Source organism: Varanus komodoensis, unplaced genomic scaffold, assembly GCF_004798865.1.
Source record: "Varanus komodoensis strain SLA01 unplaced genomic scaffold, ASM479886v1 scaffold6_2, whole genome shotgun sequence".
NCBI classification, from domain to species: Eukaryota; Metazoa; Chordata; class Lepidosauria; order Squamata; family Varanidae; genus Varanus; species Varanus komodoensis.
In genome coordinates, this window is record NW_025336346.1 from 8,000,215 (window position 1) to 8,069,426 (window position 69,212).

The 69,212-nt window shown below is 41.9% G+C and overlaps 1 protein-coding gene across 3 annotated transcripts; it reads right to left on the reverse strand.

The window, feature by feature from the left end:
* Nucleotides 1–16,323: 16,323 nt before the first annotated feature.
* Nucleotides 16,324–45,431, reverse strand: RFT1 (RFT1 homolog). 3 transcript variants are annotated; one of them, XM_044451428.1, is made up of 14 exons: nt 45,227–45,431; nt 40,856–40,941; nt 39,398–39,514; nt 38,208–38,397; nt 36,623–36,724; nt 34,456–34,590; nt 34,089–34,167; nt 32,866–32,916; nt 31,251–31,381; nt 30,294–30,438; nt 26,496–26,601; nt 22,140–22,389; nt 20,491–20,680; nt 16,324–19,678 (listed from the first exon to the last, which is right to left on the reverse strand). In XM_044451428.1, exons 1-13 carry the CDS (start codon nt 45,287–45,289, stop codon nt 20,513–20,515), a joined length of 1,623 nt encoding a protein of 540 aa, XP_044307363.1. In that variant the 5' UTR covers nt 45,290–45,431; the 3' UTR covers nt 16,324–19,678; nt 20,491–20,512. The 3 variants fall into 3 exon arrangements, with proteins under 3 accessions (XP_044307363.1, XP_044307362.1, XP_044307364.1); XM_044451427.1 differs by having other exon boundaries at nt 16,325–20,680; XM_044451429.1 differs by having other exon boundaries at nt 16,326–20,680; nt 40,861–40,941; nt 45,227–45,263.
* Between the last annotated feature and the right edge of the window lie 23,781 nt (nt 45,432–69,212).

Genomic DNA, 69,212 nt, shown 5'->3' on the forward strand with positions numbered 1-69,212 from the left:
GGGATAGGATGACCTTTGAAACTAAAAATAGCAAAGCAAAAATGGGGCGGGGGAATCATCTTAAACATCAGGGGGAAAATTACCCTACGGTGGTTTGTCTCCCATGTTGCAGCGCTTCCCAAGCCTTGCATACTGCCACATGCCTGTTCCCAAATCCGGCGCCCACCCTGCCCACACACACACCCTTGCCAGCGGGAGCCACACCACTCTGGACCGGCACGGCAGAGGCCAGCGAAGGCGTGTCCCCCGCCCTGGGGTGCTCCTCCTGCATCACACTGCAACCCGAGCCTTCTGTTCAGCCGTACGCACGATTCCGAGTCTGATGCCTGCCTACCCTAGCTGCCACATACTGCATTTTTCAGACACACTTGCATTAAAAATAGTAACTTTTAAACATCTGCTGCACAATTAATTGGGAACACTGTTTTAGTTGAAAGCTTTTTCTGATGGCTTGCCATATATACTGTTATATAAGATGCCCTGTGAATGGGGGGCGGGCAGAGGAGCCATCTTATAAGCCCAACATATGATGAACACTAGAAAAGCAACCCAAAATATTGACCTTGTCTTATACTCAAGTTGCTTTATATGCCATAACATGCAGTAGTTACAAAAATAAAGTAATATCTCCATAAAAATCAATATGCATGTTAAAAGAAGATACATTATTCAGGCAGGAAGCCTCATGTCCTTCATTCTTTATCTTGCATCCCACTAGTTCAAAACTGAGAGACAAGCAGTCCATCCCAACAGAAGGTAGTTTAAAAAAAATAAAAAATGATTCCCTTTCTCCCAGTCTCCTTTTCGATTTTTTCTTGATCCCGACTCCCAGAAACCTTATTACTGCATTCTAGGTGAGCAAGTCCGTGCTGTATAATGACCTCACCTTCTGTCCTTGTATCCCAGTTGTCTCCATCTTTGCAAATACGTTTTGAGAACAGAGCTGGAGAAGGGGCAAATGCCTTGATTCATCATGACATATCTTTCACTTCCATGTAAGCCATTTCCATTGGTATGAACATAATTCCAACCATATTGAATGGAATCAGAGTGTGCCATGGCACCTCACTGTAAGAAAATTACTTCCATCACCACAGGAGGACTTTACTGTGTCAAAATAAAATGTGAGAAACTGTGCTTGGGGAGGTTTACAAGTCAGAGCTTACTGTAAGCAAAAGGTTTTTATTAACATGAAATAAGGATGTTGAAGGCAATGCTGGAATGAGTGTTGTGGTGGGTTTGGGAGCTATGAAGAGCATGCCAGTTCTTGTTTAAATGAAGGAGATGCTCTCATTTAAGCAAGGACTACCTGATGCGGTGAAGCACCTGGCCAGCTCTATGTGCATTCTGTGTTCTGCATCAGTCTCACCCTTCAAAGCGACATGTCGCTGTGTTTTCACTTGAAAGCAAATACCGAAGCAGAAGTACAGCAATATGTTTTGAATTAACTATGATATATGGTATGCATGGCTGCCTATGAATATGTTAGTCTGGGAGAACATGGCAAGATTCTTCGATGGGATGGAATGATTAGACCATAGAATGCCAGTGCTTCAGGGCTGCATTGACTTCCAGCCCTTTGCTGGCCCCAACACAAAGTTCTGGCTTTGTCCAAACTGGGACCAAAGTAGCTGAAGGAACATCTGTTTCCACATGTACTAACCAGAGTCCAAAACTAACTTCAGAGATCCTTCTCTGATTGGCCACACCACATCGGAACATGACCGATGTCTGCTGAGAAAGGACCTTGTTGGCCATGGGATATCGTCCCCACAGCAGTTTCCCTGAAGCTGTTGTACCCTTTTCTCTGACAGTTAAAACCCTTTCCATTTTCCCAGGCTTTGAAATTGTGAATGTTTGGATTAACTGGATTGTTAGATCTATTGGGCATTTGTAGTTACACTGTATATTTTTCTATGCAATTTTGCATTTTGCTTCTGAGTTTTTCAGTTGATCTTTCATGTTTATGTTTGTGAAGTGTTTTAATATTGTTAATCTGCTTAATCAGGCAGCATCCAATCAAATGCTTAAGGTACCCCAATTTCCTTCCACCAATTGCATCATGTAAGTGGGAACCACCACTTATGCAAAGGAAATTTGGTGCTTCCTAGGGGAAACCCAGAACGAGTAGAAACATTGGGTTCTGGAAGGAAGCAGGGTGGTGAAGCTCCTTTCTGTGAGTTCTGCTAATCTGCTTCCTTCAACAACCAGCATATATCCTCATTTTGGGTTCCCCAGAAGCACTATATCACACTGGGGCTGCTTGCGTCTGGTGAGGCAGAAAAGGACTGATGGGGCAATCTTGAATTCTATCCATCGTTTTCACTGTTGTAAGCCATTCAGGGAGCACTGATATTACACATCATATGAATGTTATAAATCATATAAAAGGTTTACATCATAATCATTGACATTTTACTTGAATACCCCAAAACAGCATATTTTTAAGGATGGATAAGTCTTTGAGGCTAAGTGTTGCAATTTAAATTTTGAAAGTGTCTGTACATCTTCATACTGCAACATAGGAGGCCTAGTGTAAGTTGTTCATAAGTAGACCTGCAATCGTGTTCTTCTAAAATATTGTCAAATTCAGACTGGATACCCAAAATATCCCAACATTTCAGCTTCTGGCATTTTACATTGTCTTTTTAGGAAACAAAATATGTCTGGGGTACAACATTTGCATACAAAAGGACCTCTGGGGTACTTCTGGAACCCCAAACAAAGGACATATTTTGAAGCACAAACAAAAGTTGATACTAGGTCATCTTAAGTTTCTCTGGAAAGCAAAAAGTTGCAGCTACAACCTCCAGCATACAAAATTAAAATTCATTGAGTGATTTGACATTTGCAGGTCAAATTTGTTATGCTGACTGGAGGTCAATAGGCCAAACATTGTTACACAGTTTATTGTTATGCATTGTTGCAGAGAAAGTTAAATCTTAAATTACTGGCACTAGCCTAAATCTGAAATTTATTCTCATGCTAATTCAAAACTCCTGGGGAAAACATTCACTCTGCCATTTATATGCCACATTTGCCTTGCATGGGACAGTTTTGCCTGGGGTCATAAACTGACCCTAATTGTGAGCACTGCTAGGTTTGAAATTGATCCTGGCTGGAAGCTAGTCCTGTATTAAGTGTTCATTGCTTCTGGGGTCATTTTTGTACCCCAGTCATGAAATTGGCAACCCAAAATGACCCTTAAGTAAGGCAATTGTTTGACTGAATGTTTTTCCCAACAGATTATTATTAGCATAGCAATGAATTTTAGCAAGTATAGGTAGCCTTCAGTCTGAATCTTTGTCATATCAGCTTGCAATCGGCATCACAAATGCCTTCCCTTGTCAGCTTACACATGGTATAACGATGTTTACCCACATTTCATTTTAGTGGGAGGTTTTTGGTTTTTTGCTTCTCTGGCTGGCATTCAAAACAGACTGAGATGACCTGTAGTTAATCTCATTTTGTACCCCCAGAGCTGACATTGTTTGGGGTCACAAAAGCACTGACATGGCTATCATTCTGCAGATTTAGGGGCATCTTTTGTTCTAGGAACATTTGGTTTCTAGAAAGAAATCCATAAAGGACAGGCAGCTGAAATGCAGGAACTTCCTTACAACCACACATTTGACAGGACACTACAGGTCTACTTCCGTATAAAAGGTGCAACAAAATGAGAGCCTGGCTCGTGAAAGTCATTTCAGGACACAGATGATGACCAAGAGGCTCATCTTCTTGTAAAGAACATGGCGTCTTGGCTCCTGGGAGAAGAATTGCAAGAAGACATGGGCTACACTTGCTGCTCTAGCTTCTTCCCACTCGGGGGTACAAAAAATGGAATGCTGCTAAGAAGACACACCTTAATGATGCACAGATCACACCACAAGAAACAAAAGGGCCCCATACTATAAACGATTTGCTATATTAGGCTTTCATGCGCTTTCATTTTGCACTTGCAATTAATTCATTAGCTGTAAAAGAACAGCAGCGCAACATGTTAAAGCCCATATTGTAAAAACCCACAGTTAAAGCAAAGATGCCAAACTATTTTTAGCATTTTAATGGCAGTTGATCAACGTTGCCCAAAGGTCTCGCATGCCCATTAGAAATGCATCTGCACTGACAGCTTGAATGGTAATTAAAAAGAGTTCATCAAGATTCAGAAATCTGATCTTTGATTAAACTGAATAAAAATTAAAAAGCAATAAGGCTAGAAAAATATTTTCACAAAGAGAATAGCATTAAACAGACTACTGAGAACTTATTTTCATAGCTCTTTATTTGATTTTTCTATAAGCCCCACATCTACAAATATATTGTAAATGAAACACCCGACTGAAATCAATGGAGTTATTCACAAAAATAAGTGCATTGTTTCTGTTATACTGGGAACATTGATTCATACATACCATGCTATCTTTAAATATCAACAGTCTCCTACAACATCCAGAATAGAGTTTGTTTTGGAACTAGAACTTTAGGTTCTAGTATATATACATATACTACCTATATATATTTCTTTAGGAACAAAAATGATCCCATTATATAAAATGTCACTATGGATATAATATATCCTATATAAATATTCCTATGGATATAACTGTTTACATGTGCTAGGCAAGGCAGGACTTTTTGGAGAGCAGTCATCTATAACTTACAGGGTTGCTATAAGTTAGAGACAATGGCATGTAACAGCAAACATGGATGCAACTATGAGCAAATTAATTTCAAAAAATGGAATGCGTACTTTAAACAAATATATAGAAATGCCCACAATCTGAAGCTCCATTATAAGAGAGGTTGGTCTCAAAGCTCTGGCTGGTTTCAGCAGGAGATAATGAGTAATGCTGTTTATGCTAGAAAGAGACAGATTGGCACAGTAATCCTAAACATCTGCATGAGAATTATTACCTGCAATGGCAGTGCAACATCTCTGCAAAATGATTGCAGGCATCACACTGTGGCTTATTGCAAAGGCAAAGCACATGCCTCCTCCAAGCCCCTACCTCCTAGCACAGCAAACCTACTAAAGTTCTGCAGGCAACTTGTACTCACCTGATCCTTATTAGGGGTAGAAGTGGAGTGTTGGACTGGGAACATAGGAAATCCAGGTGCTAGTCCCCACTCAGCCACGAAGTTCACCAGGTGTCTTTGGGTCAATCATTCTCACCAAGCCTAGTTCACAGGGTTGTTGTGAGGATAAAATGCAAGAAAGAACAACTGTGTAAGACATCTTGGGTTCCCTACAAGAGTTAAAAAGGCAGGATAAAAATGTAATAATAAAACAATTGTGGGCATGCAGATCACTTATACAAGTGCTTTTTTCTATCACCACTAAAGTGAATAACCTCCATTATAAGCTCATAGCAGTCAGTTATCTAATTGACTGGTTTCGGCAAGGGGTGGCATAGAAATGTTATAATAATAATAATAATTATTATTATTATTATTATTATTATTATTATTATTATTATTTTGTGTCCAGACATACTTCAGTAGTTGTGCATCATGTACTTCCAAGCAACCTAAGAACTTGCTTTCCCAGAAACAATGTCTATTCTGCAAGCATATTGTAGCAAATCTCCATCCAGAGTTTCTCCCATATCATTTCCGAAGAGCACATGCCCACCCCTTGTTGCATAATCTAGCCATCATTGGGATAAGCACCAGCCTTTTGCAGCTGTTGTGCCCAAAGCCCCATTTCGTACCCTCCAGAAACAGAATTGTTCCCCCAGCTGGAGCTGCCATTGCTGCTGCAGTTGCCATTTTGAATGCATCTCCGTTCTAAAAGCGCCCACTGCTGCATCAGAAATTGCACAAATGACGGACAGCTTAACACCACCTGCCTTCTGACACGTATTCTGAAAGATTTGAGCAGCAGCTGTCCAGTGCTGAACTCAGTGAGTGAGTAGGACTGGGAAGTGGTTGGGGAGCATTCCTGCCACTGCTAACTTCTGATTCCTAGGTACTGACCCACACATTTTCATGCACGGAAGTGGAAGCACTCGGCTGCCCTCAAAGGTCTCGCCATGTTCGCGAGTATGGCTGGTGCAAAAGGAAGGGGTTCAGATTACAGAAGGCAAAGTTGCCCAAGAAGAAGTACTGGAAAAAACTGAGAATTGGGGCAGAAATATTATTCAACTGCTGGACATGTTAAACAAGGAGGAAGGAAAATGTTGCATGGCCAAAACCCTTTGCTTGCACTGTTTGGGCATACGATTTAGCACAATAGAAAAAAGCAAAAGGCAATCCAAAACTGAATAATGACGGGGAGTTTCTAAGCTCAGAGATAATAACTCCCTAAAGAGCATATGATGTGTAACCCACAGTTGTGTTTGTAGGGGAAATTTGAAGAATGATGTAGGAGTGGGACTGCAGGAAGAAGGCAGAGACGGACCTTTCTATATATTGTTGGGTCATTAGAAAATGTCACTGGAGGGTCGGTCCTTCAGCCACCACTCCCTGTCAAACACCACAAAGTACTATCCTATATAGAGGGGGGGGGAGGGGGGATAGAAGAGCCTGGAGGAATGTTGTCCATGGGGTTGCGATGGGTTGGGCATGAGAGAGAGAGAATATCAGTGTGAATGTAGATAATTTAAAATAACAAATGCTTGATGCAATAGCAAGTAGAAAAAATCTGTATTACAAAACAAGGAAAACTACAATTAAATTGCCACTGATTTAGCTTAAGCATATAAAAATAACTAAGGCCTAGTATCCTGTTTATGTGATGTATTGATTAAAGTAAATTTAGACTGCAATCCTGCACATACTTACCTGAGATTAAGCTCCCTCAATTGCCACAGGAAAGAATGGGAGGCCAGGAACAGCACTTGATGGTTTGAAACCTCCTTCTGCATCAGAGGCATGAGGAATCCAAAATTTTCTGTCCCAGGACCATCTGGGGGTGGGAGAAGGGAGGGTCAGTTCTGCAGATGATGCAATTTATTTGCATGGCAATCCCTCCATCTCTCTCAGTTTTGGAATATAAACATACCAGCAGCCTGTAATCTGACAACACTTTCCTAGTCATTCAGAAATAGTGCCTACCACTCCCTTACTCCTCAGTAATGGAGAGGAAGAGATATTGGCCTTCCACGTCCTGCTGGATCACGTTTACACCCTGTCAGGACGCTGCATGCAGCTTCACAGAAACTCTGTGCGGTGAACTGAGCCAAGAGAGCTCATCCTGCCTCAGCCACCCCGGCCTGCTTCATATCTGAGAATGGACATGAACCCAAGCTTCAACTTGCATCCAGATTCAACATTTTAGCCCCCACACCACACTGGAAAGAATTGTGACTTGGTCATTTTATTTTGGTTTTATTCTGTGCTTTTGTATTGTGTGGTTTTAACTGTCACGAACAACCAAGAGAGCTTTGGCTGTGGGATATAGAAATGCCATCCATACATACATGCATACATGAAATCAAATCCATTGCTCACACATGTATCACTAAGACACACATGAATGAATGAAGGCCATATTAATGCTAATGGGAAGAGCATGTGGACAGTTTCGGGAGCGCCGCTGCTGCCCACTCAGTCCTCTTTCAGCGACAGGAAGCTGGAAGCAGAACAGAACAGGGGAGTTTCTGTGGAGGAGCTCGGGAAGCCCAGTGCTGGCCGAAGAGGAATGGGCACGCAGCCATGCTGCACGAAGTGTGAAGCCTGGAGAAAGCCTCCGGAGCAGCAGCAGCTCTCACGGCCAGCGGGGCTGCCATCACCCGGAGGCTTCTGGCCACACGGGGGTGCTCCCACCGGCACCTGGGCGAACCAGCCCGGGGACAGGCTGTCTGGGGCACAGGGGAGCTGTCAGATTGACACACTAGGTTACGATATAACCCAATTAATCGTAATGGCCATTACCTGGTATTTATTGTTTCCCTTGTTATTTCATTTTTCAACCCATTGTGCAGGGCTAATAAAACTTCTATTCTGAGCAAATGGCAATTGTAGCATTCCATGCTACATCAGTTATTATGACTTTATTGTGACTTATTGGAATTCAACAAATCCCAGAGGACAGCACTGATGCCTTGGAAGCAATTAATTTTTGATTGATCTAATTCACTCCAGTACTGCATGTAAAATGTTCCTAGGCATTTGAATAATTCTATTACATGTAGGAGAACACTGCAGGCAAATCATTTGAAAATTAATTGCATAGCTATTTTCAGTAAATATAATTTATTCCATTTCTATTGTGGTAACATATGTAGTTGCTTTCTGGAGTAAACTGATGAAATAAATGATCTTTTACTGACTAATAAAAGATGGGGAAAGAAAGGGAGGAACAAATGCAATGTTCCATTTCTTTTTCAGTTAACTTTTAGCTCTGCACGTATGATCCAACAGAACTTCTGAAAACAATAGAATGTAAAAGTATGACGTGATTGTTCAAACTGGCAGAGAAGACACAAACTGCATTCTTTGCCTAGGAGTTCATGGAAACATGAACATCCAATTACTTACAAATGGGGCAGCGTGAGAGCAGTTCTGACTAAATTAGATAAAGCAGTGGCTGCTGGGAAGCCAAAAAAAAAAAAATCCAGAATCATACAGATGTAAACCAAGGAGGTGGCATGTGCATTCACATGGAAGTGGGTGTGCATAGGTGTGTGCACATGTGTTGGCATGCATGCATGCTCGTTTGTGTGTGTGTGTACGTGAAAGCACGTACCCGCACACCACACACACTTTCTTCTTTAGCCTGTCTCCAAACAAGTTATGGCGGCCTGTCTCCACCTTTTATGGGCACGATTGTGCTGTGAGGTCTATAGCAGAGGTGACTGGCATGGTCTGAGCACATAAAATATGTGGCTCAGCAGGTATTTGAACCCAGGACACAAACCACACCAGATTTCTGGACATTGGAACATGTTTTGATTGTTCTGGAGTTTATGCTGAATTGTCACCTACAGCATTGCTCAGGATGGAGTTGCCCTTTCAGACAAAGCATCTGAAAAATCCAAGGGAAATTAAAGGGGTTTTGAATCAAGTTGTATCAATCATCTCTGGATGATTCAGAGATCCCTAATCTTTGTTTCACAACCATTAACTTTGAAGTGGGACATATATATATATATATATATATATATATATATATATATGGAGAAAGAAGGAGATTAAGAAAGAGAGTTTAGGAGTCCACATGAAGTGCTTGGAGCAGATTACATGCAGCCAATGTATCCCCTACCACTGCATTAGAATATCTTCTTCCAATGGGCACAACCTACTGGCAGCCAGAAGTTCTCCCATCGAAGGGCTATGGAAATTAACAGATGCTATCCAACATCACATGCAATTGGTAGTAGGAGACTTTACTTCTATTTTAAAGAATCAGATTCAATCTGTCCAGAGGTACCAGACAATGCTTTCACGCAAGCATCACCACATCTGGTATATCCAGGCAAATTCTGGGCCCTGAGAAAGCTGGCATCCTTTACCTATTGGCATGGTCTGAGCAGTTCATTTTGGTGGCATCACCAGCCTTTCCAAGTGTCCCCACTGCATATATCCACAATACATATGTTGCAAGCACTATATTGTGGGGAAATGTAAAGGGTGGCCAGTGTAGACAGAGGCGTCCAAAGTTTCCGTCAGCATCTGTGCTGGTCCACTGCTGTTGCCCACCCAGTAGCACCAGTGGAGAAGCACCAAGCCCATGCAGCTGGACTCACTGCACAGCACCCGCTCTAACTTCCTCTCTACCAGAGGACCCAATCACATGGCCCAGCGCTTACGGCTCGGCTGTCATTGGGTCAGCCCTACCAACCATTGTGCCATGCCCGGTGTAGGGCACTTGGTCCCACCAGCAATAAGGAGGCCCACTGCTCTGGTGGGGCAAGACATGGGTGGCAAGGATGCCCACCACCCCCTGAAATCTGGAGCTGACCCTGTATGTATGCTTGTGCAGACACTCCTGACGAAGGTTCTACAGAAGGTGCTTCTTCTAGCACCGAAGCACTTCACTTCAATATACAATCCATCATCATCAGACACATTTGTTACAGTTTCCAGCTAATGTTATTCAAAGGTTATTGACTTTAAAGAGAAAGCCATGACTTTAATCAATACATATTTACACTGCTGCCAAAAACAGAATTGGAAATAGAGAAAAGCTGTTTATCTTGCGGGGAGAACACACTTTTGAAGAACATGCTGAGCCACTGCGGATGACAGGTTAAATTAAAAGAGAATATGGGATATTCTGATGTCTTAAAGTCATATGTGCTTCTCTGCTACTGCGGTGCTACACCCAATTCTAATTGCCCAGAAAACACACAAACAGAGGGATAATCAACCAATACACATTTTTTCCTAAGAATGCTTTTCCTGTTTTCTTGCATAAATAGTTGGTGGTTATTCTCTAGATATATAAATAATGATTTCAGTATTTAACCCTTGCTAGTTGAAGGCACTTGATAGCAAGCTGGATCTGTGTGCCCAGGGCTGTCTCTGTGTGAAGCGGTGGTCCATTTTCCTGCACTTGCCAGCCCACTATCTGATAATTAGGCCTGAGCAAAAGTATGCAGGCATTACCTGCCAAGCCCTTTCTCTTTCTCCTTTTCCAAGCTGAATTCACTGGCAGCAGTGAGAGTTTCAGTGACAAAACGACGTTACACTCAGCTACTGCGTTTTTGCCACACTTAATTCACAGCTGCAGAGAAACCTAAACAAGCGCACTGAAGCCATTTATGAAAATGATGCCAATGATTAGGCAAACATTCTTCAGCAGCCCACTCCTGATCCTGGCAACTGAACCAGTCTGTAACTGGAGCGGCGTGTTTGCTTAGCATCCCGTGTCTTCACAATACATCATTTTCTGTGCCTTGTCTTCCAATCATGACACAAACTTTACCACATCAAGTAAAAATAACCGAAATTCACAATGGAGTCAGATAAACATTTGCAGAAAGCGGGCATGCCTCGTTTCATATTTTACTTCCATTTTCCCAAAAAGTGGGCTTTCTCTTGTCAAAATCTAGAGCTTAAACACAATGCCAGAATTAAAAAGTGATGAGCCAATCTGGTTAACTGCTGCGCAAGATCTAAATATGAAAATAAATAAAACATGGAGATGACCACTACGAGAAATTAAAAAGTGATGAGCCAGTCTGGTTAACTGACGTGCAAGATCTAAATATGAAAATAAATCACTTGCCCAAATGGCCACAAGTTGGATCTGTGTAGAGTTCAGTTCAAGCTTTTTCCAGGTGACTCTGTGCAAGGGGAGAACTGCAGGCCGAGGGTGAGCAACCTGCTCTCATGTGTGAACCAGTGATCAAGTGGTGACAACCATCAAACGTACCAGGTCACAAAATATTTAAAAACATTGCTGGTAATGTTGGGGTCCTCACCACCACTGAACCTATAGAAATTAAAAATTAAAAAACCACAAAAACCACATCCCACTGGAGATATCAGTACAACTGTAAGCTTCACACATGACCAGCAATTCAGAGCAGTAGCAAATGTATCAGGCAGAAAAGACTCCACACCTCTTCCCCATCTCTCTGTTACATGTTGTTGTTTTGAGTAATGTTGTAGTCTTTAGATTATTGGTAGGAAGGTTGGATTAGTAGGAAATGCAAGCCATATACTTCCAGGAAAGGGTTCGTGGGCATTTTTGTGGTGTTTTAAAAATTACTGCTTAGTGTCTGCTTATTTAAACACACACATATACACACAGACTGATGAAATGCTCAGTGCACAATGGAACCAAATACTGATGGCACTAAAACTCCTTTGCAGTGATGTCTCTCCTCTCATTGCCCTCTCAGAATGGAAAAATAAAATGCGTACTGCAACACTGAACAGCACACATTGACTGGCTTTGTACAACATGGCAACCCATCGTGGGCAACTGCCATGTCATCTGAACGCAAACCTCTTCCCATGGGGTCACTTGTTCAACCCATGACGGGGTGGTGTCATTCCAACCCAGGCCGACAGTCCTATTGAGGCTTGTGAGCAGCAGTGTGCAAGCCACTCTGCAGGGGTGGCCAAAAACTTGCTGTTCTTGTTGAGCTCACTAATGCCACTGCCAGTGAGGACCAGAGACAACCCCTCCACCAATGCCCAGTCACTCCAGGCAATGGTCACTGTGGAGCGACCATCGCAGGTTGATCACCTTCTTTTTCTGGGGATGGGGAGAACGTCACAACAGTTTGCAAATGTATTCATAATGTCCTTTTTTCAATTTGTCTGTTGTCTGTCAATTAAAACCCAACCACAAACAGGGTAGAATCTGTGAAGGTAAGTGCATCAAAATGGGATGAAGTATAGGTCTCCGCCTTGGAAAGGTAATCCTCTAGGTTTCAAAGGTTTCACGAACAGTTCTCAGTGCCATGCACCTTTGGGATACTTTTCAAGAGTCTGGCTAGTCCAAAAGGGGAAAATCTTAAAGCACTTTCAGGGGTTCCCTGACAGCTGTCAAAAAACCACGGTCACATGGCTGAGCAGTAAGTGAAGGGAAATACATGCAGATTTCATGGATGGGAAATAAGTGCTGCACCATGAGAAGTGCATATATTTCCCTAGCAAAAAAAAAGTACAAACCTCCCGAGAACTTAAAATTTAAATTTTTAATTTTAGAATTAAATTAATCTTAGAAGTAGGGTGCCTGTGTGCTTCCAGGCCCAGTTCACGAGGTTTGGGTTCAAGCTGTCATGAGCCGATTTTCCTCCTTTGAACACACACCAGCCACAGTCTGCTTTCCTTGCAAAATATTTATTTATCGATTTATATCCTGCCTTTTTCCTACAAGGGCTCAAGGCAGCTTACTTCACTCTCCTCCTCCATCTTATCCCCACAACATCAACCCTGTGAGGTAGGTTGGGCTGAGAGTCTGTGACTGGCCCAAAGTCACCCAGTTGGCTCCATGGCCGAGCGGGGACTAGAACCCAGATTGTCTGAGTCCCAGTCCCATGCTCTTAACTACTACGCCACACTGGCTCTTCAATATTCTTTATTGCTTCCAGTACAAATCACCCAGAACAAGTCTCTGAGCATGCACAGAGCATTTTGTTGAACCCAGCCCAGTGATTACCTCCAGGGACTGTCAAGAACATGTCTGTGCCCCACTCTTTCAGGCGGAGCTCTTTGAAGGTGAGCACACCTCCTGGTTGCCCTCTGCTCATCTTCTGAACCTGAATGAGTATGCACCTAGTGTCCAGCAGGAATGCTTGCCCAAATCCACCATTCCCTTTCCCAAAATCATCTTTGGAACAAACTCCCTTCAGCCTGCTGCCAGTTCTGGGTTCTTTTCTGCACCAGATCATTATGTGAAGGCCTATGCAGAGGCCTTTAAAGATCTCCTTGGTTATCCAGGGGCCTGAGGGAATTTTCTGAGTGCTTTGTCTTTGCTGGATCTTTTTTGCTGTATTTTACTCTATTTTACTGTATATTTAAGCTATTCTATTATTAATTTAAAATTCAATTTAACAGCATTGTTTTTATGCTATTCCTATTGTATTGTTTTACACACTGTTGTAAAACACCCAGAAAGCTATGGGGCGGCATAGGAGTGAAATAAAATTATAAATTATAGAATTGGGAGTGTCTGCCCAAAGGGGTCCCTTTCACTCCATCCTATCAGCTTCCTTACCGTGTTGTGTTGTGTGTTGTAGCTGCCGGGACACTGCAATAAGTACTCTAAGCTGAGCTGGGTAGTTTTCGCATGGTGGAACAACCCAAAGTTGTGACAAACAGCACAAGGCAGCAACAATATTCAGCCACTGCTTCGCTCTGACTAGGGCAGGAGAGTAAAGTTAATCAGCTCACAAAGGGTTGCTGTTGTGGAGTCAGACTCCTCCTGGAGCGTAGCAGCAGCTGGTGAAACCCAGGGATATTCGAGGATGGAAAGGAAGGCGAGCTGCATTGTGCCATGTCTCTGGAGGACTCGGGATGTGGGCAGAGAGATGCACAAGCTCTCCATCAATGTCTTACTCCATATGCCACTTTTCCCTACCGGACTGATGGACAGAGCTGTCAACCAGCATTTGATCAATGCACATTTTTAAGCACTTGGCCAGCTCCAATGCTCATTCTCCCTCCATGGTGAGCGCCCATGCCAGCTAGGAAAGATTGGCAGTGGAAGAGGCCCTTCTTTCCCACAATTTAAGCCAAATGCTCTCACCTTCTTCGTAATGATTTCATTGTTTTGCATGTTAACACCACCAGGCAGCACAGAGTTTGTTACGGTTTCTGCATAAATGCTTCTCATTCTCCTCATTAGTAGCCAGCTCTCAAGCACATGTTCCGTCTCTAGCTTTACTCAGCCTCACTCAGGTTGACAGTTCGACAGAACAAAGAGTTGCATTTGCAATGCACGTTCTGCTAGTGAACAGTTTCTGAACACAGAAGGATTAGTGAGTCTACCACATACAAGAAAATAATTAAACAGATTTTGAACACAGAAATGCTTCAAATTGGCATCAGCAATGAAGGCACATATGCGATCAGTGCAAAGTTGATTGAAATCCCAAGAAACATTCATTTTTATTTTTATTCTTTTCTGTCCACAGTCTGCCAGAATTTGCACAGAAAAATATTCAGGGAACATTTGTGAAGGGTGCTTACCATGGAATTTATGTCCTTTGTATCTATTTGCTAAATGTATTTTGCAGCCTCAACCAGAGATTCAGGTTGCTAAATGTAAGCCTAACAGAAGGATGAAAGGAAATCAGCACGGCTTCAACCTGGACTATTATTCATGGAAATCCAGTGCGTGATCTGAACTCCAAGAATTAAAGCTTGATTGCTTTCTTTCTAGGCCTCAGGGTTGCACAGGAAAAAAAGGAAAAACCCGTGAGAATTATTTCTCCTCCAGTCTATGCCTCTGATCATTAGTTGCCTACCTCAAGCCAAACCATCGGTGTCTCTTGGACCATGTTACCTGCCTTTGGTCCTTCACATTCTCAGAGCTGCTCTAAGCATTGTACTGGACCTAGCCTGGACCATTTGCTCCCAACCCTCGAATAATCTAGAGCTGTTCCCTGAACAGGTCTCTTCTCTTAGCGTTATGCTGGCTGCTGAGAATGACCGTCATCTTCGTTTCCTTTTTACTGCAAACACTGCTAGGTCTCAGTGCTGCTGTTTGGCTTTCCTTACTTTCTCCCTCATAAAGAGAAGGTGCTGGCTGTAATCAAGCTCGGGCAGCTAAGAGACAACTACTATGCAAGGAACAAGCCCAGTCTACCTCAGACATATGTCTTACATCGAATGCAATGGATGTTCCTTAGTTCTTTGAGTGTGCTGAAGCTGGAAGGTCAGGGGGAAACAGATCTCACCAGTCCTCACGGAAGGCACTTCTCAGCATCTACTAGGGCTCAAGCCAGAAAGGGCGGATGGGCATCGCCTAGCAATCCTTAGCTCTCTTCTCTGCACCATTGCTGCTTTTTTGAAAGGATGAGACAAGTGCAATTACAATTTGCCTGAAAACAACACCGGAGAATAAAGAACTTAAATATTATTTGTGCTACCCTTGAAATGATCCTGGCATACAAACACACATCCTCATGGAACTCTCTTTCTCACAGCTTGCTGTTGCTTCTTTTCCTGAGGAACACACAGAAGTATGTTGCCTCATGCACAATGGTACCATGCACCATTTTGTACCTGCTGGATTTAGTACAATCACAGTTGTTTTCAACCACTTGACAGGAAAGTTCAATTCCCAAGGCACAATGATCAGGAAATGAGGAAAGGCAGACCTGTTTGGGGCCTGTTTTGTATTGTATTGGTGAACTGCAACTTTCAGCTCTAATTTCAGCTGTTTGAGCAGGATTCCAGGGTGGGGGATATCAGGTGAATTGTAATTGCTACTTAAGAGAGAATTTAACAATACTTTAAAAAAATAGAAAAAATCCAAATTTGGATAAATAGAAGGGGTGGGTGACTGTTCTTTAACACTCATTCAGCCATGTAAGCAGAGCCAGATGGTTTCTATTTGCAGATCAGCTCTCTACTCCAACAGCTACATTTGCCAAGGGCAGAAGTCAGTAGAATGTAAACATCTTCATGAATTAACCATGTAAAAAGAACCATATAAGCAAGGGGCAGTATGTGAGCCTATTTCCTTCATTGTATGGATTATGGAGGACTTGAATGCAAGCTCCTTAATAAAACTATTAAGCGTTTCATTAATGAATCCATTTGGTCCATTACAGATGCATTCTCCTGATAGTCGGTGGCTTTTCAGTTGAAAACTGGAACAAATTAGTGGAACTGATTGCTGGAAAGTAACTGAACAATAACAAAGAATGCAAACTAATATTAAAAATATGCTCCCTTCAATTTTACAAAAACATTTCCTATTATTGAGATTTGATTAAGAACACCCCAAATTTAATGTTAGGCCCAAATGTAATTTTATGTACATGGCACAGAGAAAATACTCTGATGAATCTTCTCTTTTACAGATAGGTCTAGTTAAGTGAAAGTCAGGCCACTTCCTCCAGCCTCTCTCCACCTGCAGCTCTCCAACTTCCAAAGCTCCCGTACCGGATCGCTGCCATCCTCCCAATGGCACACATGCCTTTGTCGGTGCGCACATCCTGTCAAACTTCAGGCACACTCAGTGGAGGCTTCCGCTGCTGGTTGTGCTGATGATTCGGATTCCAATGTTGAGGATGAGACTGTTTTAGAAATGGCCCTGACGCCAGGTGTGGTTCAAGGTATGAGACCCAAAGGGAGGGGAGAGGGCAGGTGGGAAGATCAAGCAGCCCAGCCCTGGGGGGAACCATGCTGAGGAATCAGAGCCAGAGGGAGGCGACACTGAAATGGGAAGTCCCCCTAATGGAGAGCTCCCACCCCCTGGAGAGGCAGGCCCAATCGCTTGCTGTCATCATCAGAGGGACAACCAATAGGAGAAGCAGAGGTGGACCTGTTTCCACAGGGTATCCCCCGGGGTGGAGACACGGAATGGCTCATAAAGGAGTCAACAGACTGCTTTGTGCATGCTCAGGGACTAGACTAGATAAACAATAAAGAGTGTCATGAAAAGAAGCAGCCCGAGGCCTGTGTTGATCAGAGGGAGGCAATGCGGCTCACAACCGCCTTTCTATCTGCATCCTGAGCGACGTTGTCCTTCATCTTTGTTTCACCTACATCTGTCTCCCAACCAACCGCCTGTTCTGCCCTATTCCTTCAGCCTTGCTATAAACTTTTGTTGTTCCCCCATTTAGAACTTCAGCCCTCCCTGCTTATCCAGCATACCTGTCAAAACTGTCTGTCTACAACATAAAGGACTCCCTGTCGCCATGATCTTCCAGCCAAAAGCAAGCAAACAAGCCCTATCACGGTTTCTCAGCTCTCCACAGCTGACAGGTTCTCCCTGAGCAGTAACAATGTATATGAATATCCCATGGCATCATGGCAGATGGTAAAAGAAGTGTGAGAAACCTCAAACAATAAGTGACAATGATTAGATAGGTTTTTGCTCTAGTACATTTTTAAAATGCTCCACAGGTCACAATAATATTTCAATTGCATTGGACTAGTTCTGCAGCTTGAAATATTTACAGCACAGCCAAATCATATTCTTCACATAAGATACAAAAGCAGCAATCCTAAATGCAGTTAACAGAGATTGACTTCTGAATAAACATGCGCAGGATAGCACTGCCAATCACATAGGATTGCACTGCAATTAGCTATTCAAAGATGATCTTTTCTGTTGTAAACTTGCTGAAGCTAAGAAATTACTTCTCTGAGCAAATTAACATTCCAGGACAATGTGGAAAACAGAATGCAAGTTACATTTTGGTTTTACAGATTTTGTACAACTTTTCTTTTGCTGACGAGCTGAGCGCTTCTATTATGGCTGTCTCGTATACACATGTACATTCACTGAGTTATGGTAGAACATATTAAGAGATTCCTTACACGTCCTGTATTGAGATGGCTGCTTTGCAAATTCAAGTTCTACCTGATGATGGAACAAGCGATGAATTAGTGTGTGAAAATCTCATTTTAAGGAATTACATAATTACAACAGGACAGTACAACAGCAAATCAGTGTGAAAGAGCAATGGACAAAGCCAAGGCAGATTTCCTTATTTTGATTTTGATGATGATGCAATTTAGACAGTAACAGTAACAGTGTATTTCAAAATGTAAAATATCACTACACTTTTTAAAGTCTTGATTCAACATATTCTGATATATACATACATACATTCATTAATACATACATACATACATATATATGGGGGGAGGAATCGTTAAACTAATACTGAAAGTGCAGCTCATGTTGGACTCCTGTACACCAACTAAGGAGTCTGACATCATGGTTATGGTATAAAGTTTTGTAGGGAAGATGACATGTACGTTTGAGACTAAATGAGATTTAAACTTTGACTTGTAACTCATATAATACTTAAACTCCATATTAGATTCATCTGTTTGGGTATAAATGTTGAGGTGGGCCAAAGATAACATCTCTCCACACTAGGTATTTGTCTTGTGATTCATATTTGTTAAGGACTATGCTCTGCACTATTACTATCATCACACTGTATCTATATTCTATAAACACACTCTTAAAATATTCAAGTCTGATCTGTGCATGTTGATGAATTTGTCCCTTACACAGTTTTGTACATGCACAAGATTTGTACATTTTTAGCACTGAATAACTAATTAGTGCCATTAAGTTTTTGAATACCAAACCCATTATCTGGGTCCTAGCTAATGGTCCATCAATAGGAGAACTGCCTCCATGGTATCCTCTTAACAGGATGCTCCCCATCAGGAGGGGAGGGTGAATGGCAATTTCCATCTCCGCACTGCAGCCCCTTGAACACCCAAAGAATGGCTGCAACGAAAGCAGAGGCTCTCTGAAACAGTGTGGGGTGCCAGCAGAAACACTGGTGAAAATTTCCTCCCCACGGTCCCTTCCGCAGACCAAAGGAGCTCTTCCAGGAACAGGAGAAGGCTTAGGACACCACCATAATGGTTTGTACTCTTTAATTAAGGGGGCAGAGTGTTGTGCTTCATTCTTTTCCATCAATGCTTCTTTGACAAGTAGCCAGAAATAACGACTAAGAGCCCAAGCGGCGATTAGCTTAAAAGAAGGAGATTACATTAACTCATTGCATTAATTAATTTCTGACTTCTGGAAGGGACAATAGTATATTACGAGGGCAAAGGAATCAATGATTAAAATTGCTTTTGAAACTCCTGTCAGTTATTATTCAGCAAAAGACGTTTAAATCCCTGCTGGACTTCCATAACTCATTTCAAGTTATTAGGTTTCCTTGTCATTGGATACAATCAATACACAGACGTCACTGGATACAAAATAATGCACCGAAATCAATGACAAAACTACAATGGACTTTAACAAAGCCGGGCTTTAACCTAAGTTGGGCAATTCAAATATGATACCTCAAATTGGAAGAAACCATTTTTCTAGATATAGTTTCTAGAATCAGTTCTTTTTTTTTTTTTTTTTGCTTCAGCTAAAATAGGTATTTATGTTAAACAAAAGTTTGTAATACTTCTCATCTTTACTGCAAATAAATCAGTCTGTCTGGATATATTTTGGTAACACTGTGTTCAGAGCTTTGTTCATTCCAGTTCTCCAGATACTCCTGTTCATTTGTAAGGATTTTAAAGTCTTATGTTCCAAAATTCTTCCAATATAATTGTTTTTAAAATGAACCTGCCATAAACAGACAAATCTCCATTAAAATACTCATAATATTGTACACTATTAAAACTAAAACATTTTATAGCATCCATATATGAAGATGTTATTTTTAAATTATTACTTATTTAGCTAATGCTTACTTTCATTTTAGGCATGACTGCCAAATCAAGCTATCTGGGGGCAAATCAGCTGATGTTCTTCAAGGATGCTTCTAGGAATATGATTTGTAGTATGTGATGCAAAAAGTACTTTTTGGAGTGGGGGAAGAGAACCATGTCTAGAATGTACGAATTTTTGAGAGCAAATTTTGAATTTGCTTGAACAGTTCAGATGCAAGAGAGAAAAGCACAACAGTTCAAACATGAACTATCATTCAACACACAATTTTGCCTGCATATAAGAAATTCTGGAAGGCTACCTATCTAAATCTGTTTGGTTGGAGGTAAATTTGAGAGCAAAAATTTTAATGGCTGCCAGTTTTATGTCATGGACATCTTCCGTCTCGAAAATAATTTGCAATTCAATTTGAGACTGAATGCACAATACTCTCTAGCCACTAGCTTGTGCTGATGATTAGTAAAATATCAACATTCATGTACTAACTGCCAACGTATGCTATAATTACAATGCAACCTTCTATTTACCAAGTTGCTTGCCCTGATGTACATTTATAGTATGAATCAAGCCTGTTATTTTAAATTAACTTAATATCACTTTGTTGCCAACATATATGTTTCACTGACAGAATCAGATTTATATTAAAAGTCATCTTTATCCTATACATTAATATTCCACATAAAAATAAATGTAGTAAACATAAGCACCCAGAAGTGAACCTGCACATGATCATTTTAGTCCTTCTTTGGAATATCTTGACAAAATGTGTGTCTTTACAAAACCGATCAGCTTGGTCTCCGTAAAAAATATAGTTGCCAGAGTTACTAGAAAGCACAGCAATCCTACAGCAATATGAATTAACCGTGCCATCCATCCTTTATCACAACACAGGAACCCCTACAAAAAAGCAAACTTCAGTTATTATTACTTGCTTTAAGCTTAACGCAGCAGCTTAGAGGCCAGGGGGATTTAATGCTTTCCCCCACAGCAATACACAAAACTTTTGCACTTTACTTACTGCATTCTATTCTTGCAAAGCCCGCTACGTGCTGCTAGAAATAGCTGGGAGTATGATTGAGATACTGACTGGTACTCAAGACCTGAATGCAATTTCTAGACAGAATGTTGTTCAGTTCAATCCATTCGTGCATTTTTGCCCCATACATTCAGAAACCACCCCAAGATGCTTGTAGCGGATGGTATAGAAAAGCTTTAAATAAATAAAATAAAATAAAATAAAATAAAATAAAATACCAACAGTGGAACCTGGTGGCCAGCCAGGTTGTACACTCAGAAGCAGCTGCTTCACTGCTTGTCCATACCTTCCCGAGGTCTGCTGATTTGGATGTATTTTATATACTCTTTTTTCCCCGAGTCTTGGCAAGTCATGGAAAAAATGTCTTTTGACTATGTATCTTGGTAGAACATGAATTGGGTTCAGCATATCTCTTGGAAATTTCTCTTTTCAATGCTAAAGGATGTCACCTTTCCCCCAGAAGCCTTGCCCACCATTGGAAATCTGAATGATATGACCCTTGCCCTAGGTTTTGGCCTTGTTCTGGAAGTCTCCACCAAATGCTTTCCCTCAAGCTCAGCTAATAAAATGCATCTTATTGTTTACATTCCACAGTTAAGTGTTTTTTTTAACACCCTTGCCATTCTCAATTCTTCAGCCTCTTTCTTCTTATAAGTTCGCATGCTCCATTTGGATCCAATTCATCTTCTCTATTGAAGCCTCAGGAACCCTTTCACCCAAAAGTGACTGTTCCATGATTTTACTTGACAAAAGCCCAAGCCAAGCAATTGCCCTGGGGCACAGCATTATAAAAGCTACTGTCAGTTCCATAACCATCCTGTCAGTATCAGCTCCACAGAGAGGGGATATGTGGTCCTCCTGTCCTCCTATACATCTACAGCATCAAAAGAGCTGGAAATGACCTCTGGGCAAACCGGGGCATCTCACACGTATGGCAATGATCAGGGAAGTCCTTTGTTCAAGACCTTATAGGTTTTAAGAGTAAAGGATCTGTATATTGCTAGGCATGCTTTTGAATTACTTGTTGCTGCAGATTTCTGTAAAATATGCATTAGATAAAGGAATAATACGTAAAAGGTTACATTTAAATGTTATTTTTCTATACATATTTAAGTATAGTTCATAACTATATACATACACACCTATCTATTTGTGGATATAACCTGTATATCCCACAGAGTCACACTTTAAATCTCCGTGTTATAAAAACTTACTTGGCTTTCCTTCTTTGAAATTGGAATGTCTAACCAACCAAAACCTATTTTAGTCATCTGCTCCATCAATGTGGAGCAAAGCTGGAAGAGAAAAAGCATTACTCACCTCTGAAACGCCGGTGATCACTCCACTAACGACATAAACAACAAGCAGCAATGGTGAAATAAGTAGGCCCTTTAACGGTCTGTAAGGGCTTTCTCCAAAATATCTATAGATGTAATGGAGGCTGTGTGCTATTCGGATGCCCATGTTGAAGCAGTTTGCAAGGATAAATCCAATGCTGCCTTGCCAATAGGTCAAGAAATATGACATGCACAAAAATACAAAGGACAAAGCAAGCATGACAAAGTTGTACCTAGAAAGAAAGGGAAAGGGAAAGGAAACCGTTTGTACATCTTCAGTAAATTCACCATTTAGGGTATGACATGCACCCTCAAGTATGCACCCCCAAGTGACTGGAATCCCCAAAGTCAGAGGCTTCTGATCCTCCAATTCAGGGTGGGAGAAAGAGTAGAGGCACTCTTGACCTCCCCATCTTCCCACCCTGCATTCCTATCCTGCCCTCTCCAGTCTCCTCCCCACCCACTGAAACCCCCTTTCCATGCTCTCTGGGGTCACTTTTTCAACTTCAGCAAACAGCCAACGTGCATCTTTGACTCTGCTGTCTGAGGTCAAAGCATCATGTTTGACTTTGGAGGGTAGAGTCCTGAGTATCTTATGACCACTAAGACACTGTCTAGAGGCCACAAGATTGCTTCCTTGATTTCTAGGGTAAGGAGGAAGAAACACAAATGGTACATACAGAACTCACATGGCTAGTTTTATCTGTGTAAGACTAAATTATTAGTAGCTGAGGAACTAATCTGCAAGCCAACAGTCCCCAGTGTAATTCCTCCTCAAAAAGCCATGCCACCCAGTTTTGGACAATCTGACAGAGGCAATTAATTAGGCAAATGCCACCTTGTATGTGCCTGAATACATCTTGATTTGTTCAAGTCATGGTCATTGTGTGACCCAGACCAGTAGAACAGGTCTGGGCATTCAGAATTATGCCCATAGACTACCAAAGGTTGTGCATTCTGGAAAAGGGTTTCTAGCATTGATTTGTGGTTTGATTTAGCACTGGAATGGCTGCTGTATTTTGGGGTACCAGATGAGAATTTCAGCATTGGGAGTAAGGAATCTGCTGTTTGTGAACTGCAAGGTGGTTATGGAAGGAAAAGAGAATGCAGGAGCCTGCATTCTACCAAGTGACTGTGATGATGGAGGGGCTCAACAGGCAAACAGCAATGCGAATGGTTACCTATAACAGGGAACTGAATGAGACGTCCTTGCCTGGTGGGAAGGGGAGGAGAGGTCCCAAAAGGCTTCCAGCCATGTCCAGCGCACCAGACCTAAGGTAGGGGTTAGGGTTCATTAAGCAGTTCCCTAGAGCCTAGGAAAGGCCCCAAGTGGCCTCAGTGGCCATTCCTGAAGCCAAAGCAGCTTCTGCTGGAGGAATAGTGAAAGGAGCTGCCCTAAACCATCGTTCAAAGACAAATAGTTTCAAGTTTTACCTTAGGAATAAGCCATGGCAAACTGAAAACAAAAGCGGAGAAAGCAAGGCAGGCAGGCACACAAATTTGTATGTGCCATGGCAATAAACTATGGTTATGCAACAACCACATCATTATACAATGAGAGTGAGGATACTAATAAGAACAGGCAAATGATAATCATAGGATTCAAATTACTCTGTGACATCATTTCTATTCTCAAAATTAAAGACTTTTTCCATTAAATGGTCACACAGTTTCAGTTCTCTAATGAAGAGATGATAAAGTGGAATCAACGTTTATGATTGAGACTATATATGTTCCAACGTGAGCAGCTGGTCTTAAAGTAATACTGATTGTCTTGAATACCACTTTGATCTTAAATGACTGCCCTTAAATAAATAAATAAATAAATAAATAAATTATTCTCATCAGTGGATGTGGGCTTGGAACAATATATGTTTACGACCCAAGAATAAAAGCATTTTAAATAGTGTCTTCCCACTTTCCACACACATCTACTTTATAGAAATGTTTTGCTATGGCAGAAACAAAAACCCTACATATTATCCTAAATTTTCTTTCAAAACAGTTTGAATCTCACCCTGTTATATCTAGATAGCTTCGCAAAGACATATATGTACAAGAGATATATTTGTCTATTTGCCCTCCCACCCCCTGAGATCGGCAACAGACGCTCTCCTCCGGCAACCCTCTCTGAAAGATGTTAGGAGACAGAGTACCTGGAAGAGGGCCTTCTCTGCGGTGGCGCCCCTACTATGGAATGAGCTCCCGAGAGAGGTCCGCCTGGCACTGTCATTATATGTTTTTTGGTGCCAGGTCAAGACCTTTTTAGTTAATCAATATTTTAATATGCTTTAATATTGAATTTTATCATTGTATTTTATTTACTTGCAGCCAGAGTGGGTCGTCAATTTATTTATGCTGTAAGCCATCCAGAGACGTAAGTAATTGGACGGCATACAAATTTTATAAATAAATAAATAAATAAATAAATAAGAAAGACTAATGACCAATCCATGGAAGAAAGTTTAATTCAACATTGTATTGATCTTGTGCCAGTGTGCTATAATAAGCATCTTAAAGGATGCCAATTTGCACTAGAATCTTTGGAGCACTGTATGTTGTGTTGCATTGTATGCTGTGTTGTGTTGCCTAATTCCTGACCATTCCTGCCTACCTGACCACACCAGCTGAGAACTGGAATCGAACATCTGGAGTACTAGAAGTTCCCCACCCCTGCACTACTGGATACCTTTACTGGATAGTTAATCATACTCTATAAATCTAAAGCCTTAGAGGAGCATACACTTGGAAAAAACAGATTTAAGATGAAACTGAAAATACTGCTAGGGAAAGTCAAAGGCAGAAGGAGAGCAGACCAAAGAAGGGATGGATCAATACCATAAAGGAATGCACAGCTTTGAGTTGACAAGAGCTGGGCAGGGCTGTCAAGGACAGGACGCTTTGGAGGGCGCTCATTCATACGACTGCTGTAAGTCAAAGTTGATTTGACAGCTCATAGCACAACAAAGTGAAAAAGCATCTCTCTCAGTTGCACACTGACAGCAGCTGGCAGAGCACCCTGCACTTTCTTAAATCTGTATCCCCAAACCTCAAAGTAACATTACTTTTAACCTTTGCTTTCAAGTGTGCAAGTTTAGGATGAAACAGAGATTGTTTAAGACAATCAATGCATCAGACTCAGCTGCTACAGCTCCAAAGGTATCTAAGTGGACCGAGCGGGTTACTGCCATCCAAAGGACACATGGCATTAGAATCTGCACATCAGTACAAAAGACAGAACTGGGGCACTGAAGACAATCCTTACCAAGAGCACAGTGTGCACAGAAAGATACATGACAAAGATCCCTATCTGCCCTCCCGCCCCTTGAGATCGGCGGCAGAGGCCCTCCTCCGGGAACCCTCTGTGAAAGATATTAGGAGAGTGAGTACCCGGAGGAGGGCCTTCTCTGCGGTGGCGCCCCACTTATGGAATGCCCTCCCCAGAGAGGTCCGCCTGGCACCGTTGTTATTTGTTTTTCGGTGCCAGGCCAAAACCTTTTTATTTAAACAATATTTTAATAATTGTTAATATTATTTATTGGTTTTAAATTTTTAGCCAGGGTGAATCCAGATTTTATATGTTATCTATTTATATGATTGTTTATTATGTTGGAAGCTGTCCAGAGGCTTATGTGAATGGGACAGCATACAAAAATTCCAAATAAATAAACAAACAAACAAACAAGACCATTGGGAGAAGGTGGTGCACGTCTCTGTACTTTGTGATCACTGCTGAAGACTCAGAGGCAAAGATGGTGGGTAGCTTGATAAGCAGGTTGTTAACTTCATTATACCAACCTAGTGCATACGCATCAGGACCCAGCATTTTAGCATTTCTCAATGTATGAAACGTCACTCAGAATGACACTGAATGCTGTTTAACAAATCCTAGGGTTAAGTGTGAACATTACTGTGAGGAATCCTCCCCAGAGAGGTCCACCTGGAGCCAACGTTATAGTCTTTCTGGCGTCAGGTAAAGATCGTTTTATTTAACCATCATTTTAACAATTAATGGGTTTTAGACATTTTAAGATATTTGGTTCTTTTTGTTTCAGTCGCACTTTCTATTTTTTAGTTTAGTTCATAATGTTCAATTTTAGATATTTTAATAATTGTAGTTCTAATACTGTGTTTCATAATTTTATATTATGTAAGCTGTACTGAGTGCTTCCGCTGAAAGATGGGATATAAATGCTGTAATAAATAAATTAATTAATTAATATCTGAATAGTTCATTCACGTGCATCCTCTTTGTCATACTGAATTACATGGATAACATGGTGAGAGCTAAAAGAAAAATTAAGTTATAGTATTATTTATTGTGACCTTTTAAACCCACCTGTCCACCTCTTCTTTATGCATTGAAGCAAATGCAAAACATTCTGTTACCCCATTAACAGCAAGCAGCAAGACATATAAACTATAGCAACGCAGGAGACTTGGACCTGAGAAAATATTGTGACAAGTAGATTAATAAAATGAAAGCTATCATTATGGAGCAGTGAGTGCAAACACAAATGAAATATTAATAAATTATAACTCATCACACCCTATCAACTTACAGTCTGTGCTATTAAGAAAAAAATGCTACTAGTACTTAAGAAGAAACACGTAGGGTACATTCACTGCTGCACTTCAAAGCATCCCCAATATAAGAAGCAGGAAAACTGATGAGGTGTTCAATATGGGTTGGAAAATTCCAGTATTTTAAGAAACACAACAGGATTGGCAAGGAAGGGATGTTATGATTAACAATGGAATAAAATCTACTGTGCCTAAGAAATTACCTCCCCAGAAAATCTCTACTGAAACCTGAGTTTAACAGTTCCTGGATAAGCCTACAGATAAGCCTCTGTGAGCATCAGAGAAAGCTTTGCAGGAGGAACAGGCAAACTGTTCAGAACCAAAGGCCATCAAAGGCCTATCATGTGCCAGATGGCCGACGCTAATCTGCATACTATTACCAGAATTTACACATCCCTTTCATGAACATGGCAGATGCCGAAGTACAACTGACTGACACATTGTACTTATTGTGAAATTAATTTCAAGTGGAAATAGAGTCAGCCCTTAACAAAACACTGATAAATGGACGCAGAGCTGCCTTACATGGCAACAGACCAAAAAGCCATGTGGTCTGGCACTACCTTCCACAACTGCAGTGACTCTCTGGAATTGCAGGCAAAGGTTATTCCAAACCTAATCACCTGCAATCTTTTAGTTGAAGATATAGTGAACCTTGGCTCTTCTGTATGCACAACAAAACAAGTACTCAACCACTGCTTAAAAAACCTTGAGCTGAGGAACTGCTATTAAGGTACAATCCCATGCAAGTGGTAAGAAAAATGGCCTGTTCTTTTGTCAAAACTTGCATAATACTGCTCCCTTAATTTTGCATGTTCACACTCTTTGTGCCAGGCTGAGTAACAGAAACATATGGGGATTCCTCACCCCATGAAACCTAGACTGTAGGATAATGACTACCTCCCCTCCCAAAAGAGCAGAGCATCACCAAGTGCCTAGGGCAGGGGTGGGCAACCCGCGGCTCCAGAGCCGCATGTGGCTCTTGAATGCCTCTGCTGCGGCTCCATTGCTCGCGTCACAGCGGCCGCTGATCCGCGGCCCGTGCCGGCACAGCGCTTGGATAAATCGAAGAAAAGAAATTTCTGAAGAAAACCAAACGTTTAATGATACTTGGGTAGATTCATTTGATTTCACTGCTGACGAACTTATGGGGTTTGCTGTTTAATGCATGCAGCCCTTTAGCACTGACTTTGACTCTTCAGGAAGCTGTTCTCCTATTCAAAATATACGAAAGGAGTCCTACTAGTTTCTAATGTAAGATTAAAAATAACAGTTTTTACTGACTGAACAAGAGCCGCAGCTAAATCATAATGAAGATATACATAGCATTAAGGTAAAAATGATATATGCAGTGTCATCTTCATTTTAGATGTCAAAGGGATTTTGTGGCTCCCAGTGTTTTCTTTTGTGTGGGAAACGGGCCCAAATGGCTCTTTGAGTGTTAAAGGCTGCCGACCCCTGGCCTGGGGCATCTTGCTACACTCCCTCAGTACTAATTCAGGATAACAAGAGACACAAGTGAGAAATATGCTATATTCTCTTGACCAGACTGTCCCAACATGGTGTCCTCCAGATGTTCAGCTCCTGTCAACCCCAGGCCGGCATGGCCAATGGTCACAAAGTTGAGAACTGTGGCCCAAAACACCAGGAAGGTACCATGTTGGGGAAGGCTGCTCCTGAGCTTTGAGTCAACTGATTTTCAAAGGCAGTCCCACGCAGCGATCCAAACAGTATGTAACTAGGGATGTGTAACCATGGCCAAATGGGAATTCCTTAGGGATGGGCCAAATTTCCCTACTAGCCTCAGTTGTTAAATATGCTTCTGGGAATCCACACTCAGGCCGAAGTCCAAACTGCGGGCCTAAGAATTCAGCAGACATACACCTCCATTTGCACACAATGGTTTTCTATTCCTTGATCTGCCTTAAAAATGCATACACTTTTTCAAAAATAAAGGATGGAAGCCAACCTTGCAATGCCAAGTATAAGCAATTCCCCCACTCTCAAATGTACACCCCCTCCAATCTCTGAGATGGCTTTCACGGACCCCTTCCAAATTTTCAGCAGGGTTGAAATTCTCTCAGCTATACCTTCAGGGTAGGGTTCCACCCTTAAGGGCATTATTTAATTAATGTTTTAATTAAACAAATATCCAGAAATTGTTGTCTCTTTTTTATAACCTGAACATGCATTTACTCCAACAACCTGAGGGTAACTGAAGTAATTTATTATTATAGCAGGTTCCCCTTTGGATGCCTCCCTGGTTTCTTTCTCAATTACAAGATTACCCTCAGAGAAAGAGAAAACATATGCTCAATGCTAAGTGGAGCAAAGAGAGGAAAGCAAGCTGGTTTTCCGGAGGGAGGAACTCAATTTATATATTCCCCACCTTACTTATGCCAAAGAATGGCAGTTTCTACAGTTCAGGCAGAGCCCTGCGAACGGCCTGTCTCCTCTATATCATCCCTGCCAACGTCACCCATCATAAACTATCATTTCAAGATTAAGTACTAGGCACTCACTGCTATTTAAAAAAACAGTTAGAACTTCAGAAAGAGCTTCCCACAACACCACAACCAATGTGAACAGTTAGACTCGTTATCAATGAGTACTGATGGACAGAGGACAAGCACATTAAAAAATGTTACTGGAATTCTTTTTTGCTAGTTTTCCCACTGCAAAAGACCTTTACAAAATAAAGGGTATTGCAGAGTTATAAATACAACTTGCCCCTATGTATGCTTAGTGGGAAGCATGTGCATTATGGGCACAACTGCATGTCCACACTCAGAGGCATATGATCATCCTGGTAGAGCAGGAGGAGAGGTGAAGGCCTTCTCCACCCTCCCCTCCTCCCGCCCTGTGTTTCCACTAGAAGCACATCCTTCCCACTCTTGTTGGAGCGCTTCAGAGGGAGAGGGAAGATGGCTGGAAAAGACTCAGGAAGGCTTGTATACTGGGCTGTCCAGGTGCCTCTCTGACCCACAACATGCTTTCCCCTTCTTGGACACAGTCAAGACAGCTCTTATCATGACAAAAATGGGGGCGGGAGGGGCGTGAGCTCCGGTTCCCAGCTCTGAAGGCACAGCTCAGATCTGGGGATAGAAAATATGCTATGATTCCTCAGATGCTGTCCAGGGGCCACAGGATTCCTTCTTGAATGCAGTAAAATTGTGGCCTCAGCAAAATGAAGTAACTGCTGCTAATCTATTACCATATTGTTAATCTTGATCATTTTTTAAAACCACAAAGCTTAAACTGCAGGCCAGGCATTCAAAGGAGTAGAATAAAGCAGAAAATTAGCATTATGGGATATCCTTCTAATCTTCCAAGTAACCTCATTTTGGAGGGATACATTTTAGTTGCTTCTTAGGAGACTTTTAAGAGCCACAGTATTCAAAAAATTGGTTATCTTCAGGAGGGGTTAGCACTGATAGAACAAAACAAAACAGAGTAACTAACACTGTTGTCAAGAGAGGCACTCTCTTTCATCAGTAACATGCACAACATTGTGCTGAATTAAGCTAATTTTCAGAAAGGCAAGAACTATTACCTGATCCCAAACTGAGCATTGAACCACCATAAAGATCCAGTGCCAACTGGGAATAGGCATAACCAAAAACTGTGATGGTTAGGCCGATCAGAAGCACTAATTTCAATAGTGATTCTAATACAGCTGCTGCCATGGAGATCTCATCCTAAAATAGAAATGCATTCTTTTAGATGTTACAAAATGACATACATTAGATTACCATATCAAATGTATATATGGAATAATTAGAATTTACAACCCACTATTTTTGCTTTGCTAGTTACAGGCAAGTTGTAGTAATTAAACAAAGCTGTTTTGTGTCTAGAAGTATGAATATATTGAATGTACTGAAAGTTAGAGACGTATTAATTAATCTGCACAAATCCCTTCCATTAAACCCCCCATGTCAATGTAAACAGGTTAACTGAACTAGCTTTAAATGCATCAGAGGAAAACAAGAGAACTAAATGTCCCTGGTTTCCACCACAGTATTAGATGCACATTTTTGAATCTTCAAAAAATCAATGCTTTCTTAAAATACAAGGTTGTACTGTAATTTGTTAACCCTCATGGGTTACTGGAGGGTCATTTCCTGCTTAAATAAGTCATGCAGCAGGGGTTTGGATGAAACAAGCCCAGATAGGCAGCTAATGAGGGAAATGGTCCCTGCCACATGACGACATTTAGAACAAGCCACCATGGTTTATTTAAACCATGTTTTCATCATGTGAACTGGTTCAGATTCGTTTACTATCATAGTTGGCTGCACTGGCAATATGAATTTTACTTTCTCTTCTTTCTCCTAGTTCTATTTCACAACTAGCTGAACACTAGGACTTATATTACCTTAATTACATAAACCATCCAGGAAGTAATTCCAGTGAAAAGTTGTATGTACTTATTTTGAATACAAAATGGTTCATTATCTTTTATATTAACATATGTTTTTAAACAACTGCATATCAAGATTAAATGTACCTGTTTCTGCAACTTGATATCCTTCCCTCGTTCCAAAACCTTAGCAAAGTAGACATAAAAACTTTCTTCTATTGGCAAAAATATAAATCTGGCTGTCAGAGATCCAAGGTTATTCACTATATCATAAACACCTTTATAAACAAACAAAAATGCAGTTAAGTATTTTCATAATTATATTATAACGAAGGACAGTAGGATGAGCACTGCAGTCACACACGAGCCTTTCTGAAGATGGATGGATACTCGTGTGATGCATCCATTGCTTAGGCATAGTAACAATAATAAATATTTACTCAGGCTCAAATATATTTAGAGGATCTCTTTTTAACTGAATAAGCCAGGGCTTCTGCATTCATGCTGAAGTCAACTTAACTTCTCAGGTAAGCCACTAAAATGGCAACTTTCCCCTATAACAGATGGCGTATGTTTACCATTTCTAATAGGCCGTTCCTCTGTAGGTAGCTACAGAGTTTAGAAGTTACTCTGTTGCTCTGGTTTCCAGTGGAGACTTCCATCCACTGTGTCTGCCTGCCATGCCCCCAGTCAGATTATGGACAGCCAATGGAGGTTGGGAGCAGCAGAGAGGCTGGGACTGCCTCTCTACTCCCCTTGCCATTCTGCACATTGAGGCGCTGACTTCAGTCATCCCAACGAGCCTTCCCCTTCTTGAGAGGAGGCTGAGGCTTTACTGCTTTACTCCCCACCCCTGCTCTCAGAATGGCTCCCAGGGCTGGTCTTCTCTCCAGAGCCCTGCTGGCCGGGAAAGACCCTCCACAGTTGCGGTCCCTTCTCCAACCTCAGAGAGTTTGCCTGACGTCATCACAAGGAGCCCGACAGAAGGCCACAGGACTGGACCCTAAAAATACTTGATTGCACTTTGTTATATTCTACTCTATTTTAGTTTATTATTGTAGTTATTAAAATATTTTACTGGTATACAATAGGATTTCGATTAAACTTTGTCGTTTTGTCCTGAGCGTTTTTATATCGGGATTAGGTGTTGAACAGTCAAAAAATTATTCTTGGTTTGGCATGGGAAAGAGTGGCATAGCCACTCTTTAAGGCACATTTTGCTGAGCCATTGAAGTCTATAGATTATTGACTCACTATGTGAGGAGAAATAACTGAAACCAATTATATGTTTATAAATGCCAGTCGCACTGTTCAGTGTTACTCTATTTCCATCCAGTCTGAAACAATCCTGTACATATTTTGCATAAAACATAATTATAATGCATTTAATTCTGGATTTTGACATCAGAAGAACAATCAAACTATTACTGTTTTACTACACACCAAATATAGAAATTAATGTATGATTGAAACTGTAGTAAAAATAGCAAGCTAGAGACCATTTTGTATTTTTCTGATAAACATAACCATCTCAGTCAGCGTTATGAAGCAAATAAAATAAACTGCTCAAAATCAGCCTCCTATATCATCACAATTCTGTTTGCAGACTGACGATCTTCACATTCATATCACCCAAGTATATTCAAAAGTAAAATATTTTTTAGTTTTTTTTAGTCCTTTAGATTTTAATTGTTTTACTATGTATCATTCTTCTAATTTCAAGAACAGCAGCATGTAAATTTTGTAGTGGTGTCTTGCTTACCCTGGTCTCCAAAATTTAACACATTCATGAAAGTCATCACGTATTTCTCACCTATAAAATTAATACTTCATATTAGCCATTATTTCCTTTTCTGTTGTATTTGCAGATGGCTGTGCAATGAGAAACTGTTATCCTAAGCAGAGCACATCAGATAACAAATCCAGACATTATTATTCACTGTCAGTATCTGTAAACTTATTATTAAGAAGGGCAAAAGAACAGGGAAACCAAAATCCAAACAAAGTGAATAATCTAGTGGACTAATGACCAAAACTATGAACCAGTGGTACGCCTGGAACCACTTCTCAGGAAACAAATATTTCATGGGGGAAGGGGGTAAACAGCTCTTAGCAACAGCAGCTCAATATTATAAGAGTGTTATTTAGTATGGTTACAATAATAAAGAGTATTATGGGACCAATTCCAATAAACTGTAGAGTACTTAGTTGACTTGTTTCACATAATATGAAGTTGATATTATGAGTTGCTAATATACCCTTACAGAAAGTTTTAAGTCCAATTATACCAACTTGAGTCCAAATTAAAAAGAAATGAGTCTTATTACAGAAATATCATGTAATCATTTCACTAGGATATTCATATAGTGCATACTGGAGAAACAAAAACATATATACTTATATTACAATTTATTCTACATTCCAGGATTAATTCATAAGTAACTATACTTATATAAGGGCAGGGGAAAATCCCCAAATGGATATGTACCACCTTGTGCTAAGCTTCATCTTACAACCTTCTACAAACATTCTGGGTTGCATCCAGAGGCTTAGCAAGTTTCCATTTGCAAGGAAGAGAAAAGCAAAAAGGCAACCATTCTTCCTCCTGCAGTTCTCTCCACCTCCTAAAAAGTTGCTCTGAATGGCCGGAGGACCATCTGCAGCAAGACAAGAGATGATACAGAAGAAAGAAGAAATCTGTGGAGATTGCCTCCCACATCTCTCTCCTCTGGGGAACCTCTATTGGCTACTGGTGCTTCCTGTGAGCAGAAGGAGCCCTTCCATTCACAGAATGACCACTTGAACAAACAAGAATGGCTCCTTTCTTTTCAGAAAGGAACTCCAAGGAAACAGCATGTTTCTCACTGATGTCTATCTCAGACCATACAAAAATGCAATTCTGGAACTGTAAAATTAGCACCTAAGGGCATTTTTCTTATTACTGTCAACTGGAGAGGAGTGGGAAAAATTAAGTATCACGCTCACCTTCTGTTAATACTTGTTTCAGGAATGACTGCTTAAAGAAACTCCAAGTCAATCTAGCTTCATTCCAGTCAACAAATTCCTGAAAGTAAAATATTGTTACAATTACTGAGGTCTAGTTAAGAAATTAGAATTCCTAAAGTAAATAATTATAGTAACCTGTACACTGTGCATAACATGCGTATTACCATCCACAGCTGCGGCCTTGAGAAGCTATTTGTCACATTGTTCCACATGAAAAGAGCACTATGTGAACTGAAGCGTCACAGATAAACTGCTCCTAGGACTTCTGTGACTAAGGCCACACTTTTTGGAGATTTTTTCCCTGTGCAAAATTATGCTAGTTTATTCTTAAAACTGTTTTACTTACCTCTTCTTTTCTGAAATTAGGTAGAACAGCTGTAACTTGAGTAACTGGGAATGATTTTTTGGTTGCTTCAGGAGAACCCAAAAACTTCACGAAATATATTAGGTAGCACAATACCAGAATGCTGGTATATAAAAGCTGCAAGAACAAATTCTCAGTGGTTACGTAGTCTACAGATGATTGCAGCAACATTTCCGTTTGGACATTTCCATTGGTGCACCAGTAACAAGCAACACCAAGCACCCAGGTTCACTCAGAACTTGTGGCCCTTTTTTCAGTCTGTCACAACTGGCCAAATGCAGAAGCCAGTGTGTGACTGTACCAATTATCCAGACCACACATCCACGCACCGCACAAGGGGCCACCAGCTACCTTGGCCATTTCTGCATTAAAGCAGCTCTCTCCAACTTGGCACCTTCATCAAGTTAGAAACCCTATCAGCAGTGGTGAGGGATCATGGGAATTGTAGTCCAAATATCTGACAGATGCCAGGTTGGGGAGGACTACATTAAAGCAGTGTTACAAGAAACTGTCAATAAACGAAATGCTCTTTCGTGATGTTACAGAGATGTATCAGTGTGCATGTCAGTTCTGTCCAAGCCATTCTTCTCTGCCTTGCAAGGAGGCCGAAGAAAAGTCTTTCTAACTAAAAGGGTTTATTATGTTAAAGCTGATTTTAAGTACAAATGAAACGTATTGCATAAGTCAATAATAAGAAAGTGAGTGTGGCAAGAATTCTGGCCATTAGGCAAAGACACTTTAATGATTAGAAGCTTATCTGACACTGAGTATCTCTGCTCTTTTCCAAACTGATATGAGCCAATCATACCTTCAGGGTGGGTCTTCCAGCTCAACAGCCAAGTGCCTGGAGCTTCTGACACTTCTCAGCTTATCAGCCTTCTTACCCTGACCCAATACTCTCGCGCCAGTTCCCACCCACCAGTCCCACTCCACATTAGCATGCTCAGTAACCCTTCCCAGTATTTGAAACTGCTTGATTTTCAGCTATGGCGATGGCCAGGCTTATCTCTGGGTCCACTAGCCTTGACATTTAAACCGCAGATTCTCCTCCTTACTTGAGAGCAGAATCCACTTCTACAACCCTTGAAGGTTTTCTCGTTAAATAGGAAAGGTGAGACTGCTCTCTACTTTTGGTTATGCGCTCTCATTCCAATTCACTTTTTCCTCTTTCATTTTTCTGGCTAATCTAAATTAATGCATCTCTTTTGTTTAATTGATGCTTTATTTATTATCAAAATGTGAATCAAGCTTACCCCCCCCCCCCAAAAAAAAAGGTCACATGAAGATTTCAGGAGTTTTGTAAGTTTTATCATAAATCCATTCCTGGTCTCACCCAGATCAGTTTTGGTTACTGCTCTAACTAGACCAGATAGATAATTTGTATCCGTTAGGTATCTTAAGAAGATGGATCACTGCAGACTTAATCTAGCATAGCATAATGTATTCCTTTCTAATTCCTTTAGAAAAAAATGATATATTGCAAATTAATCTACCTTAAAGATAAATGATGCTACACATGTAGAGCACTGTCTAGACAGCCATCAGAAAATTTGGAGCTTCAGCGCTCCAAGGTTGGAGTGGGAGCTCCAAATTTGGCACATCCTCCCTCTGTCACAAGAGACAATGAAATTCTTTTAGAAGTGGATGGGGTAGTGGAAGCGAAGAGAAAGGATCCCTTGGGATATTACGAGCACTGGCAGGTATGTCAGTTCCTCCTTACTCTGCACAGGGGCAAAAAGCTGCCTCCACACTCCTTCCACCTCCACTGGGCACCCCAAATTCTGAGTTTGGAAGGTTACGGATAGCTATATTAGGCTGCGCCCTTAAGCTGAAAAGAGCATATGTGCATTCTCGTACCTATGGAAGATACATGGCTTCATTTACTTATTTAAAACTTTTATATACCGTCCCATCACTGACGTCTCGGGACAGTTTACAACAACAATTCATGGCCCTATATATTGAAAATTATATAAGACAATGCTAGGACTGAGACAGAAAGAGACCAGTGTACATTACAAGAAATTGACCCCTTCAGTTGATAGTGGATAAGGGCAAAACATGACAGCAGTGGCAAAACAATTTTACATGATTAGACTACAATTGTTATGGCAGTTCAAACAATAAGATGACAGATATGAAATTGTACCTGGGCCAAGGAAAATATGTAAAGCCCCCAGTGAGGATACAGAACCACTAGAATAACTGTCAAAAAACATTTGCAAATGATTGAAAGACTTTCAGCAATAACCTGAAAGAAACAGACAAAAACAATGTTAGGCATCCACACTATATTCCTAATGGCCGTTCTCATGTCTCAGATCCAAAAATTGTGTGATTTGCAGATGGAATCCCTCAAATATTTTTCTAAGAATATTTACCTGTAAGTAGCCCTGAACAGCTCCTGCATCTGGGACCACTTACAGAAAAGGGAAACTTCTGTTTGTAGAATGAAAATTTCAACAATGTGTATTCACATATTCTGATTTATGTGTTTAAAACAAAAGACTGGATCCAGACTAAATTAGTCATACTTTAGTTCCACTGAAATAAATGGGACAAGTTAGTGATAATTAACTTAAGCCCCATTGATTTCAGCAGTGCTAAAGGATAATTAATGGGCTAACCAATCCTGGAAATCCTTTGGGTCTAAGCTCTGTTCCTGAATCTCAGCCATCACCAGCTTGGAAGGGGAGGCTGAAAACAGAAAGAAGAGTGTTGTGGGATGAAGGGAGAGCAATCTGATTTCACCTGCCATCTCCTTCGAATCAATGGAAATGACTTGCACCAAAGAGTGTCCTGTCGTAGATTCCTACTGTGTTGTCTGTGCGATGTGGGAATGGGAGACAGGACTGGGCACTGATGCACTCAAGACTGAAGACATACCCAGGCCACACTCCGTGCCACCTAGGACTTGGCCAGCAGGGGTCAGGCCCTGGATATCTAATTCTGCAAACGGAGCAGCACTGCTGCCATTCCCAGGGCTTGCTCAGCCAGGGCTAGAAATGCACCTTTACTCTGGATCCGAGCTTATGTTAATAAATGCAGTAGTTTTGACTAGCCCCTAAATCATTATTTCTATTACTACTATTTGGGAATACTGATATTTAAGAATTGTTTTGTTGTTAAATATCAATATCCCCAAATTTAAAGTACAAATAGCTCCCTTTTTGTACAGGGGTGGGGTCTCTTAAGAGTTCTACAAATAAGCAGAATTCAAAAGCTCAGGCTCCCCCAGTGTAGAGCAGGACGAGTGGCAGTGACTTCACTTCTCAAGTCCTCCCTCTCTGCATTTCCACCAGAAAATGCCACCTAATGACCACATCTCTTAAAAAGAGGGAAGGGCACTAGAATGGCTCTGTTCTGTATCCTTGCCATTCAATTTGTCTTTTCTCAACTCCCCTCCCCTCCCCATAGAGGAGCACTCCTTTTGGCCTCTCTCCAACCTTTCCGACCTCCAAGAGCAGCCAGTTTGTTTTGTTCTACACCAGCTGCATGGAAGCATGGAATGGCTCCCACTTCCCACTCCAAGGTCAACGAATCCAAAGTATCCTGTGCCCCCACCCCATGTCCAGGAATCATAGTATCACTCCCTATCTGATTTACTTCATGCTATATATAAACACAAAGAACAACATTTGTGCATAGAAATCCATATGCATACAATCCATAACTATTTCCTTTATATTATTTATAAACACAAAGAACAACATTTTTGCATACAGTTTACTAACCTTTAGCCTTACAAATAAGTGCACTTGGGCTAAAACCCAAAAAGGTTCTCCTAGGAGTTCAACCACAGCAGAAAGACCAAAGGCAACAACTCCAAAGGTGTAGTGAGGAACAGCATTTTCATCAGGAATTTCAAGCATATCTAGCCATACCCAGCCCAGGAACAGAGACCAACACACACTCAAGGGGACTCTATGAGTTGAAAAGACAAAACCTTAGGCAGTTTCACGTTGTCCTTTTCTCTGCAGTCCTCAAAAATGGACTTAATGAATAAATGGAGCAGAGGGTTGTGAACTAGGAGTCCAGAAGAATTTAAAGATATGTTCCTTCATTTTTTCTACATGCATATACATGTCTGGTTGACATTTTTAAGTGCACTAACCCATGAAACACATCACCAGCCCCTACACATATACTTGCTTGCTCAAGAACTCTACACATTTCAGCCTGACAACCTTTCCCCACTTCACCCTAGGACTGCTTTCCACTGACTCGAGGGCTACATGCCTGCTCTTCAGAGGTTTAGAGAGATGTTGTAATTAATTTATGTATTAGATTCACATGAAACTAAGTTAAATCCCTAGAAATGTAGCACTGCAGATAAGCTTAAGTATGTCATTTAAGTATGTCATTGCTGTTTAGATAGCTACTAAATTATTTAAGAATTTCATATCCTACCTTTACTGAACCATATACTAAACTGCCTGCCCTTTGACTCAATCCCAACTTGAAAGAACAGGCAGTTATAGTGTTTCAAAAGTAGAGATTAAATGCATAGTTTAAAGCCTTTGAAATTCCTTCACGGAATTGTATAAAGCGTGCTACGTGCTGAGACTAGGATCGCCACCTGTCATTGTGCCCGTCCCGTTAAAGGCAGTATGAACCAATGCAAGCAACATACTTCCCGGTTTGGACTCTCCTGCCAGTGGTAGATCAACTCTTGAGCATCATACAGTGTGTGGAAGAACAGGGACAAAGGTGCCTACAGGGGGGTAGAAGAGGCAATGCAGCATCCACACCCTCTCCATCTGCTTTGGAAGTTTGGCAAAGACAGCCATGATGTCTGAATGGACAGGTGGCAACCGAACAACCAGTTAGGATGGTGGCACTTCCTTTTTACCTCTGCACTGAGCCAAATGGGAGAAGAGTCAGTAGGAAGGACTTACTTTTCAAAAGCATCATATAAACTTACGTTAGCCACAAAAGATTAAATGTTTTGGTCCAATTTCTCCTCGTGCTTCCACTCAGACAAGCTCTGCGAAAAGCCTCTCTGGCCAAGAAAACAACTGTTGAGTAAAGCAGCATCAGCCTATTTTTTTAAAAAGGGGGGAAACAGTATTTCAACACACCTATCAAAGAGCCAATGGTGTAACAGCTCCCAAAAATACATAAAAGGAAACACTGATTAACTTCATGCCCAAAATTTGCTGTCAGCATATAAATGTTGGGGATCAGGAATGTGATCAGCTATGGAAGCTTCAACTGTAATATTATGCCGTTGTTGCAAAATCCATGGAAGTTTTTAAAAATTCAACACAGTCAGAGATGAGTTGACAGCACCTAACAAGTTCTTAGTGGAAGACAATTTCTTTTAAGTGTCATGTTTCATTCATTTAGGCCTACAGTCTTAATAAAATAATTCTGAGATCATATCCAGGATCCAGAGTGCTGCTGAGTGTTATGTGCAACTGTAACTCATGAGTCCATTTTATAGTCTAGAAGTCTAGAAATAGTTATTTACTTATAATACAATCTTACTACATACATTTCTATTTTAAAAAGCCCCACTCATTTTAATGAAGCTTATGTCTAGATATAGGTGTATAGGATTGCGGCCTTATTTTCATCAATAGGCTACCTAATATCAAAAAGTTAACTTGCCAGTTTACAATAAGAATTAAAAACATCAAGTACACAAATTATACAATAATATAGTGTAGATAAATAATCAGTTCTTTATTTCAAAGCTTTTTTAGTCTATTGTAATGACTTTCAGTGGGCTGTTCAGTTTCTTTTAGGATCAATTTATTTTGGAGTGTCCATAGGTAGAAAGAAATTGCAAGTGTCCATAATTCACACCACAGAAGAAATGAATCCAGTTATAACAAAAGGTAGCTGTGCAGTGTTATAGATCTGGGAACTCCCACTACATTTCAGGGTTTCTGGGAGTTCAGAAAAGGCAGGGGAAACCTTGCAAAAGCTTGAACCCTGACAAAACCTAGCATACAAATAAGCACAGTCTATTTTTAATGCATAATAACATTTACCCCTAGACTTTGAGATAATGAGAAAGCAGCGCTCTTTAGAACTAGCATTTCACTAAAAATCACTGAATACCTGTTAAAATCACCAACTACTACATTCTCCATAGTGACATATTTACATAATTCAGGGGAGAAATTCATTTGTCCAAAGAAACTGAATCACAAACTCAAATTTGCATTTAGACAACACTGAAGGCATTTATTCAACTAAACATTTGAAATGTTTCTTTTTATCATCCTAGCAAGATGCAAATAGGTAATTAGACTTTTTCAGTGACCAGGCATACAAAGAAATACAACAGAGCAGGCACACTGAGACAGAACAACCATAATTTATAAACATTAATCATTCATATTTTTAAAAGGAAATGATTATCACTTATTACCTTACATTTACAAGGCCAATGATTTCCTTGGATACATATCGTACAGTAAAAGCATTTAACCCAAAGGTAATTAGCCGGAACAGTATCTGTAAAAAAGTGAGTTCCAGAAAATAAATCAATACCTATTTTCAAACTGTAAGCAAAGTCACATCACAGGTAAGAGACTCTAAACCTATCACCACTTTCCAGAACTTAATGGGACATAATCCTAAATAGATGCATATAGCATTATGCAGTTATTCACTAATAATGTGAACTGGATGCTACAAAAAAGCTGAATACATATCTCATCCCTGCCACAAAGTTACCAAGGGTGCAATCCTATGAATGTTTAGACAGAATGTTAAAATCATGGGTGGCAAAACCGTCCACCTTGTTTTGGTTCTCCTGAGATAAACCTGATCCACACAACTAGATAGTAACAACAACTGGGCCCTGTCAGGGAGGTGGTAGGACAGTCTATGGCAGGGGTCCTCAAACTTTTTGACCAGGGGGCCAGCTGAAAGCTGTTGGTGCTGGGCGCAGGCTGGAAAGGTGGTGCCTGGTCATGCGCGTGGGCCGGCGAGGGGGCAGGGGTGGTGCATGTGGGCGCGCGCGCACTGAGGTGGAGGCGGGGGCAGGCACGGGCATGGGCTGCGAGGCGGGCGCACGAGACAGCGGCTCGCTCGCTTGGAGATCATTTTCTCCAAGCGAGCAGACCGCTGGCGAGGTGGGCGGCGGAGGGCGCGCATGCCCAATGGTCCAAATGGGCATGGTGGGCTGGATCCGGCTCCTGGGCTGTAGTTTGAGGACCCATGGTCTATGGAATCCAAATAGGTCAACTAAAGACATTCATGGTAAGCGCAATTTTGTTATGTTCTGATGATTTAGAGTGCAACCCTATGTATGTTTAGACAGAAAACAGTCCTACAACCCCAAGTATTTCCCAGCCAGCAAAGATCCTATGCCCATTTATGTGTAAGTGCTATTGAACAACGTGAGACTTACACTTCATGGTAAACTTGGATCTGACGGATAGAAAGTCACTATTATCTCCTCAGAACCAAATCAATAGTAGGACAATAATTCCACAGGCCTACCTTTCCTGGTCACTGTTCAGCTTAATAAAATATGATTGGGATGCACTGAATGCCTAGAAGGCACTGTAAATATTATACAGTCAAACTTCAACTATTGTGGGTTTAACTTTCACAGATTATTATTCGTGAGTTTGCCATCAATGATTAAATGGTAATTTTTTGGAGTTTTGCAGACTACTGCCTACTACTCCGCAGACAGCCATGCGGGGAATGCTCCCCTTCCCAGCTGCCACTGCAGCCAGCCTGGAATGGAGCGCTACCTAGCAGAGTTATGCATTTCAATGTCACCTGATGTAAATAAAGTGCTCTAAACTACAGAGCAAGTATCAAACTTTACTTCTAATGTCAGTGATGACATTTCAGGTTCATTAACTTTGTTTTCTAGACAAGCAGTGAGGTAGAAAGGTGCACTTCCCCTCCCCACAGCAAGTGCCAGACTCAGGACTGCGGGTGCAGCTGCATGCAAGGCTCATGACCTGGAAGACAAACTACAGTAAGGGGAAAAAACTTTCCACCTGGCCTATAAGACCACCCCCCCGCCCATTTTTGCTTTGGCAATTTCGGTTTCCAGGGTCACCTTATATGCTGGCATATACGGTATTCTAGTTATAAATAAACATGCTTATTGAGAATTATTCTAATAATATTCTTGTTGAAGATTAACATGGTTCAGTGCTCGCACTTCCAGCTTAGGTAATACACGAAACCATATCAATGCAAAGCTTAATTGGGATCAGTTAGAGTGCAATTCTGTGGCTGCTAGATGCGGTCTAACAGCCCTAGGAGAGGCAAGGTCCCAGCTCCAACCTCAGAAATGCATTGCAAGGCTGGAGCTGGGACTCGGACAACAGCCAGCCTTGTCTCCAAGCTTGTAGCTGACACAGCTCTTTCCCCACCAGCCATGGCTCCCAAGTGGCACTTCCCAGCTGGCAAAGGGGAGGTGGCATTCTGGGGAGCAGGGAAGGGCCAAGTGAGGCCCATTAGGATACAGTGCATCCTGGAGACCTCTCCTCCTCATGACAGATGGCTGAAGCCGGCAATCCTGACCTCTGTGCTCCTCCTGCTCTTAAATCCATGCCTTGAATCCTCCAAGGTGAGAGTTATAGGTAGCCACTTTAGATCATGTCTTGGTTAATCCACCGCCTTGGTTTAAGTCAATCCACTCTGCAGCATTACACCCAGCATGCTCTTTTCTGCTCAGAATTTCTTTCTGAGTGGATGTGCAATGTGCCTTCGGGGTAGTTTCAGACAAGTTTATTCATGCAGTGTTCATTTAACTGCAATACACAAGGAAGGTGTGTATATGTGGGCACCAAACTGACACAGCACTCTGCTTCCACCCATACATCTTTTGAAGTAGAGGCATGTGTTTTAAAACATCCCCATTTAGCAATGGATGAAAGAGTGTATTTATTTTCTATCTCCCTGCTTGGAGCTGGAGATATGGAGGAACAACAGGGCGGTCTCAGAGCTGTTCTACACAAGGCAGGTATTGGGCACCTCTCATTCCCTACTCAACAGTCTTGACAGGTGCCCAATAGATTCTTTAGATCAGTGGTTTTCAGGGAACAGGTCGGTGGACCAGCACCGATCCACTGGCATTTCCTGCCAGTCCATGAAAGAGCTGCTGTCATGTGCGCACAGGACAGTGCTGTCTTGCTCGCCAGGACCAGCATGTGGCTAGCTGTGCTCTTGGTGCCAATTCCCCAATTCCCACTTCTTCCTCAGCCAAGGAGGCCTGGGAGGGGAGGGACAGCTCAACAGGAGCCAGCTGGAAGCCACACCACAACAGGTCTGCCCTCTGCGTGGGGCCCGAAGACCAGGCCTTTTCCTTTTCCTGCTGTCTTTTCTGCTGGGAAGGGACATCCTGAGGCAGGATTGTGCTGAGAGTGTTTTCTCAGCCAGTCTGTGCTGATGTGCATGGAGGTTTGGGGGGGGGACTGTATTTCATTATTTAACATTATGAATATTATTGCATTAAGTAATATGGTTTGATTTTGTACTCCTCAGCTGTTAATATTGTATTTGAATTTGCATTCGCTATGAACATAGCACTACATTTATCCTGATTTTGTAATTTGCCATTGTAAAATTTTGATCAAGTACTCTTGAAAAGTAACAGCAGATTTTGCAGTAGCCTTATTTGAATTTCATATTTCAATATTTTATTCTTTTATTAGCATTTTTACGGTTCAGTTTCTGGTTATTTTAGAGAATTTTTATTTTTTGGTATTACAATTAAAAACTAATTCACAAATTACTATATTATGTATATAATGCTTTTAATTTCTGCCTCAGTGGTTCCCAAAATAATTTTCCTACTTTTGCCAGTCCACAGCTGTAAAAGGGTTGAAAACCACTATTTTAGACAACAGTTTCACTTCTATTTTTAAAAAGCACTTTGAACAAAGCTTAAAAAAAACATTTTTCCCACTTGCCCATGTTGTTTCTTCTTCTAGCACTTAAGAGCTTTTCCACACAAGGTTGTTAATGCACTGTATCTGCTTTTGATTGCAATATAGAGATGAGAGTGAAGCATGCCTTTCCTAATTGTCTAATAAATAACCTCTAGGTGCCACTATGGTACAGCAGAACAGCACAAATACACCAGTGGAGGAAAGCATTTTTCCCCTTTTAAAAAGAATGCCACATTATCCTCTTCTCTTAAATAAAATAAAGCAAATCTCCTTGAAAGTTGTTTCAAACAGAAGCAGAACTGGACGGTCGTGCTGTGGCCTAAAGACCCTATAAACATCCATGAGTTAGGAAACCATGAGATCCCTATAAATACCTTGTAAAGAACGGTATGTAGCAGAAAAGCAGGAGAGAACCCATCCCTGTGTAGAGCTCAGACCTCAATTCTGCCACAAAAGAAACGCAGATGCAGCGGATTAACAGCTTCGTGCAGAAAAGCTCTCCGTGTCTGCAAACGCTGCATCTGTCACGCAAGCTCTTATTTTGCAGGGAAGCCTCATTTTCTTTTACTATGATGTAAATGCATTCAGGACATCATTCTATGCATGTTTATAATGTATGGGGGGAGGGGAGTCCTACCACTCCCAGCATTCTTTAGGTGGGGCGGGATGGGAGTGTTGTTTTTTTCCTTGCTGTCTAAGCAGTGCACTCTTGCGCTCCTCGGAGCAAGCGAAAGCGGTACGGCGGCTCGTCCTCCCCACCATCCTTCTGGATCACGCAGGAGGACCACCGGCTGCCGCTCCAGAGAAAAGGGCGAGGAGGCTGCAACGCAGCGCGCCGTCGCCTCCATTCATTTCCACCTTCCGCTGGCGGATACCTGCAAAAGGGCGCTGGAGGAGGCCAGCCTCGTGGTTTCCCTGAGCACGTCCGCAGAGCCCATCTTCGCCGCCGCCTCTCCGCCAGAGAAAGCCTCGCTCGCCCCCGCTCAGCGCGCAAGTCCATGCAGAGGATCCACACCCCGCCGCCCGCGCCCCCTTTCCCTCCGCTATCGCTCGGCGCTGCCTCTTCTCCCGGCAGGCGCTACTTCCTCCGGAGGCAAAGCAGAAGATGGCTCCTCCTCCGCCCAGGCGCGCTCGGATCTCGTCAGCGGGAGGAAAAGAGGCGGCGGCGGCGGCTCTCGCTGGCTGCGCTGCTGCCGCTGCTCCGCTGGGCGAGGCGAAATCCGCTCCGCGTTTGCTCCCTTCGCGCCTGGGAACGTGGGAACGGCCTCATGCAGGAAAGAGCCTTTTGCAGGCTTCGGACAAGCGATCGACTTGCCCGGGTGTGGGTTGGCTGCCGCTGCTATCTTGCCGTCTTACGCTCTGCATGGCTGGCTTGTTTGACTCGGACAGGGCGATGGTTCCGCGCCTCGCCAAAATAGGGTCGCGCTCAAGTCGGCTCCGGTAGATTTCCTTATGAAACGAAAGTTTGACGAAACAAGGATCTGAACAGCTTTGTATCCCCAACAAAGGTGTGGGCTTCTGCAGTCATGTATACCCAGGATGATGAGTATGTATTGCAAAGCTTAGCCTTGGGGTAAAGTGCTCTGAAGAGTGGTGCTTCCAGAAGTCTTCTGATTTCATCCTGGTAAAAACAAACAAATGTATTTCCTTCCTATACCACCCAGTACCTGAAGCTGTCTGGGTAGTTTGCAGTGGTACATAGAAACAATAGAATAAAATTTTGTTTTTTTAAATTTTGTTTAAACTATAAGCTATTTAAAAAGCTAAAACATGGCGAAGAATAACCTTGTAGAAGAAAAATACCCTCTCAAGCCCCTGGACATTCATGTACAGTACGTCTTGAAAAGCCTTGGCATAATGAGTCACCTTAAATTTTATTTAATTTATTATTATTTAAAACATTTCTATGCTGCCCCATCGCAATAAAGCCTCGGGGCGGCTCACAAAACATCAATAAATAAACAATACAATAAAACCCCAATACAATAAAACCCCAGTGCAATAAAACCTCAGTGCATTCTTGGCTAAATTTTTTTTTAAAAAACCTAGTTAAATTAACAATTAAAATAAGTTTTAAATAAAAAGGTCTTAGCCTGGGGCCGAAAAACAAATAACGACGGCGCCAGGCAGACCTCTCTGGGGAGCACATTCCATAGATTGGGCGCCACCGCAGAGAAAGCCCTCCTCCGAGTACCTACCCTCCTAATTTCTTTCACGGAGGGTTCCTGGAGAAGGGCCTCTCCCGCAGATCTCAAGGGGCGGCCGGGCATATATGGATGTAAGTGCTCCTTCAGGTAACCAGGACCCAAGCCGTTTAGGGCTTTATAGGTCATAACACCTTGAATTGGGCCCAGACTTCAATCGGGAGCCAGTGGAGCTGACGGAGAACTGGGGTTATATGGCACTTATAAATCTGGCACTGAAAAGAAACCGCTGGGAGAGGTCATCAGGAGGTGTGGGCTGCGGAATCATCAATACGCTGATGATACCCAGCTCTACCTCTCGTTTTCCACTAATCCAGGTGAGGCAGTGGCTGTGCTGAACCGGTGCTTGGCCGAGGTAAGGGAATGGATGAGGGCCAATAAACTGAAACTCAACCCAGACAAGACAGAGGTCCTGTTGGTTGGCGGATCGGGTTTCGGAGAGGGTGGATTTGACCTGGTCCTGAATGGTGCAACACTCCCTCTTAGGGATAAGGTCCACAGCTTAGGAGTACTCCTCGACCCGGAGCTTTCTTTGGAAGCTCAGGTGACAGCGGTGGCGAGGAATGCCTTCTTTCAGCTTCGGCTGATTAATCAGCTGCGCCCCTACCTGGAGTACGACTGCCTGGCGACGGTGACACACGCGCTGGTGACTTCCCGCCTAGACTTCTGTAACGCACTTTACGTGGGGCTTCCCCTGAAGACAGTCCAAACACTTCAATTGGTGCAAAATAGAGCTGCCAGGTTGCTGACGGGGACGGGGCATTATGCTCACATGACTCCAGTCCTCCGTCAGCTTCACTGGCTTCCCATTGAAGTCCGGGCCCAATTCAAGGTGTTGATTATGACCTATAAAGCCCTAAACGGCTTGGGTCCTGGCTACCTGAATGAGCGCTTACGTCCGCATATGCCCGACCGCCCTTTGAGATCTGTGGGAGAGTCCCTTCTCCGGGAACCCTCCATGAAAGAAATTAGGAGAGTAAGTACTCGGAGGAGGGCTTTCTCTGTGGTGGCGCCCAACCTATGGAATTCACTCCCCAAAGAGGTCCGCCTGGCACCGTCGTTACTGGTTTTTCGGCGCCAGGTAAAGACCTTTTTATTTAAACATCATTTTAATTGTTAAAACATATGATCTGGCCAGGGCAACTTCTTCTTCCTTCTCTTTTCTCCTCCTATATTTTTATTTACTTATTTTATACTGATAATTTTAATTTTATATTTGTAACTCAGTGTATTTTTTGTATTTTTGTATTTAATGGTAATTTATTATGTTCTATTGTATTTCAATGTATTTTATTGTGTTGTAAGCCGCCCCGAGGTTTCGGCAAGGGGTGGCATAGAAATGTTATAATAATAATAAATAATAATAAGGTTGGTGCCAAGTGACTTCTTTTCTTTTCTTTTCTTTTATAACTTTTCTTTTATAACTTCTTTTATATCGTTTATATATATATATATTATTTATTTTATATTATTAATTTTAATTTTATATTGTTATTTTTGTATTGTATTGTATGTTATTGTGTTGTAAGCCGCCCCGAGGCTTCGGCAAGGGGCGGCATAGAAATGTTATAATAATAATAATAATAATAATAATAATAATAATAATAATAATAATAAAGTGGGAAGGTCATTCTTTACATGGGGAGGCCACCACAGAGAAAGTTCTCCTTGTTTTATGGAGCCTTGTTCTTCATAAAAGTTCTCCTTGTTTTATGGATAGCTCAGTCAGTACAGCAGACTTTTAATCTGAGGGTCCAGGGTTCAAGTCCCTGTTCAGGCGGCTTACCTTTTAGACATGCACATGGTAGGCATGTAATGAGCAGAGCAGGCTAGAGCCAGGAGTTAGACTAGATGGCCTGGAAGACCCTTCTGACTCACTCTGTTTCTGTTTCCACCCTCTGAGCTTTTCTCACACTGCAGCAATCAATTTGCATGTGCAGCTCATGATTTGAATTCATTGTTTATATGTAAAAATCTACCGTGAATACGCAACATTTTCTCACAATTATTCAACACTCTTTCAAAATAACTGATGAGATTTGTTTTCAGTATCTTCTTTTCTCTAAAAGAAATAATACTAGTTCCTTCAGGGTTTTCTCACATTGCTAGCTAAAAGCAATCATTGCTGATAACCTCTACACTTCTGTCTGTCTGTCTGTCTGTCTTCCCTTCAGTTTTCTACTTCTTTTTTAATCCAGAAAGGGCTCAGTCCAGTTCTGAGGTCCATAACTCTCCAAATTCAGAGAATTACCAGCATCCTATGGAGGGTAGGAGGTACATGGAGGCAAAAGTCACCAGGATACTCCTTCTGGGTTGCAACTCAGCCAGACACCTGATTTTGGCTTTCTATCTAGACTTAGACCAAAGACAAGCTCATTCACACCATTGTATTCCCTATCATAATGTATGGGTGTGAAAGCTGGAGGGTGAAGAAAGTAGACAGAAAGAAAATGGATGCATTTGAAACATGGTGCTAGAGAAGAGTTGTGCAAATACCCTGGGTCAACAGAAAGATGAACAGGTGGGTCCTAGATCAGATCAAGCCAGAAGTTTCCCTAGAAGCCAAAATGACATCTAGAGAAGGCAAGACTCACTGTGGAAGACGATCGTGCTAGGGAAAGCTGAAGGCAGGAGGAGAAAAGGAAGACCAAAGAAGAGATGGACTGACTGCATGAAGGAAGCCACCGCCTTGCATTTCTTATAGCTGAGCAGAGATGGCATGGATAGGCCTTTTGGAGGCTTGCCTAGTTGGAGGTGACTTGTCAGCACATAACCACAACCAAAACAATAGCAGCTAGAGTGCCTGGGAACAGGAGGGAAGGTGGCTGAGGCACTCCCAGGTACCTCTTCTCTTGCAGTGGTGATTCCCTTTCCTCCCTGCCTCTCCGAATGCCTCCCAAACCCCATCTCAAAGGCAGCCTCAGAGACACAGCCAGTGCTGTTCTTTCCACCCCAGCTCTGTGGTGGGGGGGGGGGGGGAGCACCCTGAGGACAGAGATCAAGCTGCAAGGTTGGAATGGTTTCTGACCTGTTGCTAGGTCTCCTCAAATTTCATGTCCATCCAGGTGCTGTCTGGGGTACATAGGGTTATCCACCAGTGGTTGTGGTGGATATATAAAGAAATTAAGAATGACATCTAAAGTCCTTACTGCTGAGGATGGATATAGCTTGATGGAGAGTTTCTGGTACATATTGTTGCTGCATCACACAAAGGAGCTTATTAAACTAATAGAAGAAATTGATTGGTAAAGAGGTGGAATCACAAGATCAAGTAACAGCTTAAATCTGTATCCTTCAATTAATTTTTATGCATTGCTGCCACTAGATGGCAAAGCTTCCCCAAAGCAGTAGGTAGGTCAAATTGATGGTGAGGCAGAGAAATTGCCTAATGCAGTGAACGATCCCTGTAGCTTACAGTCATATTTGCTTCTGTGATGCCTTTTGTGATCAGATCTTAAAAGCTAAAAGATCATGGCTGCAATCCTACACACAGTTACCTGGAATGAAGCCCAGTTGGACTCATTTACTTCTGAAAAAATATGCATAGGGGCAGGTGCTAAGAGAATGTATTCTAAATGTATAGAATATGTCAACTTACTCTTGTAGAACTGGCAGTTTCTGTTTAAATAAACTCACAGGTGAATGATGTGCCATTTCGGATGGATGGCATCCTGTTATGTGCTATCAAGCATCTCCAGTCTATGGTAACCCTATGAATTAAAGCCCTCCAACATGTCCTAGGCACAACAGCCTTGTTCAGCCCTTGCAAATTCAAGGCTTCCTTTAAGGAGTGAGTCTATCTCATATTTGACCTTTCTTTTCCTTTTCTGTCTTTAATTTTCCCTAATATTATTGTTTTCTCTAGGGAGTTTTGCCTTCTCATCATGTGTCCAAAGTATGACAGGCTCAGTTTTGTCATTTTTCCTTCTAGGGAAAGCTCTGTCTTGATCTAATCTAGGGCCCAGCTGTTCATCTTTGTGTCTGTCCAGGGTATTTGCAAAGTTCTCCTTCAGCCCCATGCATCAGCTTTCTTCCCATCAGCTTTCTTCACTGACCAGCAATACAATAGTTGGGAGAATCTTGGTTTCCGGTAAAACATCTCCACACCTGATGATCTCTTCTAGTCCCTTCATTGCTGCCCTTCCAAGTCTTAGTCTTCTTCAGATTTCTCAGCTGAAGTCTCCCTTTGAATTGATGACTGAGCTGAGTACAGTATGTAAAATCTTTCACAATTGCAATTTCTTCATTGCTAACAGTAAAGGTCTGTAATTCTGTGGATGTGATTTTTGTTTTTCTGATATTCAGCTGCACTCCTGCATTTTCACTTTATTCTTTCACCTTCATCAGGATTCATTTGAATTCATTGCTACTTTCTGCCACTAATATGATGTCATCTGCATATCTTAAATTATTGATATGTCTTCTGCCTATTTTCACTCCTTCCTCTAATCCAGCTTTCCTTATGATATGTTCTGTATACTGATGAAACAGATAGGGAGATAAAATACACCCTGGTCTGACACCTTTGCCATTCTGTTTCTCCCATATTCTGCCTTAACAGTAACTTCTTGTCCATGATACAGGTTATGTATCAAGGCAATCAAGTGCTGAGGAATCCCCATTTCTTTCTGGACCGTTTATAGCTTCTTCTGATCCACGCTGTCCAAAGCTTTGCTGTAGTGTTTAAAGCATATACAGATCTTATTCTGAAATTATTTGGTGCACTCTAGTGCCTCTTCCTTTTTGGAATCCTGCTTTGTATTTATATCAATCAGATATAGTTGATATACATTATCATAATAATATGATAGCACCTATTGCAAAACTGAAAATGGTTAAATGCAACTCTTTGCTATTTATCCTGTACAGTAAATCATGAATATGCAGTACTACCCTTGCACAAGGATAGGGTGTTGGCAGGCTTGTTGGAGGCCAACGTTTGAAGAAGTAATAAAAATATTCCTGATTATTAAAGGGGAGGGGGACCCCAAAATAGTCCCATGAGGAATAAGCATGCTTATTAGCCACAAAATACTAAGTATGGGGTTGGATCTGAAAAGTAGGGAAAACTATCCTAGAATAATATGACTGGTTCCCTGAACCCTGAAAAGAACATTCCACATTGCAACATTTTGTTATGTATCCTAGTGGTGTATGCCAAAAATAATGTTGGCTTCAAATAACAAGTTCTATTTCTTATGCGTCAATAACATTGCTATGTGCAGTCTGAAAAATGAAATGACAAATCTACATGTCCTTAAAGTCCTTTTTTGAAAATTAACTTCGACAGAATTTAAGCAAAGAGCAGCCTAAAATGTGTCCCCACCAATGCGCATGGTAAGCACATGACTAACTACCAAAGAGCTGGTTTTTTTCCAGAGCTGTTGCTTTCTTTTCTGGCCCTCATACCAAGGGCATGGGGGAAAGATAAAATTAGTCCTTCCATTCTTTAGTTGTGTTCTTTTATTTTGTTTAGTAAATTATGAAGAAACATTTTGTAGTTGGATATTAGTACTGTTTTATATTTTATTGCCACACACCATCTTGGAGGCTCATGGATACATATCAGTAATATCAAATAATAAAATAATTGATTTAAAAAACCCCATGGCCCTATTAATGCCCCAGAAGCCCTCTACAGCAGCTGGTGAGGCCTTCCCCAAGCTTTTCACACCTACGCGTAGAGGAATGCTGCTTCTACAATCACTGAACCATTAATTAGTTAGTATCTTTGTGTCCCACCTTTTTTCCATCATGGAGCACGAGGATTCCCAGGCATTTCCCCATCCAGGCATGGATCACACCCAGAACTTTGCTTCAGCAAAGGAATGCTTTGAGTAGAGTTTGTATTCCTTGTTGAAATAACCATCGTAAATTCTTTGAAATCATTCTGTTGCATTTAGCTTACCCATATTTTCATAATCCTTTTCCTTTTTAAATCTCCACTAAAATAATAGACAGCTCATGCCAATTTTTTATAACTGAGCAAATGCAACATTAAAGGCATTTATACAGCTTATTGTAAATATTCTACCATTATGTTCCCATTGAATCAATACAATTGTAACATTAATATCCTAAAATTCTACCTTGTATACAAATAAAAAATGGATGGTTAAAATAGAGTTCTTCCACTATTTCTTCTGGTCTGCAGTCCAGCAATTGCTGTGGCCCAATCAGCAGGTCAGACACCAGTTCAGACAAGAGGGCAATTCCACATCCAGGTGCTGCACAGATCCAGGTGCTTGCTGACCTGGACAGTGTGGTATTTTAGAGGAATAATGTAGTCAAGGAGAGCCTGTAACCCAGTCCAAGGGGGGCACACCTGAGAAGAAGAGGCATTACAGTTCTCATATACATTTTTCTACCTTCACAGTCAATTACAGCCACTTTCTCCAATTTGGTGCCCTTTTGATGTTTTAGACTACAGTGCCCATCCAGGAGAACTAATGGTGAAGAATGCGAAGAGCTAAAACCCCAAACATGTGGAAGGTACCAGTTTAGGAAGGGCTGAGTTGAGAAAAGGGATGTCTGAACATTTAAGGGCCTCAGCCCATAAGATCCTGAACTAGCAGGATTATGGGCATCCTATGCAAAGTAATGGAAGCGGTGGAGCTGATTGTTGCCTCCCCACTCCTCTAGTTCTGCATTTTTGCTAGTATGGCCATCTAGTGAGGATCCTTTGTACTGAAAGGAGGCTGGAAACATCATATCCTGGCCTTTCAGTCAATTCCCCTGCCAACCCCTTTAGCACCTCTCCCAACACTCAAGAGCAGACGTGGTTCTTTCCATACTAGCAGTGGAAAGCAGGGAAAGTATATCAGGGCTCCGTTCCCCAGCTCTGCGGCTGGTGTGCTGTCTCCAGGCTCAGAGCTGGGGAGCTGAATGATGCTCTTCTCCCACCCCAGCCCTCAGCCAGCGTCTGGGGGCCAGAGAGTTGTCCCATGCATGGTTCAAATAACACAGCATATAAAAGAGCCGCATGGTGCCATTGTTTTCAAAGACTACAGTATAGTGAAAGACCTGCTTGATGATATTGCTCCAACTGGTTTCAGGTTACTAAAATTATTCTTATACTTAGGAAACCATCAAATGTAGTCCTAAATGCATTCAGAAACCGAATAATATTGAAACAGTTAAAGAATATATATGCATGACAGAGACATGTACTGAAAACCGTAAACCATAAATTTGAATATCTAACATTTTATCTATTTTATGTGAATTTTTCTACAGAATAAAAAGCCAAGCCAGTAAAATGAAGAATACAGGCATTTAAAAAAATAGCATTTTGTTCACCCAAAATAAGGGACACCTGTTCCCATGTTATATCACCAACTGTTTTTAACTTTTAATTCTGTATTCCAAAAGTGAATTGCAGTGGAGACTATTCAAGCACAAGCCCAGTGCATGAATTTGTATTACGCAGTTCTTTGACTTGTGAGCATGACATCTGGTAGTAGAGGGTTTTGGAAAAGAGTTGCAAAATCATGTGTAGAAAGTGCTTTGTCCTGTGGAAGTTTGCTAGCACTTCCTCTTAGAATATACCTTGGTCCTACCAGCATTTCTCTGTTGTTGACGAGATGGGAAAAAACAATAGTGGTTTTTAATGAGAGTCAGTGTGGTGTAGTGGTTAACAGTGTGGGGCGGGTTCTGGTCCCTGGTTAGGCTTGGAGCTCACTGGGTGACTTTGCGCCACAGGGTTGCTGTTGCAAGGATTAGGTGGAGAGGAGGAGGAAAATTATGTAAGCTACCTTAAGTTTCTTGAAAGGAAAGAAACAGCAGGATATAAATATAATACATAAATACATAAATACTGAAAGGAAAGGTGCTTGTTCAAGCAACCATGTTTTGCAATATTTTATTTAACACCTAAGTATCCAATCCTGACCTGACTCTCACTTCCACTTCAATATGCAAAGTCTGGACTAAAATCAGCGCCCTCTTACCTACATTAGCAGGGAGGTGTTTATCCCATAGTTGGTTCATGTTGATCAGATAAATGGCCGTTCTTAAACACCACACATAAACTGCTTTTCTGATTTTTGACCTGCTCACCAGATGACAAAGAACAAAACTGCAAAGTGCTCACCGCGGTGCTCAGTTCTACCGCACTGCAAACTAAATCAGGCGCCAGTGTGAACTGGTTAACCAACTCACAGCCCGGTGCGTTATGCCAAGGCAGTGATCTTGGATACTATGACAAATTAAACAAGAATGATTGTTGGGTAAATACGCCTCCTTTCAGGGCGAGCAGGGATGAACAATGAAGCTTTGTAAGGCAGCTTTATCCGGTGTCCTTTCGCTCTCTTAGACTTCCTCACAGCAGGCCCAGGGATGCTGCTAGCAACCTCCAGCTCCCACTCTCCATGCCCGGCCTGCCTGGAGAAAGGCAATAGGCAGGGCAAGGAAGCCAGTGGCCATGGCCAGCCCTGCTGAAGTGCTCCTGCCCGCAGAGGGCCCTGCAAGGTGCAATTCACTCCCCCACCCAAAAGCACTTCCGCACTCCTGCTAGACGCGATACATCTTGTAAGTTTAATTTGTTTTGAAGTTAGGTGTCATGCTATAAAAGTAAGTAAGATGGGTGGGTGAGGAGGATATCTTTGCTGCTGGCCTCACGTAGAGCATCTTTCCTTCAGGCCATATGCTGCAAGGGTGGCAGGACCATAATCTGAAAGCTGCCCTTATTTTTAAACATCTCTTATTTGACTGAGGATGCATATTTGAGTAGGTGATCTCTCCCTTTAAAATGAAGCATGTGCCTAAGTTGGTAAATTCACCCAGCTCAGCCTTCATCCTCTTCAGGTTTTTGCATGCTAGGCCACTTCCCACATGGAATTGTTCCTTGTCATTGGAGCCACGTGATGCTCATCAGACCACAGAAAGCCTTACTGCTAAGCAATCTTCTTTTGCTCATATTTTACCTGAGAAGGTACCAGGAAAAAATATCAATTGTGCCCAGATATCATGAGGGTTCTTAATGAAACCTACTGAGAATGAGAGGCAGGGGGGACTATTTTCATATCCCATAGCACAACAGCTTCAAAAGCCTGAACCATAATTAAATTCACCTGCAGAGCATAAACCAAGAAAATTTGTTTGACTACATTCAAAGGCTGGACTGGCCCTGGTTCAGTTTCTACTCTCTTCATGTTTTCAGGAGCTAGATAGAAAATATGTGTCGGCATAATAGCAGGAATAATGAAGGTTGCATGCTTAATACATTTAAAACCATCTGAAGGCGTCGCTTTCCCTCAGGGCTGGCTCTCCTTAGGCAAAGTGAGGCAGGCAGCTAATCCTGGGTGTCATGAGAAGGCAGTAAATCAATGGTGATTCTAGTTCTACTCCCAGGAAAAGTCTCTTGTGGAACGTTCTGCCTCGGATGCCCAAATACTTCTGTCAGCCTTTGGCACTATGGAAGGCGAGGGTGGTCTTTGCCGCCCTCCCTCAGGCAGCAACATGTCTTGGCACTGCAAAAAGCTTGCCACAAATTATTGCAGGTAATACAGAGCTTGTCCCTGAACTATCCCTTCTTGGACACATCTATTAACACTTTCCTATGCAGAAAAAATACCCTTTAGATCAGGGATGGGGAATACCGTCCAAGAAATGCAAGTCCCATCCTCCTTCACCATTGACCATGCTAGCTAAACTGATGGAAGTTGCTGATAGGAGCGCGCCAACATCTGGAAGACCATGCATTCATCACCCTGTGCCATCTGAAGACCATTCTTATCATTTTTCTGTCATTTCCCTGATTTGGTCTCATTCTCAATAATTTATTGACTCAAACAGCTGTTGCATTTATTTACTAGTGAATGGACCTGCCTTTGACTTTCCCCTTAGTTGATAGAGCAAAACAGTCGAGTAAATCTGTGTAGCTGCCAGAGTTGAAGGCAGTGCGCTGGGCCTGGGCCAAAGCCCTGCCAGATTGAATGTCACAGCAATCTCGGTCCAGCATTCTTTTCCCACAATGAGCAGCCACCGCCTGTGGGACATGAGGATCAAAGCGCATTCACGTTCCTCATCCCCAGCAACCGAGAAACAAGCTGCTTCTCCTACTGGAGACAGGTAGCTACCGATAGCCTTCTCCTTCATGAATGTGTCTACTCTCCTTTTAAAGATGGCCAAATTGTTGATCATCATGTGGCATTTTCTGGTCCTCAAAATAGCCATATGACGTAAATGCCCTTTATTGTTATTCTACAGCTGGGGACCTGAAGCCAACAAATAAGGGATATTTTGCTGAACTAAGAACTGAATCAAGATTCTGGTCCAGTCTGCTGTATGTACTAGGCTGCCCTGTAGTCTTCAGCAGCCAGAGAAGAGAACAAGTCAAAAAGTCATCAGGGGTCCCAGGGTATGTCTTGAAGGGACATGAGACAGCCACCATGCTGATGCTAAGCAGGTCTGGTCTGGTCAGTACTTGGAGGGGAGACCACTGAGAACCTTGAGGCCCGTGAGGGAAGAAAGATGGGTTATAAATGTACTAAATAAAATCATCCTCAGCTTGGACTGGATTGCAGAATTCCTCATGATATAAGTAACTTCTTTCAGGTTCCCCCAAAGAAAAATGGAGACCTCTTTCATTTGTTACATATGGAGACAGTCACTCACCATTTCTGTGTGGGGGATTTGTGTATCATAGCTAAATGAAATCAAAAGCTGCTGTGGAGAAAGAAGCAAACACACGGTGCAAGCCAGGAGGTGTATTAAAGAAGTAAAGTTTGTGAAATCAGCACAACAGAAGTCCATGCTTCAGAATTATCATGGGTTTTAAAGCCACTCTCAATGCCCTGATTAGAAAGTGTTCTAATTAAATATGTCCCCATTAAGTGGACTAAAGCACCATCGTATTCATTGCTTTACACTGTGAATGGACAAAGGCCTTTCTGTGTTTGTAATCCAATAATGCACTTGGATTTACTGTGTACAAAAGCATAAGATGAAGGGATTAAAGAAGTGAAAAGCAGAATTACATGGCACTTGTTACAATTTCTTTCACTGATAACCTTCCTTTAGTAGGCACTTTTAAAAGGAATCTATTTTATTATCATCCATTAGTTATACCAAGTAGAGTTTTAAAGTACTCCAGTATCTCTACTGAATTCCTCAGTGCAAACTAACCACAAAATAAAAGGTGACTTTTAAAAGGGATCTTAATTAGTTCATTGTAAAATAAATAAATCTTCCACACTGATCTCGTTGCTGCTGATCTTCTTTGTCTGCCATCTGACTGATACAATTCATTTATATTTCCCAGACAAAAAGTAGTTTAGGGGTGCTTTCATTAATGGAGTTCAATCCTCCGTGGACATGCACCAGCTATCTTTCAGGAAACAGACTCTTCCCCTCAGGTTGCGTTTACGAGGGATTTTCCCCACGCAGCCCTTGCCCCGTGTGCAGCAAAGACAGGAAGAAGTTTTCAGGGAAACGCAGGCTAGCCCCACCCACTACCCAAACTATGTGCCACCCCCCACCCCCCTGCATTTTCACTGGGGCTTATTCACACAGTCAGCTGTCAGTCAGAAGGTGTCAAGAAATCACGTGAAGGCATACGTGAGCCAGGGCTATGAGCTGTTCGGGTCAAATCATGTAACAGTATCATATGCCCTGCACTTTTATAGGACTTTTGAATGTTGCATAATTCTAGATTAGCCATCGACGCCCTGGCTGACCTACTTCCTGGAAACAAGCTGCACATCAACAGTGCACCGCATCACATTCTCCTCTACAGCTGCGCGGTACATGCAGGGAATCCGGGTGCAAATCACTGCGTGGCCATGGAGCGGCTTGGGACTGGCCAGTATTTCTATCCCAAGCTGCAGAAGATACTGCAGGTTAAAATAATCCACTCGGTGTCTTTTTCCACACTTGCCTAGGAAGTGATGAACATTAAATTCTTTGGGCACCAAACAGGGCATTGGCTATTAGAAAGAACTCGCTTGTGGAGACCTTTCTTGTCCTGGGCACGTGCCCAAGTCGGTCTTTCTTCCTGCCCTCCGTTTATTGCACTTTATCCCTGTATGGCTGGACTACATCTTGACGCAAGCATTGCCTCAGCAAGTGGCTTGCTCCTCATTGTCTGTTTCCCAGTGGGCTCAGTAACATTTCTATGAAGAAACTAGACAAGCAGAAGTGAGTGTGAGGCGGCTTCCCGCACAATTGTTGCTCATCCCCCCTGGAGGGCGATGTTTGCAGGGGAAAGGACCATGTAATTTGCATCACACACATGGATCCTCTGTATAAATGTTTCCTGGGGTGCTGTGGGAGTGGACCCCCACACATCTGCATCAACATATGAGTCACTTCCAGTGTCGAACATAATTGTAATCCTCACAAACGTACATAGGAGTCTCATTGAACTCAGTGGAATTTGCTTTCAAATATCTGTAAAAAGGCTTGGGCTGTCAAAGTAATGTGAGCAATGTTGACAAGATGATTGCTGGAACATGCAGAACAAGTATATGGTTATATGGTGAATGGTTTTCACATGGATGTATAGCTGTACTTAACATTTTGGTACTGGATTTTAGCTTATTCCCTCTGTTGATGCAACTGTTGAATCTGTTCACTATCCCGTAATTTCTCCTGGCAACTATTACAGCTCTCTTTTGTTCGTTCTTTCTGCCTCTCCTGCCAAATCCCTTTTAACAAAAATCTTAAATTTGCATCTCGGTTCTTCAGTTTCTGCCCATCACCGTGACTGTGATGCTCCTGCCCCAACTTCATTGTTATCCTCATATTCTGTTTAGATGTTTACTGATTTTCATGCAACGTAAGTGCACACCCCTTTCTTTATCTGCTTGTTCCTCTTTCCATGTCTCCTTTCTCTTCCACTCTTCATCTGGCACTGCAATAGTCCGTAAACACCCAGTAAATCAAAAACTGGGGATTTTATTCACACCAATGCAGGCATCTTCTAGGTCCTATTTGAATGTGATTAGCAGCTACAAACAAATAGAATGGAAAGTGTTTAGTTCCTAGGGAGCCATGTGGAAATACCAAGGTGTTAGTTTTGCGAATATCTTCAAATTGCAAAACTCCCACTGCAGATATTCTTCAAGATACGGCAGGTACTACACCACGCTCCTCCCTAAATCCAAGATTATGTCCTCTGTTCCTTTTGAATCACTGATTAAGGCAGTCTAGAAGTAATGAATATCTACTTGGCTCTATATACCTATAATACAAGCTGATTGATGGTTACACTGAGCCTGGAACCATCAGCACCCATGTTTCTGTGCAGTGGAGTCTTAGGATCTGCGATCGATGCAGCTCCCCCTGGTGGCCTGATAGAGAAGACAACCCAGTCCCAGTACTTGCAGGACTCGAATTAGATTGTAGGTGCAAGCAGGATGAGGATCACTGCAATCAGGCAGACTAGTGGGAGCTCCAGGAGGCTGCTGTCCAAGGCTTCTCAGTCCCATCTACTTTTGCCACAACAATGTAATCCTTTGTGGTGGCCATCTTCAGTCCTGCAGCATTTTCACTTGTGTCTTACTATTGCCTGTTCCTCATTCAGCTTTTGCTTCTGGTCCTGCAATGCCACGTTGGTATCTGGTCCTCACTTGTCCCTAACTCTGCCTTTCCTCTGCCCCTGCTGCGTCTTCTCATGTTTTCCATCTGTCTCTATTACCCCTAGTTCTGCTGTTCCATTTGAGACTATTTGCTACTTACATCCTGGAGCTGACGGGGTCATTTTCCATTAGGATTCCTTCCTGTAATGCTTTCCTTGTTTTCAAGGCTGAAATGCTGAAGCCACATAACTTGCATTAAGCCCAAGCGAACACTGTGTTGCTTCCAAGTGCATAAACATGCAAAGATTGCACCATTAACTAATCCATTCAGCCAAAAGAGTATCTCACCTGGCAAACTCCGTTCTTTTCTTATGCAAAGTTCACGTCCTGCTAGTCAAATGCATTGAACCCCACTTCCTTTAATCTTCAAAGCTGTATAGATAAGAGATGCTCCATACCTCAGAACAGTTCTTCAGGCAAGAAAGACTTTGATCTGCTTAACTGATGGCTCTGTGCCCCAACACTAAGAACTTAAAATCACTCCTCTGAACTTTGAATCCTGATAGTCACACCTTGCAGCTTTAGATGTGTAGCTCTGCTTTCAAGTCAGCTCTCACAGCATCTGCGTGTTGCATGAAGACTTGCCTGTATAGCAAACTAGGCTTGATATTCTAAACAAACCAGAACCATGCTGGGCATTCCTCAGCTCTGGGATGTTTAATGGCATTTCAGAGTATTTGATAGCATGATGGGGCACTGAGGGTGGCTGGCTGTAAGAGATCAAGTAGTACTAAGGATTGTTCTAGCTGCTAAACAGCTTTTAAAATTTTGGATACTGAAGAAATGTTCTAATGCAATTTTTACTGTATCTCCATACTGTGTATTAGGAATTGTTTTGCACTACCCGGAATGCTGGTATAGAAATGAAACCAAATGAATGAATGAATGAAATTCTGTGCCACCTCTTTACATTTCTTTCCATTAGACATGATAAGCGGTTATATTGTCTTCTACTCCTGATGGCTGCTAACTTCCAACTGTGGCCCAAAATATCGTGAGGAAAAAAAAGAAAGGTCAGAACAAAAATTCCAAGGCCCATATTAGGCCAATGCAGAGGTCACAACAATGTGCATGGTTTTGAGATCATTCAAACTCTCCATCTGGCAAGCTACTGCATCATCATCAACAACAACAACATCATCATCATCATTATATAACAGAGAGCCATCTTCATCTCCTGCCTATTCTCAGGTATTGGGATTCTAGCCAGCTGGTTGGCAAAGGGGGAAGGGGAAGCAGAAAAAAGGCTGGTGATCAGAAGTCCTGATGTCTGCGTGGTCACTATCTTAAGGAAAGAGCCAATGCCAGAGGTGGCTGTGTGCCCTGTGAAGCACTGAAAGCACGGAGGGTGGGTAAGGAAGAGCACAAATACAGGACAGCCATGGGAAGGAGGTCTGAAGAGGCAGGTAGCTATAAGAAGCCCATTTAGTGGCATCACACTCTCTTTTGTGAAATGGGTCTTTTGCTTCACTAGTACATTTTGTGATTGTTCTGTCCTGTCCACTTGGGATACCTTTATGTGCCCACAGCATGGGACCAGAAGCTGGGTCACATTGGAGATTAATTAATTTCAGGACCATGGACAACAGTCCAGGAGCCTGAGTGCGTTGCTCCAGCACTGGCTGGGGGCAAATGGCAGAGACTGATCGGCAGGCCAAGGAGTCCTTCTGGAAATTCCACTCCCTCCATGGGCTTGCTAAATGGGTGGTGGACATTTGCTGTTTTTCTGGGAAGTGAAGTTTGGAGGAATGTGGAAATGGTTGGGGATGGTTCTTCGGGGTCTCCCTGTTCACTAAACATGCCCAAGATCCGCTCAGCAGAATCGGGGGCAATGGTGTTTCCTGGGGTGGAGAATTCAAGTGGATAGATATGAAGCCCACAGCAGTGAGTCCCAGATCAGAAGAACACAGAACTCTGGCACCTTCTCATAGCCACTGTCATTGGGTCCATCAGTCTTCAAGGGCTTCTCATCCTGGTCCATGGCATCACCACACTTGCTACAGACATTTTCTGAATGATCAAACCTCATAGCTGCCATTTTGTAATGGTCTCTCCAACACTTGCTTAAAAATTCAAATGTGCTTATGGGTAGAAAAAAGTTGAAGGCCCTTTCTTGTCCCTTCCTGGTACATTCCCCCATTTTGGGCCAGTTCTGACTGAATGTCTTAAGTTGAGACATTATACCAAATCATGTTTACACTAATGATAGTTTAGAAACCTAAGCATGGATTGCTTCCCAATGTGTACTCTTTAGTCTTTTTGAAAGATAAGAAATTGATACAAACTTGCCATTACAAACGGCAACATTCAGAAATCAGTGGGAGAACATTTCTATTAGATTTGAAAATCTGATCCTCTGAATATCTTCATCACAAAGGTTTGGCTGAGCCTCTAGTGTGAAATTGATTATGTAGAATTATCAGGACATCTGATTTTATTCAAACTGGATCTAATGAAGACTTCACTGGGTTTCTTCCCCTTACAGAAATAAAATTAGCATATCCTTAGCTAAGAAGAAACGACCATCACTGTTTCTCAGCCATGAATGTGTATGCATGTATCACATACTACCTCTGTAACACTTCCCATATCTGATCCACTGGCTTCCAGTCCACAAAAGCTTATGCCACCACGAATATGCCACAAGATGGTTCATTATTATTCATTTGTCACAGAAATAGTTACAAAGGTGACTATTTCTGTTCTAGGATTAATATAGCTCAGAAAATAAAGTAAATCCTGCCTGCCCCAGTAATTAGACTTCCGGCGTGTGATCATTTGGAAAACAGGGTGCCTTGCTTTGCCGAAGCAATGAGCTACCGGCCAGGACTCTGCTCCTCTGTAATCATCGTTCTGACTGACAGAGGATGTGGAGGCTGTAATTGCACATCTGAGGCTTTTGGATGGGTAGATGTATTTTAGTTATCTACATCTTTTATTCTGAAACAGCTTCCACCTAGCTCTGCTTTAAAAATAAAACAGGGCATTCAGAACAAGTATCTAGGAGGGTGGATTGCCAAAGGCCTTCTTCAAATGTCTCGGCAGCTCGATACACCAGTCCTAAAAGTGCAGAGCTATTTGTCTTCATTTACATTGAGAGGACCCAAGAAAACATTTTTTTAAAAAATCTTAACTTTGACACTGGAGTAAAGTGGATCTTGGAGAAAAAGAGTACGTTAGTGCAGAACGCGAATCTAATATTGCCCATTTCAGAGGAGGCTGATGGCTACCATTTTAGCAGGGTGGTGTATCCACCTTAAAGTGTAACTTCAGTTCAAGGGAGCTGTCCCTGGTGCTGAATTGTCCCCAATTTAGGTTCAGCACCACTGAATAGCTCCCTTAAATTTCAGGCCAGCCCTGAATGGCTACATACACCTCCCCACTGAAACTGGAACTACCATCCTCCACTGCCTGCATTAGTAAAGCCTGTAGAGTAGGGTTTGGGATGGGGGTGGTCTCTCTTGTTGTTTTTTCCCCATTTGATTTAATTGTTTTTTTTTTTATGAACTCCAGAGGGGTCGAAAAGAAAATGTGCAAGATCAATCCATCAATAAAAGGGATCCTGCTCCCCTTTCTCAGAGGTGCTGATCCAGATTCGTAGGCTAGTTATCTAGAACAAGATCTTTTCAAACAGTGGTCCCATATTGGTGAAACTACCTCCCTGAACTTTGTTCTGCCTCTCTTTTCATTGACAAATAGCAGCAAGTAGGGTGGTCCCATGTCTTATTTTGCAGAGGGGAGTCCTCTATTTGAAAGGCTGCTCAGTTTGAGACTATTTTAAAAATCCAAATCCATAATTAGAAAGGAAAACAGTGGGGCCTTGAAGTTGCCCATCAGCAGCAAGAAGTGGACAGCAAACATCTGGTCACAGGGTTTCCCGCTGTTGTGAAATATGTGGTATTTTGTGCAATTTTTCATATCTGTTTGACAATTTTTTTACTGCAAGCAAAACTTTGACTACAAGTTTGATGTCAAGCAAAAACTTCAGCATGCTCTTCTTACATGCCACAGTTTTGCCTTCTGCCACTTTCCACTTCAGTTTTATGCATGTTTTGCTCTTTTTTCTTCTCACAATGTTATTATTTCACATTGCTTTTTAATTTTAATACATCTGAAATTTAACATTGAGTGGTCTTGGAATAGGGATCTTTGCTAGGCTTTTAAACGTGCAGTTTGCAGTTAACTTAGAAGCACATGTGTTACAGAGCATCCTAACAATCACGCCAATATAGTTAGCAGGAAAACCATGCAAGGTACACATTTAAAACAGTTAAAGGTCCCATGCTGGCTGGAGCACAGTGGGAGTAATGCACCCTTTTTTCCCCTCTCTAAATATCCATATCCATTTAATGTGCAGAAAGCATGAAAAAGGAGCAACCCCCCAGACAAAAACCTAATGACCCACAAATGCAGTTTCCACATGGGGAATACAAAAGCAGAATGAGAAGCAGTCGTTCCTCTGTGAGGTTCTGATTGCAAAGAAACCAGCAAGAGAGCTGACTTCAGGCCAGAGATTCTGTTCGTGGAATATTGGAAGGAGAACTTCCCCTGCACCACCACCTTTGTTCAACCTCCAGCCTACAGCAGCTGGATGACAACTGAGCCAAGATCATTTCTGCAATGAATGGGCAGTCGTGTTGCCAAGCTCAAAGTTTGGAAATTATTAGTCACTCCCCCACCCGAAGAAAATAATGAAGCGTAAAAAGAAGAATTTGGATGTTCTTTGTGTTTTGACCTTAAACTATGTGGTAGTCTTGTTTTCAGGTTTCAAATCTTGTAAAGGATTTAATATTCTATGTATCACCATATACTGGTATAATGTATGGCCATATACTGTGTAATGTGCTGGTTACACATTAATCAACAAATCAGGGACACGGGCAACAGTTTTTCCAGTCAGCTTCCCTAGCTATTTAAACTCCCATCAGCCCCAGCTAGTATGGTTAATAGTCCCAAGTTCTGGTAATAGGAGCACAAAGCATCTCGAGGACATCAGGTTGGCAAAGGCTATGGCAGAGTATGAAAAATGGATTAAATATAATTTATTGTTATGAAGAGCCATAAAGGAAACCAAGCGGACAGTGGATTTTTTTAATGTTTTTTAAAGAAAAAAAGAGAACCTTAAGAAAGCAACAGGACTTTTATCTGTCATTCTAAGGCATCCTTGACATTTAAGTGCAATTTATAGGGTTATTTTCAATACTTGTAGGACTGATGCACTCACTGCTACAAGCTCCATTGCATGCTTGCATGCTTTACAGGAATGTTTTGATTGAATTGCTTTGCGGTAGTTTTGTGCTTTTTTTATTGTGGGTTGTTGTACAATGCTTTGATTGTCAGTTGGAAAATAGTGTGGTTTTAGATGCTTGGAATCTGGAATGAGAAACAAACAAAGCTCAATTGACAATGCAGTCCTGAGCATACATGTTTACTCAGAAGTAAGCATGTGACATTTGGTGCTATTTACTTCAAGGTGCTGTGTATTGGATGGCAGCTTTATGTATGTTCTGACAACTTCCTGTCTGGATTCCTGTGACACAACATGAGTAGAACTGCCCCTGAAGATAGTTTGGAAGCTACAGGGATGCAGAACGCAGCTGGCTGAGCTCTAAATTCAGTCTTGCTGGTCTGAGAACTTCACTGGCTGCCTAGTCACAGCAAGGCACAATCCAGAAGTGGCCACCTTTACTTTTAAAGTCCAGATGGCTTGAGGAATCCAAGAACCTGAGGAAACACCTCCTTCCACACACACACGTAAAGATTGTTATGCAAACATTTTCTATTTCAATTATTTTAAACTCTGTGTTAATTGCACATATATGCTGATTGTTGTATATCATAGAATCATAGAGAGGTGGACTTGGAAGAGGCCAGAAGGCCATCAGGTCTAGCTCTCTGCTCAGTGCAGAAGACTGAGTTAAACTATCCCTCTCAGAAGGTTGTCCAGCTGCATCTTGGATGCCTCCAGTGTGGGAGAGCCCACAACCTCCCTAGCTCACTGGTTCCATTGTTGTACTGCTGTAAGAGTGAGGAAATTTTTCCTGATATCCAGCCAGAATCTGGTTTCCTGTAACTTGAGCCTATTATTCCATGTCCTGCGCTCTGGGATGATTGAGAAGAGATCCTGGCCTTCCGCTTTGTGACAGCCTTTCAGGTACTTGTAGAGTGGTATACGTAGAGTACTTGTAGAGTGTCTCACGCTGCCCTTCTTGAGGCTAAACATGGCCATTTCTTTCAATCTCTTCTCATGGGGCTTCATTTCCATTTCCTGGATCGCCCTTGTTGTCATCCTCTGAACTCCTTCCAGCTTGTATGCATCTTTCTTAAATTGTGGTGCTCAGAAGTGGACACAGTACTCCAGATGAGGCCTAACCAGTGCTGAGTAAAGAGGAACTAGGACTTCACAGGATCTGGAACTGATGCTTCTGTTAATGCAGCCGAAAATAGCATTTGCCATTTTTGCAACCACAATTCCGAGATTCTTCTCCCTTGCAGTATTGTTGAGCCAAGTATTCCCCATCTTGTAATGATGCATTTGGTTTCTTTTGCTAAATGCAGAACCTGGCATTTGTCCCTATTGAATGTTATTCTTTTGTTTTCAGCCCAGTGCTCCAACCTCCCAAAATCACCTGGAATCTTATTTCTGTCTTCTAGAGTAGTAACTATCCCACCCAGATTTGCATCATCATTAATAATCATTCCCTGCACTTCCTCATCCAAGTCATTAATGAAAATGTTGAAGAACGCTGGGCCCAGAAGTAAACCCACTTGTTAACTTTCCCCAGTTTGAGAAAGTGCTGTTGATTAGCAATTTCTGAGCCTGATTCAGCAACCAGCTGTAGATCCACCTGTTCGTTGTTCCATCTAGGCCACTGTTTGATAGCTTGCTAATCATATGTTTTAGAAATCCCGGGGAAATGCTGGTATAGAAGTGTTCTAAATGAATGCATATCAAATTTGGCTGAAAACAAATGCCAGTTTTTCAGAGAGTTGCAAGCTATGAGAGAACATTGCAACCAGGGCCACCACCAAGCGATATCGTGCCTTAGACAAAGAACCAGATGTCACCCCCTTCCATTCCATGGGCTTTTTCTAAGAGTGAGCATCCTCCTTCCACTCTGCGGGTGGGGTGTCTTCCTTCACCACACCTGAAGACTAGCTTAGGAGACCTCCTACTCCTTGCTCACCTTGCCTAATTGTAGGGACAGCCATGACCGCTTCTCATGATGCATAAAGCTCATTATTTTATGCAACGCTTCTCTCTGATTGTATCATAAAGACTTCACACAACAAAAACTTGCCAAATCTGAGGCTCAAGTGGAATGACCATGCACTCCATTAGTGGCCATTTCTCTGACAAAACACCTTTACTGTCAAAAAGAGCCTGCATGTGGCGTTTACAGTGGATGACTGTCAGGCAAACAGCTGAATGGGCCATTTAGCTCACAAAATGACTGGGCGAATTAGCCTTCGATCTACATAAAAGAGGAAAGAAACTATTTCTTGAGTCTATTATCCCTGGTCCCTTTTGTTTTTGTTGGAAAAGTATTCTCTTTGATTCATGGCATGTGTACAGAATCAACACATGTTAGTAAAATAGTGGGAATGGATTGATCCATGCAGGCAAGGGTGGGGGGAATGAAACTTTTATTCCAAAAAAGGCATGGCGGGATGGTTGGTTGTTAGAAGGGAAAGGAATGCTTGAACTGCTGCCAGTATGAATTGCTTCCTCTCAGCTACTCTCCTGTTTCCATGGTGAATTACTGAGCAGAAGTCTCTTCTGGAAGTTATTGTTGTAGCTTTGATTACTCAGTGTCTTCGCCATTCAATAGCTATTTCATCTATATATGCTTCATGTCATGAAATAATTGTTATCACAGGATGAACAGGAATGTATGGACTGAAGCAAACCCTCTTTTTGGTTGCAGGGCAATGTAATAATCATTTATTCATTAAACAATTTATATTCACATAACAGGCCCGCCTAGATTTTCAAACCAACCTTTACCAAAAAAGTGTTGGACAATAAAAAGAGATTAAAAACAAAAACTGAAATGATAGATTAAAAAACAGCAAATGAAGGTCAGATGAACAGTACCATACAACCATTGTCAATGGTTGCCACAAAAAGTTGGTGCCACAGACCTTAATGTGCTCAAATTATTATTGAGGAAAGTGGCTATTTCATCCAAGCACGCACACAGAAGTACAAAACCTGTGTTGTCTCGGAACTGTGAGTCCAAGGCAATTAAGCATGTTAAATAAAAGTAATTAGCCATTCAGACAATTAAATAGATAATAGCATAATTTCCAACAGTAGGGCTTATATAACATTTGTTCACACAAACTTTAGGTAACTGCTAAGCATGACATAAGCAAGAGGCTTTTGTAGGAGACGAAGTCAGAAAACGGGGTGACTAGGCTGGCCTGTCAGCCTCTGCAATCTGTGATGCTGGACAGTGGAGAGTAGTGGTGAGCCCTTGAGGGGCTGGGCTGCCTGTGCCAGGTAGCCTGCCTTGCTCATCACTTGTTCTCCAATGCCCTGGTGGACATTGTTCCATTGCCAGTGTTGAAATAAAATGCAGCAGCTGCCAGTCCAGGCAAAATCTGTACGTGGAATTTGCAGGAGAGGATTGTTTGGGCCACCCATGCCTGCATCCACAGCTTCTCTAGTAATGGCAGAGATCATGGGCAGTTCCTAGAACATGAGGAGGACATAAGGGGAGGAAGGTCCTGCAGATCTACTGGATTCAGACCTTTTGCAAATGGACTTTAATGTTTTGCTCAATTTATTAGAATGAAACTATTCTAAGAGGTAAACAAAGTCAAGCTTTCTGCAAGGGGCAGAAAAGAGCAACCAGAAGCAGCTGGAAAAAAAATCCCCTATAAGGAAAAGTTGCAGTGCTTGATGCTTTTGGCCTAGCAGTGAAAAAAGGCAGGGAAGAGGCCAATGACAAAAAAGTATAAAATGATTTGTGTTGTGTAGAAAGTGGGTACGCTTCTCTAACAGGGTCATTCTGTGAAGCTGAATGGCAGAAGATTCAGGACAGAGAAAAAGAACAAAGAAAAGAACTTGC

Coding starts and splice junctions, on each gene's coding strand:
- RFT1 (XM_044451428.1), bottom strand. CDS start 45,289: ATGGGCTCTGCGGACGTGCTCAGGGAAACCACGAGGCTGGCCTCCTCC. Junction 38,398..39,397: donor TTTAATCTTTTGTGGCTAAC/GTAAGTTTATAT, acceptor TTCAACTCATAG/AGTCCCCTTGAGTGTGTGTT. Junction 20,681..22,139: donor TGATCACCGGCGTTTCAGAG/GTGAGTAATGCT, acceptor GCTTTTTTGTAG/GGGTTCCTGTGTTGTGATAA.